The sequence below is a fragment of the Camelus bactrianus genome, chromosome 18, assembly GCF_048773025.1.
Source record: "Camelus bactrianus isolate YW-2024 breed Bactrian camel chromosome 18, ASM4877302v1, whole genome shotgun sequence".
NCBI classification, from domain to species: domain Eukaryota; kingdom Metazoa; phylum Chordata; class Mammalia; order Artiodactyla; family Camelidae; genus Camelus; species Camelus bactrianus.
Window position 1 is genome coordinate 36,859,826 of NC_133556.1, and position 69,230 is coordinate 36,929,055.

At 40.7% G+C, this 69,230-nt stretch overlaps 3 pseudogenes; all 3 read right to left on the bottom strand.

Moving 5' to 3' along the window:
• Window positions 1-10,404: 10,404 nt before the first annotated feature.
• Window positions 10,405-10,537, bottom strand: LOC141573965 (U4 spliceosomal RNA; annotated as a pseudogene).
• Window positions 10,538-19,403: 8,866 nt separating this feature from the next.
• On the bottom strand, window positions 19,404-30,446 carry LOC141573832 (G patch domain-containing protein 8-like; annotated as a pseudogene).
• Window positions 30,447-35,670: 5,224 nt separating this feature from the next.
• On the bottom strand, window positions 35,671-36,689 carry LOC141573833 (glutamate receptor ionotropic, NMDA 2C pseudogene; annotated as a pseudogene).
• Between the last annotated feature and the right edge of the window lie 32,541 nt (window positions 36,690-69,230).

A 69,230-nucleotide genomic window follows, 5' to 3' on the forward strand; every position in this document is an offset into this window, starting at 1 on the left:
CTGGCAGTTGGGAAGAGGTACACACAGTGTGTTTGTTCCATTTGTACTTTTTGTTTCTTTGGTCAGGTTGGATATATTATCATTTGTTATGCTCCTCTTCATTTTTATGTACTGAAATTTATTTATTTTTTGAATAGAAAACATGACAATTAGGCAAGTTAAATGGCTGAGAGATGACACACACACACACACTGGGGTGCATCATGAACCCCCTGGATCTTGGCTAATGATGGAAGTGGACACATGAAGGATTCCCTGGTGTGACAAGTGAATGTGAGCATCTTGAAGCCCAGTCATGTGATGTTTCTACCTTAATGTTCTTTGAAATAAATGATTGCCTCCCCATGTTCCTGCTTTACTGAATTACCCACTGCTTTGGTGAGTCAGCCTCAGATACCAAAACCTGCAAAGTAATATCCCACATCATATGCTTTCACTCATGAAAAATAAATGCACTAGCTTCCTTTTTTTGAAGTAAATCATTTTAAATTTGCATCTTATATTTGGTTATCAAGAGGCATGCAGAACCCTCCGATTTTAATGAGAACAGTGCTTTTGTGTCTTTTTGTCACATATCTGCTTAATGTTAGGTGTGGTGTTGCTAAGTCAGATCCACATCTAGTTGTTTTTTTCCAGCATAATAGGAAAATCCTGCTTCACACAGGTGCATGGTAGTAAACGAAGCAGTACACAACCTGCACGCCTTGCAACGCTTGGCTACTCCTGACTCAGGCTGCTCCAAAAATCATTTCATGAAAGTTCAGTGAAATTTTGCTTCACCTGGGAATCAGATGTTAAATCAATCAGGCTCTCATAGTCCCATGACACTAATGAGGTTGGGTTAGGTTACTGTAAATAAATTTCTAACCCAAGCATTATTACCTTTTGTTACAGGAAAATATTAACAGAGTAGAATGCAAACCCCTGCGGTGCTGCACAGCGGCCCTGAAAGTATCTCCATCAACCATAGGATTAATTTCAGTCAAGTCACTGAGTGTAGGAAAACAAAGTTTTCTTTTGATGACATTTTATCAAATACTGTAAAAACTGTCACATTTTCCCCTTGCATTGACAGATTAACCTCATTTAATTTAGTAAAAATATCTGCAAGATATACAAGTCTTAGCAGCCACGATGAATTTGTTAAACAATCAGATCTTCAAAAAGCAGAATCCATGAAAACCAATCGTTCACAACGAAGCTCAAAAAGTCTTACAAGATCTTTACGTCGGGAAAGCCGCCTCACCTCTGTATTTAGAAGTGCTGTGTGCTGGGCACCCAATTCTTCACATAAAATTTTTAGTAGTCTGGGCTGATGTAGCCAAGCTTCAATATAATTGATGATTTGGACTGCCTGATCGAGCATGTTTTCCAGAGATGTAGGCATTATTTTAACTGCAAGTGCATGTCTATGTAATAGGCAGTGACTCCTGGTGCTTTCGGGAGCCACATATTTTATCCAGGTGACAGTCCCAGCAATTTTCCGGTCCACCCCCCTAGAAGCATCACTACAAACACCAGCACATTTTCCCCATTCAATTTCACAGTTTTGCATAAAGCTGTGGATGCAGTTGAAAATGTCCTCACCAACGGCATTCTTTGCAAAGATTCAAGTAAGAGCAGGTTGTCCTCAGTGGACTTGTTAAACCTGCAACAAGCAAACACGAGCAGCACAGCGAGTCCTGAGACGTCGGCTGGATCTGGAAGCTGCAGTGAGAACCTGCCACAAGTTTCCCGTCTACAAAGAGGCCCTTCTTCAGTGGCAGCAGCTAGAGCCTTAATTCGACCAGCAGCCATACTGACAACTGCACTGCGTCTATTTGTTTTTACAATACTGTTCGTCACACATCCACATCACAACGTCTTTTGCACAAGGCTTGGTGAGCAATTCTCTGATGTATGAGCCTCCACTCAGGGCTGCATTGTAACTTACACTGCATGATGCTTCTCTAGCGCTTCCATGAAATGTGTTGACAATTTTAGGTGCTGGGGGTTTATTGTTTTCATGTGAATCAAGATGTTGCTTGAAAAAGATAATGTCTTTGTCTTTATATGCAGCAGGTTTAGTTTCCAAATGTCTTCAAAACTTACTAGGGGCAAAAGAGCTTTTCAATAAAATTTTCTTACATAACACATACTGAGCATGAGGTGCAAATCTATTTCCAAAGGAAGTAAATCCAAAAAACAAATAACTTTCCTCATATTTTCTTCTTAGTGGTTTCTTACTAAATGTTGTTATTTTGTTGGAATTGGACATAAACTTGACCCTGGAAAACTCACTTCCTGAATTTCTAGAAACGGAAGGCTGCAAGTGCTCATCTTTACTTTGTAATATTCTGACCTTTTGATCACTTGATTCAGACACAATTTGATAACAAAAAAGATTCTACTTCTTGTTTAAGTCTTCCTTGTTTCAGCAACAGATCCACAGGCAATGTGTTTGTGGTACAAAACATGGTTAATTTAGAATAAACATTGAGTATCACAAATGTGTTGAAATTATAAGTCAGGACACAGAAGATGAGCCATCATCAAAGAGATGATGCCAAGCATCTCATCAGTGACTGTGTTAAGTGCTGCCTGGGCATCAAGGCGCAGGTGGAGCATCGCACGCTCATGTATCAGGTGATCTCTCACTCGACGTCCTGGTGCTCTCAGGCATGGGACACCTTTTCTTAAAGGTAGGTTATCACATAAAAATAAAAGCCATAGCAATGAGTTTGGTAGTCTTAAACTTTTATTTTAAAATAAATTACAAAGGAAAAATTACTGTTAGCATGGATCTTTTTCCCACAACACTTATTAACTTAGACAATATTAATATTCTGCAGAAGACAGTTTAGGAACCATTGGACTAAGAAATAATGAAGAGATCATAAGTGTATTTTTAAGGAAGGGACTTTGAGGTCCCATGGCAGGGGCTGGCAAACTTTTCCCTAAAGGATCACACGGTAAATATTTTTTACTCTATGGGGCCACACGGTCTGTATTGCAACCACTCAGTTTTGTAGCTGTGGCAGCAGCCACAGGCAATACGGTAAAGAATGGGCACAGGGGTGTCCCAATGCATCTCTATTTACAAAACGAGGATGGGGCTAAAATTTACCAACTCCTTTCATGGATACAGTATCCCAGAATCTCTTTTAGCTTTCTGCTGCCTGCTGTCATTAGACACACTCGTTGTTGACACCATTATACATCTGAAAGCTGCTTTCAGGGCTAGAGACTGTTTGATGAGCTATGTCAAAAACACACAAACACAGTTCAAGGTTTTGCAAGACACAGAATCCTGCTGTATCCCAAATACTGTGTGTTAACATTGAAAAATAAACTATAAACTGAAAGTTAGTTACTACTTCTCTGGACTTAAAAGTACATAAATATTTACAGTATACAGAATAAGACTCATTAAAAGTACTGTATATATTTTACTGATTACTCTGCATCCCATTATTTTTTTACTGAAGGCTTAACAAAGACCTAATGAAAACATAATCTCTCATTTTAATAGGTTTATTCCTCATAGAATAGCTTTTAAAAAGCATAATTAAATGGAAAGGTAATGCAAGTTTTAGGACCTCTAAAGAATGCTGGCTTTGTAAGTTTAGGCGTTCAGACTTAGGGTCTGCCTAAACATAGCTACTTTTGATTTAAGCTTTATGATTTGGCTGCAGAGTGAGCACGGGCTCCTCATGTTAGATCCTGACTCTGGCTTTCCTAGTGACAGCTAGAGAGCAAGGTACCTGGATGAGGAGTCTTTCCTTCTGTAATCACACTCTTTGCCCTAGCAGCTTGAAATGCAGACTCTTTCAAAAAATAAAATTAAGGGATAGGGTGGAAGGGGAGTAACCAAAAGCCTAGAATGAGAAAAAATTAAAATCAGACACTGCAAAAGCAGAACTAACTACAAACCTCTTAGATGACCATTCCTTACAATTTATTTTATAGCCAGGCAGTGCAAATTCTTCTTCACCATAATGCCGATCTTAAGAGTGAAGTAGAAGATGCCTAGCATAAGAGAAACACTAATATTTTTGTCCTGTTTATTACCCAGGTAATTTCATTGCTTTGAAATGCTCCCCCATCCACTGACTTCATAAAAAGACATTAAAAACTTTCAGAAATAAACCTAACTTTTTAAAGTACAGCCATACCTTAATGTCTCTAAAACTAAGCATTGAAAGTAATCTAAAATGGAATTATACATAGAAGTGTTACACCATGACTTTTTGCTGTAACGACTCTTGTCTCAATAACCAAGCTCCTAAGGTTACTAATGTTTGAGTGACCATTGTTTACTACGTGCCAGGAACTGCTAAATCTTTCATAGATTGGCTCATTTAATCCTCAGAACAAACCTGAGAGTCAGAGACTATCATTTATCCACCCCCAACAAGCAGGGATAAAGAAATAGACACAGAGGTTAAGCCACCTGCTAAGTTAACACACCTGTGAAGAACTAAGACCAGAACCCAAAAAGCTCACTTACAGAGCCCACGTGCTAGTCACTGCTGTGTGTCCCTGAACACTCCTAACTTCCCAAGCACTCAAAACACCTGGTACCAGGGGTTGGCTGGTGCAGAGAGAAATGACCAATGATGGGTCGCAGCTGCCAGGAAGTCAAGGGTCTCAAACTGGAGGCGGCAGCGGCAGCAAGGCCTGCTTTTCCATTGCTGGGAGAAAATGAGACTGTCCTTCCACAGTCCCGAAAGGAATTTGGTGACAAGAACTGTATGGAGCTGATCGCTGGGTGACCTAAAAGCTTAGGACCCCTCTCCTTTGCTGCCAGAGAAGGACGTAGCGGAGTAGGAAGCTTTGTTATCAGGAAGGGGGGGCCTCATCCCCACCTCTTTAGTGGTGCTTCCCCGAATCTCTTGAGGACAGAGATTGTCCTCTCTAAAGTTTCTGTTCGACTCCCTGAAAAGGGCAGGGTGAGGGGGAACCCTCAACTTTTGTCTCTTCCGGTTAAGCTGACAGGTAGCACAACCCACTCACCCCCACCTCAGGCGTTTCCGGCTTTGAACAACACCCTTGGGGGCAGGAAGGCTGAGGAAGAGCACAGTCCACTCACAAAGGCAGGGTGGGCACGGACACCCCATCCAGCACCTGAATGCTTTTCTCAACAGTCACCTCAACCTGCAGCCTGGGCCAGCTGTCCCTCGGCTTCTCCTTGTCACAGGTGCGCGCTGCCCGCTGCCCCCGACAGCTGGGAGCTGGCTTTCCATCGGAGTCTACCCTCGCTTGCGGAGCTCCTCTTGTGTCCCTGGGCGGTGGTCTCAGCTAACAACCACAGGAAAAGGACACTATCTTTCTCCTTCATCTCCATCAGTGATGGGGAGAACCGTGTGGCTGGGCTGTGGAGCCTGGGGCCACCCTTTCACAGAGCGCAAGGCAGCCGTCTCGCCAGAGGGCACCGCTGGGCCGCTGCGGGGCTGCGGTCCCACCCGCATCCGCACCCAGGCCTGAGCAGGGTCAACAGCCAGTCCTCGTGGACGAGAGGGGGGAAGGGGAGGAAAGAAGTGGGGAGGGGGAGGCAGGGGGGAAGGGGGAAATGAAAAAAAAAAAACAGAGGAAAGAAAGGAGGATTCGGGATCGGGTGATGCTCTCAGCTCGGGGATATCGCCTGTGCCTTCTCCGCAGACATCCATTCGCGGTTGGCGCAGCCGCTCATCTGAAGACACATTGAGATCTCTGGGGCACCGAGCTTCCCGTCTTGCACTAGCTTCTTGAACTCGCCAAGTTTCGTGATCCTTGCAGCACTAAGTTCTCACAACTTGAGGGTGAAGTCCTCCTCTTCAGAACTCCTGACGAGGCTGCGACACCAATAATCCCATCCACACTCCTCCCGGAGAAGGGAGAAGAGATGGTTTAAGGACATTTTCCCGAGTGTGCAAACGGTGTTTCCATTTCTATCTCTGGGGGAATTTTTGTCACTTGACCACATACAGAGACCTTCAAAGGAGTCTGAAAATTATGATTTCTTTTTTAAAAACTGAAGTAGAGTTGATTTACAATATTGTGTTAGTTTCAGGCATACAGCATAGTGATTCCGTTTGCTGGGCTTTTTCCTTACAGATTACATTTCATTCTGGGTTATTACAAGATATTGGGTATAATTCCCCATGCTGCACAGTAATTTCTCATTGCTTATCCATTTTATGTTCGGTAGTTTGTGTCTGTTAACCCCATATGCCTAATTTGCATCCCCCTTTTTGGTAACCATAAATCTGTTTTCTATGTGAGTCTCTTTCTGTTTTGTATATAGTTTCATTTCTATTATTTTTTAGATTCCACATGTAAGTGATATCATATAGTATTTGTCATATAGTGTTTGTCTTTCTCTGTCTTAAACTGGGTGTACTGAGACTTGTATTTGAGATTCAGATTCTAAAGGTGAGGTGAGACTAGTTCAGAAAGCGCAGTCTTAAACACGCCCAGCAAAGAGCATTCCTTACATCATATGTTCTGGTTACCTATGGCTGCGTGTTAAACCATCTCAAAGCAATAATCCTCTCTGTGTTCAGGGTCTATGGGTCAGGACTTTAGTTAGGACTCAGCTGAGTGATGCTTCTGCTCCTAGGTTTGACTGGGGTCACGCAGTGGCATTCAGCTCGCAGCAGCCAGTCCCTAGTCTGAGAAGGCTTTTTCCACGTACCCGAGACTCTGGTGGGCACAATACGAAGGTTGGCTGAGTGGGCGTGCTGTCCCTCCCCATGCATTCTCAGGGCTTCTCCACACAGTCTCCCCGGCAGGTAGCTGCTCTCCTACCTGGTGGCTTAGACGCCCAGAGCGGGCGATCCTTGCAAAAGGGGAAACTGTCGGGCTCTTAGCAATCAGACTTTGAAACTGACATGACAAGCCTTCAAATGCAAGAGAGGAGAAACGGCATACAGACGCCCCGTCCTGCTGGAGGGATGGCCAGACAACCGTGGCCATCCTAAACCCGCCCTGCAGGTGGGAGGCTCAGCAGGGTCCTTGTGCTCACTCTTATGAAATCTGAATCACAGTGCTCAAACTGTAAAAGTAAATAAATAAAATTTTAAACCTCAGGTTTAAGAAATACCCTGGAGAGTTTTCCTAGATACAGATGACTTATAAAAAGCTAAGCTATTGGTTGTATCTACATTGTAGGATTTTTCACAATTTAAATTTTAGGTTCTGGAAGTAATTACCAAAGTTTAAAAATATTTAGTGTCCTTTTGAATACAAATAGGCTGTTATCTTCCTCTTGAGTTAGTCTGAGTGAAAAAAAATCTAGGGTCACACCTTTCATAATATAGTTTGGATACCAAGCAACTGGACGTTTGGGGTATATGTTGTGTGTATTTCTAGTTTAGGAAGAGATTAAAAGGACAGGTGAGTTGTTGCACATCAGTGTGTCATTCCTTCTGGGATGAAAATGAAATTTTAGACTTCTAATTTGGTGTTAGATGCAGAAAATAAAATAACCTCAGAATAAACATAGAAGGCTGACCAAGTGTCATCCAAGACCATTACAGTTCCAGAGACACCCCATAAACCATATAATCTTCTTTAGCTAAATACACACCAAAAGAGTTCATTCTTTGCTGACTGGACAAGTCTTTTATTACTTTGTAAGTAATAAAATAAGAAAGAGGCCACTTCTGAAAGTTTTATTTGGAGATCCTGAATTTATCTTTAAACTTCCACTCTTAATTAGAGGTCACCTGTACTCTCCATTATTCCACTCCTTAATTTTACTTTGAAATAATTTTAGACTTTCAAAAAGGGTAAAATATTACAGATATTGTCCATATAGCCTTTACCCAGCTCCTCCAAAGACGAATGTCTTATAAAGTCATGGTGCAGTCATCAAGCCCTGGGAAGTTAACAGTAACAAGACGTCACTAACTAACCTACAGGCTTTATTCAAGTTTCACCCTTCATTCCACCAGTGTCCCTTCTCTGGTCCAGGACACACACTGGGTTTAGTCATCAGCTGTCCTCCGTGTCCTCCAATCTGTGGCGGTTCCCAGCCCTCCTGTCCTTCTCGAACTTGACACTTTGGAAGAAGAAAGGCCATTTTGTCTATTTTCCCTCATTTGGGTTTGTCTGACTTTTCCTCAGTTTTATGTTTAAATTGTCTTTTTTTTTTTTTGCAAAAAACACCAGAGAAATGGCTCTGTGCCCTCCTCAGTGCCTTATATTGAGGCATATATGACATTAATATGTCTCATTATTGGTGGTGTTAAATGAAAACTTGACTAAAATTATATCCAGTAGGTTTTTTCACTATAAAATTAGCTTTTCTATTTATAATTATAAAGCATTTTGGGGGGAGACACAAACATGTGCAAATATCCTTCTTCCCATTATACAGAAGTTTTGGCCACAAATTTTGGCATCCATTGATGTTTTTTTTCCTGCAGAAGTTATTACAGTGGTATATGCCAAAAAAGATTTTCTACTTCCATTATTTTTATATATGTATTAATTGGAAATATTACTAATTGCTTAAAGGAATTCTGGATTTTATTTCCCACCCTACTGTGGCTTGATGATAACAATGATTATATATGAAAATAATACTGAGTTTTAGGTTTTGTTTCCCCTCTGTTTTGGGGTAGCTATTATTAGCCTTACTTTGATCTATTTGTTATTAAGGCCATTTTGTAGGGAAGTATTAAGGCTATTCCATCTTCTTTCTACCTGTCTTTTCCTCTTTGTCTCTAAAACTTAATTTTTTAAAACCATACTACCTTTTTATTTTCCACTTTTTTTTCTCTATCATCTATTTCATGTGGAAGATATTAACCATAATGTAGAAGCTTTGGATGTGATATCATTTGAAGAGAAATAAATTAATTAATAGAAGAGAAGAAAACAGTATTTTATGTTGGTTTCATTTTTTGAGCCAGAAAATTGACACATTAGCGAGATGAGAGAAAGCAGCTTGGCATGACCAGAATGATCAATAACTTCCACAGCCCCTAGGAAACAGGTCGGAGGCAAAATTCAAACAAACCAAGGGGCCAGTAGGAAAGAAATTAAGTACACAAGTTCAAAACAGAATAACTGGCCCCTGGAGGATTTTTAAAACAGTAGAATTTTAACTGAATCTTGAAATGTTTCTGACATTCTTTGAACAGGAGGAGACGTAGCCCTCAGGCCACAGATGGAGTGTTTTGGGGAGACTGGGAGACGTCCATCTGGAATTCCACTGCCAAGAGCAGAGTGAGGCCGGGGTGCTTGTGAAGACGTGGATCTGGCTTGACTGGGACTCAAAGGATGGTGGTGGAAGAATGGTTTCAATTAAAAGAGGAAAAAGACCTGTAAAGTATGTTTATTTTCATCTGAAGAAGAGTTGAGGACATGTATCTAACTAACTAACTAACTAACTAACTAACTAACTAACTAACTAACTCACTAAATAAATAAATAGAACAACAACAACAACAACAACAAAAGCAATGAATATATGTATGTTCACGTATAACTGAAAAATTGTGCTCTACCCTGGAAATTGACACAACATTGTAAACTGATTATAACTTAAGAAAAAAAGAAAGAAAGAAAAGAAAAGAAAAAAGACAGGACAGGACATGTGTCACATGATGGTATCACCAGTCAAGCTCATCTCAAGGGAGAAAACAAACCATTTTGAGGAAGCAGTCCTTCTGTATCATCATTTTTTCATGGGTAGATGGTAGGAATGATTTATTTTATAATCTTTCTGATGAAGGCAAACAGCTCATAAGCTAAGTCATAGCTGAATGTTTGCCCCATTCTTCACCTCAACATACTTCTGGTCATCCATCTGCACAATCTAAAACACAAATGATTGGCACACAAACTGGCCCCCCTCTGCAAAGAGTTCCAGGCTCCCAGGATAAACTTCAGCCCACACAAGGGTGGTGGATGCAGGAAGTCTCACTCCTGAAGCCTGCTGCTCCAGTGCCTTCAAACTGTGCAGCTCTCAGTGGACCAGCCCTGACCCAGCCTTGGGTAGGAGAGACCAGCAAGCTCTGGGAGGAAGAAAGGGGGCTTTGGATCGTGCTCTCAACCATGTGCATTTTATTTTATTTTTGCTAGCATATTCAAAATTAGTGAAACTTCAACTGAGAAGAAATTATATTATATAGTGGTCCATTTTACTATAAATAATGCAAAAATAGACTACAGCACAGAAATGAGATAATTCATGGACAAATTTAAAATGTCTCCTGAGTTCCAACTCAACTTTGTTTGAGTGTGACCCTAAACTTCACATTTATGAAGCTGACATCACTTTCTTCCATAAACTTATCTTCCCTTACCCAACTTCTTATTTTTTATTAATTGTATGGATCTTAAGTTTTAGAGTGTTCTGAGCATTAGAGTCAACTTCAATTATTCTTTCTCCATGATACTCCACTTTTCATTGGTCACAAAGTTCTGTCAGTTCTTCATTTAAAATATATTTCAGATTATGTTTTATGTAAGATTGCATTGAAAGAAAGTGTTGCTGTTTTTCAATTAGCAATAATCATGCCTTGGATAAACCTCACCGGCTATGATACTGCCACTGTGCAAAGCTTAAGTGTTGCTGTTTTTAAAAGTCTGTAAATGGTGGTATAATAGAAGGGGTGATTGGCTTTGGAGTCAGCCTCCAAGGCACATCATAGCTCTACTACTTTGGACAAATTAATATTTTAATGTCTTCATCCTTTAAATGAAGATAACTTCTTTGTAACATTGTTGTGGATTAAGGTAATTTGCAAATTGAATGGCATTTAGTAGAAGTTCAATATATTTAATTTTTGTTCTGACTTTCCTAAAGAGCACAGACTGGCAAATACTCATTTTTTTCTTCCAGTTTTATTGAGTTATAATTTACACTATATAAGGTTAAGTTGTACAGCATAATGATTTGACTTCAATATATCATGAAGTGATCACCACAGCAAGTTTAGTGAACATGTATTATCTCATATAGATACAAAATTAAAGAAATAGAAAATTTCTTTTTCCTTGTGAGAACTCTTAGGATTTACTCTCTTAACAACTTTTATTATATAACATACAGCAGTGTTAATTATACTTATCATGTTGTACATTACATCCCTAGTACCTATAACTGGACATTTATACCTTTTGAATGCCTTTATCCAATTTCCCCTCTTCTCACTCTCCACCTCTGGTAACCATAAATCTGATCTTTTTTCTATGAGTTTGTTTTTGAAGTATAATTGACCTACAACACTTTGTGAGTTCCTGTTGCAAAACATAGTGATTCAATATTTCTATATATTTCAAAATGATCACCATGGTAAGTCTGGTTTCCATCTGTCACCAAACAGGTATCAGCTAATTACTAACTATATTCACCACACTGTACATTTCATACCCATGACTCATTTATTTTGCAACTGCAAGTTTGTACCTCTTAATCTCCCTCACTTATTTCTCTCCTCCCTTTATCCCCCTCCCTTTTGGTAACCTTCTGTTTGTTCTTTGTATCTATGACTCTGTTACTGTCTTGTTATGTTCATTCATTTGTTTGTTAGATTCCACATGAAACTAAAATCAAATAGTATTTGTCTTTTTCTCTCTGATGTATTTCACCTAACCTAATACCTTTCAGGTCCGTCCATGTTGTCTCAAATGGCAAGATTTCATTCTTTTTTATAGCTGAGTAGTATTTCATTGCACATACGTGCCACATCTTCTTTATCCATTCATCTATTGATGGCCATTTAGGTTGCTCCCATATCTTGGCTATTATAAATAATGCTGCCATGAATGTTGGGGTGCATGTATCTTTTTGAATTAGTATTTCTGTTTTCTTCAGATAAATACCCAGGAATAGAATTACTGGATCCTATGATAGTTCTTTTTTTAATTTTTGAAGAACCTCCATGTTTTTCTTAGTGACTGCACCAATATACATTCTCACCTCTGCTCGAGGGTTCCCTTTCCTCCACATGCTTGCCAACACTTGTTATTTGTTGTCTCTTTGACAACAGCCATTCTGACAGTTGTGAGATAAATAGCTCATTGTGGTTTTGATTTGCATTTCCCTGATGATTAGTGATATTGGAAGTCTTTTCATGTGATATTGGCCATCTGTATGTTTCCTTGGGAAAAATATCTATTCATATCCTCTGCCCATTTTTTAATTGGGTTTTTTGTTTGTTTGTTTGTTTGTTTTGATGTTAAATTGTGTGAGTTCTTTGTATGTTTTGGATATTAATCTTTAATTGGATATAGCATTTGCAAATATCTCCTCCCATTTAGTAGGTGTGCTTTTAATTTTGTTGATAGTTTCCTTTGCTGTGCAAAAGCTTTTCAGTTTGATATAATCTCAATTGTTTATTTTTGCTTTTGTTTCCCTTGCCAGGGGAAACATAATCTAGAAAAATATTAATTAGACTAATGTCAAAGAGATACTGCCTATGTTTTCTTCTAGAAGTTTTATGATTTCAAGTCTTACATTTAAGTCTTTAAATCATTTTAAATTTATTTTTCTGCATGGCATGAGAAAATAGTCCAGTTTATTTATTTATTTATTTATTTTTGCATGTAGCTGTCCTGTTTTCCCAGCACCATTTATTGAAGAGGCCGTCCATTGCCCAGTGTATATTCTTGCCTCCTTTGTTGTAGACTAATTGCCCATGTAAATGTGGGTTCACTTCTGGGCTTTCTGCTCTGTCCCTTTGATCTGTGTGTCTGTTTGGGGCCAGCACTATGCTGTAGCTTTGTAGTGTGATTTGAAATCAGGGAGCATGATACCTCCAGCTTTCTCTTCTTTCTCAAAACTTTTGGCTACAAAGATCTTTTCTGTTTCCACGCAAATTTTGTAATTTTTGTTCTACTTCTGTGAAAAATGCTATTGGTATTTTGATAGAGATTGCACTGGATCTGTAGATTACCTTGAGTGGTGTGGGAATATAACAATACTAATTCTTCCAGTCCGTGAGTGTGTTACATCTTTCCAACTATTTCTGTTGTCTTCAGGTTCTTTCATAAGCGTCTTACACTTTTCTGTGTACAGGTCTTTTACCGCCTTAGTTAGATTTATTCCTGGGTATTCTTTTTGCTGCAACTCTAAAGGAGATTGTTTTCTTAATTTCTCTTTCTAATAGTTTGTTGTTAGTGTATAGAAATACAACAGATTTCTATATGTTGATTTTGTATCCTGCAACTTTTCTGAATTCATTGATGAGTTCTGGTAGTTTTCTGAATGTATTTCTAGGATTTTCTATGTATATATTATGTCATCTGTCAACAGTGACAGTTTTACTTCTTTCTTTCCAATTTGGATTCCTTTTATTCTTTTCCTTGTCTGGTTGCTGTGGCTAGGACTTAAATAGTATGTTAAATAAAAGTAGTGAGATTGGGCATCCTTGTGTTGTTCCTGATCTAAGAGGAAATGCTATTAGCTTTTCATGATTGAGTATGATGCTAGCTGTGGGCTTGTCATAAATGGTCTTCATTATGTTGAGGTGTGTTCCCTCTGTACCCACTTTGTTGAGAGTTTTTATCATAAAAAGGATGTTAAATTTTGTCAAAACCTTTTTCTGCATCTATTGAGATGACTATGTGTTTTATTCATCAGGTTGTTAATATGGTGTATCACATTGACTGATTTGCAGATACTCAACCATCCTTGCATCCCTGGATAAACCCCACTTGATCATGGTGTCTGATCTTTTTACTGTATTTAATATTTTGTTGAGGATTTTTGCATCTGTCTTCATCAATGATATTGACCTGTTTTTTTTTTTTTTCTGATATTTTCATTGGGTTTTGTGTCAGGGTGATGCTGGCTTCTTAGAATGTGTTCAGAAGTGTTCCTTCCTGTGCAGGTTCTGAAATGGTTTGAAAAGGATAGGTGTTAACCTCTCCAAATGTTTGGTAGAATTCACTTGTGAAAGCCTTTTGGTCCTGGACTTTTGTTTGTTAGGAGTTTTTTGTTTTTGTTTTTGTTTTTGTTTTTCAGGTTTTTTTTTTTTTTTTTTTTTTTTTTTTACTAATTCAGTTTCATTAGTTATAATTGATCTGTCCATATTTTTCTCCTGGTTCAGTTTTGGGAGATTGCACATTTCTAGAAATGTTTTCATTTCTTCTAGGTTGTCCATGTTATTGGTATATAGTTGTCGGCAGGAGTTTCTTGTGATCCTTTGTATTTCTGTGGTGTTGTAATTTCCTTTTCATTTCTGACTTTATTGATTTGGGCTCCCTCTTTCTCTCTCTCTCTCTTTCTTTTTTTGATAATTCTGGCTAAAGGTTTATCAGTTTTGTTTATCTTCTCAAAGAACCAGCTCTTAGTTTCATTGATTTTTTTCCCATTTTTCTAGTCTTTATTTTGTTTCTGCTCTGTAAATACTAAATTTTTTTTAATCTCCTCAAGTATATCTTCCCAGCTTTAAGGAGGTGTTAAAATTTAAACTTTGTATTTCTTGAGTACTTATTAATTGACATTCTGATTAAACATTAACAATGTTCTTTGGCTGGTCATTTTTATACTTACCATCAGTTGTATAAGCTGCTTTTATTTCCTAGTTACTACTGAGTCTTCTGCATTTCTCTCCCTGCTCAGAATATCAAAATCACAGGTATCAAAATCTTGGCATATCACTTTTGGAATGTTTTACATTCCTGTTTAGGATATTATTAATATTTTATTTTTAACTTTTTTTTTTATTGAGTTACAGTCATTTTACAATGTTGTGTCAAATTATTTATACTTTAAACAGAAGCTTTTGTTGTTTTTATTTTTGTCCTTGGGTCATTTGGTCTCTGTTGCAAAGATTCAGTGTTAGTGAGAAACAGGCATTTCTTCACTATTATAGTCTTCTGTCCCTAGTTTTAATGAACAACCAAAATATTTTATTGGCTAAGATTCAAGAAATGTATATATAACTGAGTTTGCTTGTGAATAAGTCAGTTAAAATATTTGCATCTTTGTTGTTCCACTTCTAAAAATCTGTATAGATGTCATTTCCTATTTCAGATGTTTGAAGCAAGACATGGTAGGCAGTTGTTATTTGGAAATTTCAAGAGTAAGCCCTGAAATCATCTCTTTGCAGAAATCTAGAATTGAGAATGTATTTCCCGAATACATATACTTGTTAGTGCCTTGGTTCCTTATTTTGACAACTTTATAGTAGGACTACTGCATTGACCAGAAAAGAATAAGCTGTTTGTTTGGGGGATTTTCTGGTGAATATACTTCTGCAGTGAATCTGCCTAGAGTAAAAGAATGTATAGGTCTCATTTTATTTACAAAACACTGTTAGGTGTAAATGGGACTTTCCAATTGGTTTGACAGTTGTTCAGAACATAAATATTCAGTGTATATAAATTAATTGTTTAAATATTCGACCTTCAAAGTTGTACTCAAACACCTTGATAAAATATTATTAAATAGCAGTTAAAATCACCTAATTCAGGGATCAACAGACTTCTCCTGTAAAGAATCAGACAGTAAATATTTTAGGTATTGTGGGCCATACGCTCTCTGTTGCAAAGACCCAGCTGTGCTATTATAGTGCAAAAGCAGCCAAAGACAGTACATAAACAAATGAGAGTGACACTCAATAAAAGTTTATTTAGAAAAACAAGCAAGAGACTATAATTTGCCAATGAGTTTCAGTTTTAAAATACACTATATATGGGAACTCTGTACTTTCTGTTCAATTTTTCTGTAAACCTAAAACTACTCAAAAAAAAAAGTATTACTATTTTTAAAAAGTCCCTGAAAATAAAAATAATTGGGAATCAAGATTAAAACTTCCATGGCATTGCTTGGTTTTCACTGAATGATAATCTACTGGATGATTAACTCACAAGTCCTGACTGGCACATATGCTCTCAGAGGGTCTCATACTATTCTGTTTGACAGGGATCTTTTTTAGGACTTACTTTATTCATTGATTAAAACAAACAAAAATTTGTGACATACTGTTACCTTATGAACCATAGCATCAATGCCCAGAGCACCTTCTTTGATGCGTGGGGGACTTGTTAGAGAAATTGATCATTTAAAATATGTCCTTGGTTGAACAGAAAATCATTCCTGAAGAGTTTTTAATTATACTGCTATTCTCCAGTCATTTATATGTTAATTACTTTGAGTTTCGACCCTACAGTATCTATTTTCTTCTATTCTATGAATATAGCAAGGAGTATGTGTTTCAGTAAGTCAGCTAAAATATTTACAGTCATTGGCTGTAATACCTAGATAACTCATTTGACAATTAATTTGAAAAATTCATTTAAACTAATGTGTTGTAGCTGAACTAACTTTTGAAACTTAAATATGACTATAATATATGTATTTACTTTTAACCTTTCTATTGTGACATACAGCACATACAGAAATGTGCATGAGACAGAGATGTCCAGTTTAACAAGTTATCATGAAGCAAACAGTGGAACTAGCAGGCAAGTCAGGATATGGAGCATAGCCACCGTCTCAGAGACTTCTTGTATGCCCCAGTCCAACCATAACTCCTTCCCTAAATCCTAAGCAGGCAAGTCAGGATATGGAGCATAGCCACCGTCTCAGAGACTTCTTGTATGCCCCAGTCCAACCATAACTCCTTCCCTAAATCCTAGGGCTAACTACAGTTGTGATTTTTATAGTAGCCCTTTCCTTTTCTTTATATGTGTACAGCTCTAAAGAGTATAGTTTAATTTTGCCTCTTTTTAAATTTTACATTTGGACGCATATAGTATGAATCCTTCAGTTTATGAGTAATCCTTTGTACTGTATTCATTTTAGCTATTCAACAATATAAATGGCCATGGTAGACTGAAATGATGAAATACTGAGCTGTGTTCAAGGCTGTGTTCAGTAGAACTGATCCCATGAGTGACCTGTCAAATTGTTGGTGTCTCTTCCTGCCCTTTAATTGCATTTTCTACCATGCAGGACGCTGTTGCAGGCGCCTAATGATGACCAGGGTGGGTGGTGAAAGGCGCACCTTTCACCTTTTATCACCCTAAGTTTTACGGTGATAGGATTGACTTTGTTGTGTTAAAGACTGGTTATAAAGATCTTAAAAATGTGAATGTTGTATACATATAGTAGATACACATAGCACATGTACAAACTTGTGTTTCTGACTAAAGAAACACTTTAATCACCAAAACATTTGATTTTACATAAAAAATATTTTGTTTTTCAGGTGAAATTTCCACCGACAATGGAAATCATAACTGCTGAGCAACTGATGGAATATTTAGGTTAGTGTTGAAAAGTGAATGATTTTTAGATCTTTTAATATAAAACAAAGTTTTCAAAACTTACAAATATATTATCAAATTTCACCTTTTGAAGTGCTATTATATGAGCTATTTTTAAATTATGATTTTTAATCTCTTACTTTAAAAAATTTATCAGTATATTACTGTCTTGGATGTTCAAGCCTTCTTTCTGACCAGCATTAAAATTTTGTAATGTAAATATGGAGACTGGTGACATCTGGAAAGTAACAAGATATGTATTAATTCCAATAAATTGCAGAATGGAAAATGGCACAGAAACTCTAACACTTCATGCAGAAAGTGTTTAAAAATATTCAGTAGACTTGAATTAAAACCCGGGAAGCACTTTAGAACAGTGCTACCCTGAATATAATTCACTGATCTCTGCCTGTCTATAAAATGCTAGTTACTAGTCTGCAGTGAGACAGAGGCTTGTATTAGAATGTAGAGCATTTAAATTAGTAAGCACACTGTTTAGTCCATCTGAAATTTTTTCAGAGCAACATTTTCTTGATGAAGGAAACAGTATATTAAATTGCATTCTTACAAAAGCTTCTTATTTCAAAACAGACCAGTAATGCACGGTTTGCAGACCAGCTGCATTGAGTAGAACTTGTTTACGGAGCAGGTAGTTATATATCACACTGAAATATTTTATGATTTAGCAAATAAAAATTTTTATGTTAATACTGTTACCAAATAGGAAATCTTAATCCATATTTACAGCTTTTTTAGTAATTAAATTTTTATTTAAAAAAATCTCTTTAGTTGATTAGTTTGTCTGTGCCATTCCAGACAACTAGCTAACTGATTTTTTGTGAGACTTAGGTCTAGTGAAGTAATTAAGATTGCATCTTTTCAAAGACCTTTTTCTTTTTGTAAGTAATATCATTTAATCCCATTCACCAGCCAGGGAAACTCATAGTTAACTGTTGACTATTTTGAATACATAGATATCTGGAAATAGAATTTCTGTTTATAACCTTTTTAGTCTAGCTTGGTGGTGATTCTTTTTTCTTTCTCCCTTCCTTCCTTCCTACTTTCCTACCTTCCTTCCTTTTTTCTTTTTTCTTTTCTTTCTTTTCTTTTCTTTCTTTCTTTTCTTTCTTTTCTTTTCTTTTCTTTCTTTCTTTCTTTCTTTCTTTCTTTCTTTCTTTCTTTCTTTCTTTCTTTCTTTCTTTCTTTTCTTTCTTTCTTCTTTCTTTTTTGCATCTAGCAGAAAACAAATAATTTATTTTTTTGTTTTCAGTTTATAACCTTTAAAGTTTCTTAATTTAACTAGGGCAAACATATTTACATAAAGCCACCTGAACAAGGATCACTTAAAGAGCTGGATGTAAAAAATATGATTGCAGTATACTACAAATATGGAATCTTTTTATATGAACTACAAAAAGCAGCATTTATGTTTATAGAGTTCAGTGCGATTGTTTACATTAAAAAATCCTGTAAATTAAGAAGGCAACAACGTGACAGAAGAAAATACAACCGCTGGACACACGAGCTCCTCTCTGGGGAAGCACGTGGGCGACTCTGTCCTGCAGAGCTTCTATTCATGACACGATCTTCTTTACTGGGATATGCAGGTGTCTCTTCTGGGGTGACGGACACGAGGACAACAGTGCCAAATGTGTGACTCTTTGTGTGGGAAGTGGATCGAATGACAGCCTGAGTGGCATCTAATTCCAGGTCAGACCCCCTTTCCACTTCACTCTGGATAAATAAGGTCACCAAGGTCAAAGACACTGAGAAGACAGGACAAGATAGACAACCCACCAGCCAGAAAGGAGAAAAATGTTTTAAAATTTATAGCTAGAAGTGCAGAGTATAAAAAGTAGATGGAGGAGGGGAATATTTCAACTTGACAGTTGGGCGGTGTTGCTGCAGAGGGGCGGGTAGCACTTCCTGGTGCGCTGTAGCTTAGGAACACAGGCGAGGGAGGGGCAAACAGAAAGGGGAAAGGGAACAAAATCCCTTTCGGGGATAGCAGTAGATTTTAGAGCGAACCCTTTAGAGTAAACCCAAAGCAAACCTCAAATCTAAAACCACCCCTGCAAGTCATAATTCAATTCTTTGGCTGTCAGACAGCCCATCCCAGCTTTTACTTGCTGGTATTAATGGCTCAACACTCCCAAAGGAAGAGTTATGGGCCACCTTCCCTGGCCCTACCTGGACTTCTATCCCTCAGCTCATGTGCCCTGGCTGGGGTGGTGTTGCAGGTCCTGACCTGAGAAGATGGGGCGAAGCAGTGGGTGAAGGAGGGGGGGTGGCAGCTGCTGTGGCAGGCCACGAGGCAAGCAGGGCCAGGTAGAGGGCAGCATGTGGGACGGGGTGGAAGGTGAAAGGCCCAGGATGGACCACTGAGGCGGGAATGATGTGGATGGGATGGCTAGTGAGAAAGGTGGCAGGGTGGCCAGGGATGATTGCATGAGTAAGGTGGGACAAGGAAATGAGGATCAGGTGAGGCTGGGGAGTATGATGTACTGGGGCAAGGGCTGGGGTGAGGGTAGGGGTGGATGCCGATGGCGGCGGCAGCTGCTGCGGCGTGATGCTGTAAGACACAGGCTGAGCGGCTGTGCCGGAGGTGGCAGAGGCTGTGGCTGGCTGCTGAATGTGGACGGGCTGCCAGGCTGGAGCGGCTGGGCCGGGGCAGCAGAGGCTGGGCAGGCATTTGCTCGCTGGGCCAGCAGCTGCTCTGGGTGTGTGCTGTGCGGCCTGCTGGAGCTTGCTGTGCTTCTCCAGCCCCTGGGGGGGGCTAGGGAAGCACCTCAGCCCATCAGCTGAGTCAGTCCTAGGCTTCCCCCCGACCCCGGAGGTGCATAACTGGGGAAGTGCGCCAGGTCTGACGCTGTAGGCAGCAAGCTGGGTTCCACAGGGCCTGGTTGGCTGCCACTCTCCGAGGACTCGAGGGTGTCCCCAGCACTGGCGTCAGGGAGCAGTTATGGGTGATGGTTGGGTCCCCAGGATAGCAGTCAGAGTGCACTGGGGAGCCTAGCGGAGCCACAGGGTGATTAGCAGTGGCTTCTTCAGACTCTGGCTCTTCTGGGGGCAGGTCTGATAAGGGGCTGGCTGTTTCCTCTGAGGGGAGCTGATGTCCAGATGGGGCATCTCTGCTCCCTGGAGGCCCTTCTCCTGTCTCTGACTGTTCTTGCTCTTCCCCCTTTCTCAGCCAGACTCTTCACATTTCTTGGGGCTAGGCTTTCAGGAAGCTGGGAGCTTTCCTATTGGTGGGAGAACAGGCTTACTGCTAAGAGAAGGTGGGAGCTTGGGCCCAAACTGACCTTGTGGAGGGTCCTTGAGCTTCAGCCAGCTTTACTAGGGGTGGCCAGCATCTCCTCACTCACACTGGGTTTCCTCTCCACTTTCCTCGACTGAATCTTCTCCAGTAGTTTGGCAGTGACAGTTCTTGTCTTCAGGGCTGCAGTCACCTTCTGACCCTCTTCCTGCACCGATGTTGCTGTTCTGGGAAGGTGGGCCTACCCCTCTGCCATCTTCTTCTCCCCGGGGCCTTCTCCCCAACCCGATCGAAAACAGTGGGGCGACCGGGAGCAGTAGATTTTAAAGCGAATGAAGTCTCGACAACCAGACCGCCTGTCCTCGGGGCTCTCGTAACCCCATGATCCCTTCCTGGAGCCTGACCTCTGGGAGGGGCTCCAGGTGTGCGGCCGCGGCCCCTGCTGCAGCTCCGGCTCCGCCACCGGCTTTGGGACCTCGGTCGCCCCCTCGTGCGACTCTGAGCCAGGCGCCGGGACTGGCCGCAGCTGGGGCTGTGGTCATCACCAGAAGATGAGTATTTGTGCGCTTTGGACTGGTGCTTGGAATTGGCGTAATCTGAGTCATCCGAGTCATGGGAGCTATTGGAGTGCCTTCGTGATCGGTCACTATAGCCACTGTAGCTGTCACCAGAGGAACTGCGCGGCCTACTCTGGCAGCTCTGGTCTGAAGACGCGTCTGAGCTACTTGAGTAAGAAGGCCGGGGAGGAGTGGCGTGAGGAGCGGCGCCGGCCAGGCCGTGAGCGGCTGCGGGAGTGCTCGCTGCCCGGCTCCTCCACCCCCTGCTCCCCCCTCCTCCCTCCTCCTCACTGTACTGGGGTGGGGACTTCAGGTGCAGCCGGCGTGACGAAGCACCATCACTATCCTCATCTCCTCTGCTGGGTCGACTCAGATGGCTGGAGCGGCTGCTCCGTTTGGTGCTAGCTCCTCGCTGGCAGGATGAAGCTGGAGGTTCATCTTTGTGTTTCCTCTCACCGTGATCTTGGGAGGTGCCACCGGCCCCACCTTCATCCTTCTTGCCGCTATTTCCTTCTTCAGCTAGAAGGGGTCTCTGCTGGGAACCATCCTGAGCTCGCCACGTCTTCGTGCTGGTGCAGGGCTACCACTCCCAGCGGTTCTGGTTTAGGCCCCGGCTCAGAAGCTTCTGGGGCTGATGACTTATTTTTCTTTTGTTTTCATTTCTTGCGCTTCTTAGACTGCTCCCCAGACTCTGCCTTAGAGCTTTTCTCTTCTGGGTCAGCTTTGTGTTTCCATTTGTGTTTGCTGGATTTTTTGTGTTGCTTTTTCATTTTGTGTCTGTGGGACTTACCAGATCATTCTTTCTTGCTAGGAAGGCTTCTCCATGTGTCTTCTGTCTCTGACCCATGGCTGCCTCTGGATTCTTGCTTATTCAGGCTGCTACAGGCAGACCCTGAAGCAGGGGCATCCAATCCGCCTCCTGAAGAATGCTCTACATTATCCCCCTCTTCCTTGCTTTTATTTGGCTCACCAGGATCACAGCCTTGGAGACGGTCCTTTGAGGAGCCTCCTATGTCCTTTGGCTTTTCTGTCCCTTTAGCTCTGGCATTGTTGTTCTTTGAAAGCTTAAAGTCAAAGTACAAAGAGTTACAACTGTATGAAATGGAGGGTTCTGCCTTCATGAAAATTAATAGTTCTGATGGCCAGTGGAGGGCAGTGCTTTCATCTTTGCTCAAAACTGTAAAGAAGGGACCAGTAGGATGTTTAGGCCCCTCCTGGCTTTCTTTCCCTGGTGGAGGGGCCTGAGGGGGTTCTTTAGAAGGGTTAGACTCTCTGAATCCTTCTGACTGACTTTCTAAGCTTTGTTCACTTTCATCCCCTCCTGAGGTCGTCTTTGTCTCAGCTTTGCTCCTACGCTCTGTGGGCTCAGCCACACTGGTTTCCGTTGGTCTTTTCTAATCCTTGGCTTGCTGCCAGCTTGACGCAGCCCTTAGGCTTGGGAGAACTACTTGTTTTGCTCTCTGGGGGATTCTTTGGGTGTGTACTATTATCACCTTCCCTTTGTTCACTGGCTGTCATGAAGAGTAGGAAAGGAAGATTAGGTTTTACTTTGCACTGTGCTGGGGGGATGTAGTGGTAGTATTCTGGCTCTGCAGCCCCAGCTCCTTCTTCTTACTTCATTCTTTTTAACTTAGATAATGTTGAGACAAGGGACCCTCCATCCTGAGCGTGTTCATCCTCTTTTTTACCATCAAGATTACTGCTACCATCAGAGTCTCCCACCTTCTGAAGTCCTTAGTCAGAAGCCTTCTCAGCAGCTTTTGTTCCATCTTCAGAGGCCCCTTCCTCTGCCTGGTCACTGAAAACTGATGCTATTGATTCAAGTTTGACAGGACCCTTCTTGGCAAAGGAAAATGACAGCCCCAGTTTTTGCAGTGGGGTCCCCAGATTATTCTTAATGCCAAAGCTGATGCCTTGAGAGGCTAGCCAGTGAGCCTGTGCCAGTCCAGTGGTATTAGTGATTTGTATTGCAGTGAAAGGGCCTCCTTTATCTGTGGAGAATTCAGATCCCAGGCCGCAAGTAGCGGGCCACTTCCAGGTGCACATTCAGCTTGTTTTCTTTGCTCTGCCAGCTCATGGAGCCACCGTAGGGCTTTCTCCTGTTTCCCCTCATCCTTGCGGGATTTTGAAGATACATTTCAAGCAAACTCTCTCTGCTTAAGATCCTTCCATCTCTGCTTGTGTGCATGACCATAGGAGTTGATATGGTTGTCAAATTCCTGGTGTTTCTGATATTGCTTATCACGGAGTTCACAGTAAAAGCTGGCTCTGAGATCTTCCAATGCTTTGGCAATTGCCTTTTCTTTGTCAACATAATCCCTGTACTTATGTCTCAGTTCTTCTGTGTCTTCTTTTTCCACTTCTAGGACACGGCGCCATACCGTAGCATCTTCAGCATAAGCAAGCTCCATTTCCATGCTGCCCATGACATCATACTTGACAACAATCAGAATGGGATCAGTTTTCCCCTGAAGAGATTTTCCCCAATGCCTGGCCCAGCTTCCACCCATGTGTCTGGAGTAAGTGATGTCCAATATTCTCCAGTTCTATAGGCTTGTCAAGTGATGCTTGTTCAATTTCCAAATGTCTTTCTTCATACTAATCAAAGTGATTACCCTGAAAATCTTGGTCCTTGTTGAAGTGGGAGAAGCAGTCTGCCCTCTTGCCGCCTTCACTCCTCTCAGGACGATGTTCTCCAGTTCACTCCTTCCCTCCCATGACACCTGCCCCTTGCTCCCCTCTTGGTGATTCTTAAACTTTGTGATTTCTGAATTACATTTCATGGAGAAGGCTGAAATATGCTTGGTGCTTTTGAGGAACAGCCAGTATGACTGCCAAGGACTATGCCAAGGGAAGGTATTAGGAGATGAAATTAGCGAGGTAATAGTGTAATATCATATAGGGCGCTAGGCTATTGTAGCAACTTTGACTTTTGCTGTGAGTGATCTGGGAAGCCATTCAAGGATTTTGGACAGAGGATTGACATGATCTGACTTTGAGTTTCACTAGAATTCTCTGGCTGTTATGTTGAAAATAGAAGTTGGTAGGGGGTAAAGACAGAAGCAGGGAGATCAGTCAGGAAGCTGTTACACTGGCAAAAGGTGGTGGTTCTTCAAACAGGGTGGTAGAAGTGGAGATTATAAACTGTGCTCAGATTCTGGATACAGGGCTGACGGAATTTGCTGATCAGTTGAATGTGCAGTGTGAGTGAAGTCAAGGGTTAGTTACCCTGTAGTTTTTGGTTTGAACAACCAGAAAGTTGGAGTTAATATCAATTGAAACAGGAAAAAAATGGAAGGAACATGTTTAGGGAGGAACCTGAGGAGCTTGGTTTTGAGATGTTTACTGACATCCAAGTGAAGATACCAGGGAGGCAGCAGGGTGTAGAGTTCAGAAAAGAAGTGTAAATCATCACTGTACAATAAGACTTCTTGTGTTGATGGACATGTTCTGTTTCTGTGCTCACCAGTTTTGTAGTGGTAGTTAGACTGAGTGAGATCATGAATAGAATAAATGTAGATAGAGGAGGGAGGAGATGAGTGGACTGAATCTGGGACATGCCAGTGATTAGAAGCTGAAGAAGAGGAAGTATAGGGGTGTTCAGCTCTGTCGAAGACAAACAGGAGACTGATTGCCCAGAATCTAAATGAAGAGTTTCAAAGAAAAGTGAGAGATTAGCTGAATCAGACGCTGCTAATAGGTTTTGCAGGATGAAGACTGAAAAAATGACCATTGATCAAGCTGTAGGGAAGTAATCAGTAACCTTGACAAGTACGTGGGATGAATACCTGACTAGAATGGGCACAAGAGAAAATCAGAAGCCCTCAGACATAGCCAGCAGGAATGTAACACAGTGAAGCCACTGTGGGAAATGATTTATCAGTTCCTTAAAAAGGTAAATACAAGCCAAAACATGGAAACAGCCTAAATGTCCATCAACAGGTGACTGGATAAAGAAGAGGTGGTATATTTATACAATGGAATACTACTCAGCCATAAAAACTGACAGCATAATGCCATTTGCAGCAACATGGATGCTCCTGGAGAATGTCATTCTAAGCGAAGTAAGCCAGAAAGAGAAAGAAAAATACCATATGAGATCGCTCATATGTGGAATCTAAAAAACAAAAACAAAAGCAAACAAACAAAAACAAAGCATAAATAAAGGACAGAAATAGACTCACAGACAGAGAATACAGACTTGTGGTTACCAGGGGGGTGGAGGGTGGGAAGGGATAGACTGGGATTTCAAAATTGTAGAATAGACTACACTGTATAGCACAGGGAAATATATACAAAATGTTATGATAACTCACAGAGAAAAAAATGTGACAATGAGTGTGTATATGTCCATGAATAACTGATAAATTGTGCTGAACACTGGAATTTGACACAACATTGTAAAATGATTATAAATCAATAAAAAATGTTAAAAAAAAAGGTAAATACAGAATTACCATAGGAACCTACAGTTTCACCCAAGAGAAGTAAAAATACATGTCCATACAAAAACCTGTACTGAAATATTCATAGCAACATTATTCATAATAGCCAAAACATAGAAACAGCCCAGCTATCCATGAACTTATGAATGGGTAAGCAAACATGGTATAGCCATATGCTGAGTCATTATTCAGCCTTAAAAAGGGATGTACTGATACATGCTAAGGTATGGAAAAGCTTTAAAGGTATGATAAGTCAAAGAAGCCAAGTCACAGAAGACCACATATTATGTGATTCCATTTATACGAAGTGTCCAGAATGGGCAAATGTATACAGACAGAGAGTAGGTCAGTGGTTGCTTAGAACTGGGGGAGGTAGGAGGGAAGTAGAGACTGACTGCTAATAGGTATAGAATTTCTTTTAGTTGGGGAGACAAATTTTTAAAATTAGATCATGTTAATTTCACAATCCTGTTAATATACTTTAAAAACATTGATACTTTAAATGGGTTAATTATATGGTATGTGAATTGTATTTCAATAAAGCTGTTTTTAAAAAGAGAAAGGTAAGGAATTGACAAGAGTACTTGAGACAAATAGAAGAATTAGTCTTAGGTAGTACAGCTAGTTCATCCTTAGCAACAGGAGGGAAGATAAGATGTATTAAAAATAGATGCAGGTAAGTGGGTAGATGGTGGTTGTGGTAGCTTTTTGGAAGGTCTTTTGACTGGTTTTTTTTCTCTCAGTGAAATGGGAAACCAGACCATCAGCTGAGAGTGAGGATGAAGGAGGAACTGTTGAGGATGGGAAGGAAGGTGTAACACAGACGAGTGAGGAGGGAGGTGCAGGACGATTCCTCAGCATCACCTGTGAGGTTGGTGAGACCAGCCAGCAGGGCTTCTCCAGTCACATTCTGCTGCACAAGGGCAGGTCTGAATAGCGGGATTTAACCAGAGCTGGGTTATTACCAAGTGAGCACGTTGAAGAGTCTACAAAGTTGAAGATATGTGTAGAGAGTGATTATAAACATGAGCCATAGAATTTAAGTTGCATTAAGAGACAATAAGGCTATAAATATGTGGAAGGAAGATGTGATTGGGTTAATGGATGGTAGGCTCTGATAGAGCTGAAGAATTTTTGGAACCTGATAATAACAAACCCATGTGACCATAAGATCTGAGATAAGGTGAAATAGATTTTTGTTGGAGAAGATGTCAATTAACAAAGACCAGGGTATCAGATGAGTTATCTCTATGAATATTGAAATTACTGAAATTTATGGCAAGGTTTGTGTCAGAAAGAGAGCTGGAAATGAGGAGATTCAGTGAGAACGTCTCAAGACCAGTCAGAAGTTGGTGGAGGACTATAGTCAGGCGGGTGGATAATGGGTAGTATTAGATGATGGCACGGGTATTGCAACTCGGCATTTCAGGGAGAAGAGGGAGAAGGAATGACAATGAGGAGCAATAGATACCTGATCTACCTCCAGGCTCACTGGTAAGAATGTATGAGAGAAAAGAGCTTTCACTAGAGAGGGTGGGAGTATCATCAAAGGACAAATTTAATTTAGGCAAGAAGGTAAAGGACAAATTAAGAAAACAAAATACTTGGAAAATTTTGTTGTTGAGAGACCATGAGTTCCAGGGGACACTGAAATTCAAGATAAGAATTTAGGAGTCATTCATATAAAAATAGTATTTAAATCTTTGGAAATTGGTGAGATCATGAAGAGAGAAAGTATAGAGAGAGAACAGAAGTGGGTCCAGGATTGTCCCCTGAAGCTTCCCAGCATGCCAAGATTTGGGTAAAGCAGTGTTTCTCACCTTTTTTTTCATTGTTCCCCAAGGAGCCTTTGTAGACATTTGTGTCCTAATCATGCACTCCAGGAAATTTTAACACCACAGATACATTGTTTGTCTCTTCATGTACTGCGACACTTTGAAGGCCACAAACCATTATAATATCTGAGATAATTTCCCCCCACCTTCCAAGAAGCGTTTTTTGCTCCTTTGGGGGCAAGTTTGCCTCCACTGAACTGCATGGTCACAGGATAGAAAAGTGAGGGGAGGAGTAACCACTAAGACAGGAGAAAAGCCAGAAGAGGGTGACATAGTGAAGCCAGGAGAAGGAGCGTGTGAGAAGGGACAAGAAAGGGTACTGAATACTGGAGAGTACTTTCCACATGATTTGGCAACGTGGAGGTTACTGTGACCGTCACAGAAACAGCGTCAGTACACTGACGGGCCAGAAATGCAGCGGTGAGTGAAGACCATCTAAGAGGCGAGTAAATGAAGGCTCAAGTGAGGGTGGCTTCGAGAAGCTTGTCTGTAGATGAGTATGAGGAGTCGGCGAAGAGCAGGAGGAGGCTTAATGGGGAACATGAGCCTTGCTGTCAGTTGTGTGATACAGTTAGACTCTAAACCCTTACAAAGAAGCAGAAAGAATGTTTTGGTAGGTGGAAACTATTTTAAGCTCAAGCTAGAGGTGAAAACATGTAAGACGTATTTGGAAGAACGGTAAAGGAGTACAATTTGCCCGTGGTTGGTAGCTGTGTGTCACACTGTTTTAGGGATGGAGACTGTATTAGTAGGCTGCAGCTAAACTCAAGAGTCTTGGGAGCTAAGCAGGACAGTTTGGGTTTACTATGGTAGGCCGCTTAATTTATCTTAGTTTCTTATGCGGAGTAAATAACATGTTAAGTGCAATGTTTAGGGTGGTCTGGTTGAGACCAAACAGGAAACAGTAGTTCACATGTAGTCAAATATTAACAGATTTTTGAATGCCTACTCTATATAGAAAATGTATATTTTTGAGCCCAGTTTCCTATTCATCTCTTCCATTATCCAACCACTGTCTGCCCTACTTTTTTTGTTCTCATATCGTGACCATAGTCACCTAAACATGCACTGTCCAGTATAGCAGTCACTAGCCACGGGTGGATATTGAGCGCTTGAAATATTGCCAGGGTGAACTGAGATGTTCTCGAAGTGTAAAATACACCCTGGATTTCAAAGATTTAGCCCACACAAAAAAGAATATAAAATATCAATAATTATTTAAAATGATTATGTGTTGAAATTAAATATTTATAATATACTAGGCTAAATAAAATGTTATTTATTAATTTCACCTGTTTCTTTTTACTTTTTCTAATGTGGCTACTAAAAATTTAAAGTTACACACAGACTCGCATTTGTGGTTTGCATTATATTCCTACTGGACAGCACTAACCTAAATCATGCCGCCATGCCACAGCTGCTAACTGCTTTCTGGCTCCGCTCTCTGTGCTGTCAGAGGCTGATGCCACCTACCTGCCCTCCACCCTGCTAGTTAATGCCATCACTCTACTTGTCTTTGTCTACACTGCCCGGTGAGAAAATGAGCTCATTTGCTGTTAGTTCCCATAACTAAAGAACACGTAGTGGCAGAGACCCATGAGCAGAGGCAGAGGGTGTCTGAGTGGAGGAACTAATGGTAGAAAAGGGTAGGACTGGAGTGGAAATAAAAGCATTGTCAGTTGTAATGCCTCATCATTTACAGATGAGGTGAGCTCAGAAAGGTGAGATAACGAGCTGTCTCTATCTGGACACCTTCTTGTCAGATTTTTTAAAATCTCAAAAATATATCCCCTTTCCCTCTCCACCCCTCAAAAGTGTTTTTAGTATATTTTAAATTCCTATAATTTTCTTTTTCTTCTCCTCTCCCTTTTTTCTTATCCAGCAAGCACTGACTTATGTACTGCGGACAGCTTATTTGAAGGTGTCAGCAATACAGTCAGTGTGACTACATAAACGTACTTTACAATGAAAATGTTAACATGGTATTTTTCTTGAAAAGAAAGTAACTTGGTATATTAAATTTATCTAGCTAGCAAAGTCCTGAGGAAATAGGACATACAATAGAGAATTTTTTTAATTAGGGAAAAAGAAAAATCAATGAAGACTATCCAGATCCTGGGTACCTAAAGAGGCCTGAACATCCTTAATGAGGGGGCTCAGCTGCCAGGGACGTCGTGAGAGTAGTATGATCCTAATGGGAGGGGGGAGGAGTGAGCCAGCATGATGTGAGGAAAGAGATTCTGAAAACTCGGCCTCACCAAAAGTGAACTTTATTCAAGGCCAATCCTGCCAGAACAAATGGTTTAATTTTCTAAGCTCTGTGGATTTTCTCCTCTTGAGCTTACTCCAGTTCTCTGGAGAAACCAGAGATACTTTTGCATTAATAAGCAAACAATAGAAGAAAGATTGCAAAAGACTGTAAAATTAATTGCTTCCCTAGCACCTAGCTGAGGAACCACAGGGAATGGGGATTTTGGCTGGCAAAGGTTAGAGGAGGAGTGAATTTTAATTTGGAAATTTCTGTTCCTAGAGTGTTAGAGCAGGGCCAGAGCTGGGCACAGCTTGTTGGAGGCTCTAGCGTGGGGAGAGGAACACGGCAAGCTGGGGTACCTAGGAAGCGCTGGGGGATCTCAGTAATAAGGTGAGGAGGAGGTGAAGGTGGAAAGCAGAAAATGGGTAGGAAGACAAAGTAAAAAAGCATAGCACAAACTAGAACGTGCAGCATGACTTTAACCACGCAGGCTAGTCTGTGTGATGGTGAGACTAGCACTGTGTGTCACAGTCAGGAAAATAGTTATTGAGATGGTGGTGCTGTCTGACTTTTCAAAAGATAACTTATGTTCATCTTTTGAAAACAAATACAATAAAAGGAGGTCAGTGTGGAAACATTTTAATTTTGTTCAGAGTTGACTGTCTCTCCTTTTTTCCAAATGCTCACCTGGGGCTTCTGCCAAGCCTTCTCTTCCATTTTTGGCTTAATGTAGCTAGCTGCAGGTTTTTGTTCCTTGATTTCTCTTTGTCTAGAATATCCCATTAGTAGCAAAGTCTGATGGATCCTTTCTCTGAAATCCTTTCCTCTCTCTGTGTGCTGGTGCTTCACAGCAGGGTTTACTGCAGACTCTTTTGTTTCCTCTCCTCTCCAAATTAGCTTATGTACCATTGTTACCTTCCTAAGCACCAATTTCATCCTTCACTTGTCTGCTTTATTAAAAGCATAAAGATCCCTTATGATTTTTCATAAATAGCCAAACTTATTAATGTATTATTTATGATTTTCTATAATCTGATCAAGTTTGCCCATCCAGCCATATTTCCCACCACTCTACAACATAATCTTATGTATAAACCTTCTTATAATCTGTCCATATGGCACAATGTTTCTTACGTGTGTTTTTTCCATCACTTGTTCTCCCTCAGAGAATGCTGCTTCTCTCACTACCTTGGCAAGTTCTGTCCATTTTTCTGAATCTGGTTTAGATACGATCCTCTCCAAAGGATATTTCTAAGTGCTACAGGATTTATCAACATCTCTTTTCAAACTCATTTGGTGCTTAAGGCATTTATTACATTTTACACTTTATTATACTTTATCATTATCTTAATCTCTGTTTCCTGTATGTTCTTTGCCCAACTGGATTATTAGCTTCTTTAAGGGAACAGGCTTTTCCAAACAAGTTATTTGCTTTAACCTGTTACTAAACACAGAATAGATTCTCAAAATTTTTGATTGAAATAGTGTTGTTGACCAATTGTGATAGAAAGGTTAGATAAGCGAGATAAAGCAGCATCCGTAAGCGATGATTTACTTAGATATCTGAAGCTGAAAGCTGCTCCCTTAGAAGCTCAAACTCAGTCTTGTAAAAAATCTAACTCTCATTATAAGTTTTCCTAAAAATATAGATATCTATTGCTGCATAACATATCAGCTGAAAATTTGGTTGCTTAAAATAATGAACCTTTGTTATCTCATGTAGGTCAGGAAGCTGGGTGCAGGTGAGTGATTCTGGCTTAAGGTCTCTCTCTCTCATGAAGTTGCATTCAGTGTGTCAGCTAGGATGCAGTCTCGTCTCCAGCCCAACTCAGGAGGATCTGCTTTCAAGCTTATGTGGTTATTGGCAGGATTCAGCTCCTCACAGGTTGTTGGATTGAGGTCCTCAGTTCCTCACTGTGCCCAGAGGCCTCCTTCAGCTCCTTTCCATGCAGGTCTCTCCAGGAGAGCTCAAAATATGGTAGCTGGCATTACTCAGAGGGAGCAAATGAGGGAGCACCATGCCCAAAGCCACAATAGTTTGTATTCTTATTTTGGAAGTGGTATCTCATTAATTCTGTCATTTTATTCACTAGAAGGGAGTCCAATCCACACTCAAGGGAAGGGGGTTATAAAAAGGTATGACTGTCAGGAGATGGGGATGATTGAGGTCCATTGAAGAGGCTGCCTCTCTCAACTAGGCTATTCTCTTGTCCATAGAGGTTTTCTGACATCAGAAAAAGAGGAGTTCTTAACTGGATTTTTTTCCAAAATTATTCTATTCTTAGCACTTAAGTTTTTAATCAATGATAGCCTTTCTGGAGTCATTTTAATATTGAATAATATAGTGTTCTGCATCCTGACCCTTCTAAAGTGTTAGGAAAGCATATACTACAGTCTGTTATCAGGATCAATACAGAACTTTAATGAAATACAGGATACAAGTATAGCAAATATGCTCTCAATCATTTGAATAAATAATGTATAAAACTTACTCAAAACATAATTTTCAGTTAAATGTATTAAAACCTCAACATATAAATATATAATGTGCCATGTATGATAAGGACACAAACATATTTGTTAAGTGTGTGAGTGTGTGTGTGTGTGTGTGTATGTATATCATATATATTTCTATGAATCAATTAGTTTAATGCTTTTAGGGCTATATAATTCTATGAATCAGTTAATTTAATGCTGTTAGGGCTATATATTTCTGTGAATCAATTAATTTAGTGCTTTTAGAGTTCCTGTGCCTATGGTGGAATAAAATTACTACTAGATTTTGCTCTTAAAGTTCTAATTAAAAGCATAAATAACAATATATTGATGCTTATAGGAATTCTTTCATTATCAGAGTTGGAAAGATTAAGAGAATACTTGATGCAGTCTTTAGAAGTTTATATTAAATTAGAAAATAAAGATTATATTAACAGTTTCATCAACATGTTAGTGACTTGGGAGGCTGGATGAGAAGTTGGTTCCATATGTTACTGTTAATATCAAAATAAATTCCAGGTAAGTTAAAGATTTAAACATTAAAAAAAGCAAACATAAAATTACATGAAGAATGCATTTGGAAATGTTTGTAGACTCTGAAAAGGTGAATATCTTTCTAAACATGACATCCAACCCAGAAGCCATTATAGGAGAACTGACTATATTAAAACTAATTATTTCTGAATGGTGAAAATAGGCAAAAAATAAATATTTACCACACATATAACAGGAAATGTTCTAATTCATCTAATAGAAAAATAACTTTTATAATTCAATAAGAAAAGAGTAAAACTTGTATAGGCAAGTGATTCAAAGAAAAAAGTGTATATAGTTAATACATAATTAAAAAGGCAAAATATAGATTAAAAAGGTACTGCATATATTAAAATAGTGCTACATATGTTTAAAAGGTGCCACATACACTAAAAGTCATATATGTATTAAAAATGTGATCCACAAATGATAAATGTTAGAGAGAATGTGGAGAAAAGGGAACCCTCCTACACTGTTGGTGGGAATGTAGTTTGCTGCTGCCATTATGGAAAACAGTATGGAGATTCCTCAAAAAACTAAACATAGACTTACCCTATGATCCAGCAATCCCACTCAGCATATATCCAGAGGGAACTCTGATTTTAAAAGATATGTGCACTCCAATGTTCATAGCAGCACTATATACAATAGCTAAGACATGGAAACAACTTAAATGTCCATCAACAGATGACTAGAAAAAGAAGCTGTGATGTATTTGTACAATGGAATACTACTCAGCCATAAAAAATAATAAAATAATGCAATTTGCAATATCAGTGGACTTGGAGGTCATTATTCTAAGTGAAGTAAGCCAGAAAAAGAAAGAAAAATACCATATGATACCACTCATATGTGGAATCTAAAAAAAGAAAAAAGACACAAATGAACTTATTTACAAAACAGAAACAGACTTACAGACATAGATGACAAACTTATGGTTACTGGGGGATAGGAGGTGGGAAGGGATAAATTGGGAGTTTGTGCTTTGGAAATATTAACTACTATATATAAAATAGATAAACAGGTTTCTTCTGTACAGCACAGGGAACTATATTCAATATCTTGTAGTAATCTATAATAAAAAATATGAAAATTAATATATGTATGTATATGACTGGCACATTATGCTATACACCAGAAATTGACACAGTGTAAACTGACTATACTTAAATAAAATTAATTAATTAATTAATTAAAAGGTGATACCAATAAAAGTACATGTATAAAAACTATTAAACTTTTTGAAGTATAGTTGCTTTACAATATTATATTAGTTTTAGATATACAGTATAGTGATTCAGTATTTTTATAGATTATCCTCTGTTAAAAATTATTACAAGATAATGGTTATAATTCCAAGTGCTATACAGTATATCATTGTTTGTATCTTTCAGTTCCGTACCCCTGTGTTGCCCTCCCCCTTCCCTCTCTCCACAGGTAATCGCTAAGATATCAGTTTTTTTAATGTAAGGAGAAGTTTGTTTATGTCTAAGAATGGCAGACATTTAGAAGAGTGGTAACGCTTGTTCTTGGAAAAGTGTGGAGGTAATGTTTATACTTGTTGATGAAACTTGGTTAAACCTTTTAGAGCTTTATTGTAGTGACATGGCAAGATGCTCAAATATATTGTAAAGGGTAAGAAAAAATTCCAAAACATTGTAGGATGTACACTGGAAAAATTTATGTGAGAATGTGACTAACAGTTAACATTGATTTTCTCTGAATGGGATTGAGGAGTCACTTTTGTATGTCACATGTTGCTATAATTTATCATTAAAATATATTACCTTCGTAATTAGAAAGAAAACATTTCTAAAAGGCAATTTTGCAATTTCTCTTTACAGGAGATTACATGCTTGATACAAAGCCAAAAGAAATGCCAGAAATTCAACATTTAAACTATGAGCAGGTAATTGACACAATTTTTGTTATATTAAAATATGTAATTTTAACTTATGGATGTATTCTTTGATCCCTATCAGTGGCTTTTCAGGTATATTCTTTGATTTCTTTATTTTGAACACCCTTTCAAAAATGTAAAAAACATCCTTTTTGTAAATGAGGATAAGGAATTTTTATTATTTTTTAAATGTGATGATGTATGGTGGTTTTATTTTTAAAGCCCTATCATCTAGATATGTGTACTGAAGTATTTATGGATGATATAAATATGTCTGGGCTTTGCTTCAAAATAATACAGACGAGGGGAAGTGGGTGGGGGTAAGGGTGAGGCGTGCTTAGCCAGGGGCACATGGGATTATTATAATTGTCTACTTTTGTGTCTGCTCAAAATTCCCTACAATAAAAAATAATCATAAAAGAAATGCAAATCAGATCAGTCTCTCCCCTCAAAAGCTTCCTCAGCTCTGCAGTTACTTAGGGTAAAATCCAAATATTTTCCTGTGTGGTTGGGACCCCACCACCTTCTGCAGGCTTCTCTCTGTCCCTCAGAAACCCCAAGCTCCTTCCCACCACTGGGCATTCGCACCACCTGCCACCTGCCCCCTCTACCTGGAGCCCCCCACCACCTTATTAACACACCTTATCAACCCTCCCTCACCCCCCAGGTCTCAGCTTAGACATATTTCTTAAGGCACTTTTATCAACCACCAAACCACAGGGGGCCCCGTTAGACTCCCTTGTGGCACGGCATCCTGTGTTCTTCCTTCAGGAGGCTTATCCCAGCTGTGAGGGCAGGAATGTGTTTGGAACTTTCTCCCCACAGGACGGCCAGCTCTGCGAGGGCCTGCCGCCCCCAGGCCTCAGGCAGTGCCTGTCCCAGAATGCCCTCCCCTGCCAGTCATCTACATCAGGTCCCAGCCTTGCCCTTTGCCCTGGATCTGGAGCCTGACCAAGGAAGGCCAGAGAAGCAGGGAGAAGGTGGGCCAGGGTTGCCCCCAGAACCAAAGGTGGGTTTGCCACCTGCCCAGCCCTCATCCAGACACGAATTTCAAAGCAGCCCAAGAAGTTTCTCCTCTAGAGCATGGGAACGTCATCCCCACAGCCTTCTCCTGCCTCACCCGTGTCTCCCTGAGCCCCCACCTCCTTGCTGATCCCACCCAATCCCAGCTTCCCAGGACCTGAGTGTCTCCCTGGCCCAGACTCAGCCCCACTCCCCCAGCCCCAGCCTGGCTCCAGGCTCCAGGGATGAGGGGACATGATTCTGAACAGGCATCTTAGGGGTGAGGACCACGGCAGAGCCCCCACTGATGCTGAGGATAGGCACGAGGGGCTGGGAGGAGACGACGTCCAGGATCTGGGCCACGGCCTCAGGGCCAACGTTGCCCTCAGAGACGATGCCTTGGACGCGGGCAGCACCCAGCAGCCCGCAGATCTGGGTGAGAAGACTGCTGGGGTTGGTGGTGTTGACCCCCACGGTGAGTGGTTGGATCTCTAGGAGCAGGTCCAGGAAGCTCTGGGGGATGAGGCGGGTATGGGCCTGGGCCTGCAATGGCCCTGAGCTGCCAAACACCACAGCCACCGTCACAGCCTGCTCGCCCTGCCCGGGGCCCAGCCCTGCCCAGGCATCAAGGAGTGAGGTGAGCAGCAAGGCTGGCCCCAGAGCCCCCCACCATGTCCACCAGAGGGTCCTGCAGAGAGACCAGGATAGGCATGGGGAGGGAGGCAGAGGCACGAGGAGAAAAGAGAGACAGAGAGGAGGCGAAGGCCAGCGTCATAGGGGCACGCATCCAGAGGATGAAAGAGAAGGGGGGGAGCCTCCTTCCTCAAAGAGAGGCAGAGAGAGAGAGGGAGACAGACAGACACAGACAGACAAAGAAAAAGAGACAGAGGTTAGCTGAGCATCCAAGCGCAGCCCAGAGGGTGGGGGCTGGGAAGAAGATGCCAGGCTAGGTGCTCATTACTTCTGTTTTATGGGTGAACACCATGCTTGGAAACTCATCCATCTGGGTTCTGCCCCAGGAAGGTACACAGCAAATGCTAATCTGGTGCCAAGTGCATGGATATGAGTGGAGAGGCTTGAATTCAAGTCCCAGTTCTGCCACTTACTAATTGTGTGATCTTGGGGAAGTTGCCTAGCCTCACTGAGCCATGTTTTCTTGCCTGCAACAATCACAGGACCTACTTCACAATGGTGTGAGGGGTGCCCGCTCTTATCAGCATCCTTATCCTACAGGTGACAGCCCCACAGCCAGGGGAAGGCAGGCAGCTCTGTCACACACACACACACACACACACACACACACACACACACACACACCATTCTCCATCCTAAACTGGACCTAACATCTCCAAGGAACCTCCTCTGCATAACCCTGCCTGTCTCAGAGCCCCCTCCTCCTGGGCACTGGACATCCCTACCCTCCCCCCATTGCCTCAGTTAGTAGCCACTCTTCCACAGCAGGTGTGTGACCCAGTTGATTTGTTCGGAGCTCAGAGTCACCTGAAACCCTGAGGTATCTCACATATGAGCTGCCTCCCTAGGCCATCACTGATGGGAGGGGATTTTTACCATAACCCAAGGGCCTGACGTGTATCCCTGCTAAATGAGCATCATGGCTTTGGACTGGGACCAACAGCCACACTGGTGAGTGGTGCCCATGCATGCAGTTCTCCCTCCCAGCCGGCCATCGGCCACAGCTTTACCCCCTCTCCATCTCCATGACATCCCCAAAAAACTTCCGAACAGGGGAGAGTGGAAGTGCAACCAGGCCGGGCCTGGTTGAATTCAGGAGGAGGAGACGGGAGTTTTGGCGGGGGAGGGAATACTGTGCTCACTTTTCTGCCCTTGCAACTCCCCCTGTGTGTGATTTCCTCGTACACTGACTTCCAATGTCAGCCTGGAGGCGCGTGTGCATCTTGTGTGCGAGCCTGAGCGTGCCGTGCCCGCAGCTAGCTCCAACCAGAGGTTTCAAATTACACCTGAAAAGGGCACTGCCGTGCTTGTTCCACACTTTGCAAGGCCTCTCTGTGCTCTTTTCTGCCCATCCCTGTAAGTTCCCCACCCTCTGGGAAGCCCAAAGCTTCCCCCACCTCTGCCTCCCAGCTCTGAGCTCCAGATCTCTGCTGCCCAGAACAACAGCCTCCAGTCACGTGTGACTATCGGGCACTTAACTGTGTCTCGTCGGAATTGCGGTGTGTCGTGTCAAATACACACTGGCTATTGAAGACTTAGTGTTCAAAAAGGAAAATATCTCAATATTTTTATATGGATTACATGACAAAAGAACATTTTAGATACATTGAGTTAAACACAATATAGCCTTAGAATTCATTTTACCTTTCTTTTTATTTTTTCTACTGTGCCTTCGTGAGCTCTCATGTGGTTTCTTTTGGAAAACGTGGCTGTAGATGAAGGTCCCAGGTCCTCCCTCAGCTCCAACGGGGCGCTGTCCCCCGAGACTCTCTGATGGGAATGTGTCCTCCAGGACTGGAGTTGAGGAGAGGAAGCTGAGGGAGGTCTTGCCTCTCACAGAAACGGATCTCAGGATGCCTCTGGAGGGAGGGGTCCCAATCAGGCAAGCCTTTGAACTTAAAATAGCAATGGGCAGACTCAAAGAGATGCAGACTCCAGAATGTTAGCACCACATGGCATCCAACCTCCCACAAAGGCAGGAGAGGAGGCCCCACTGGCCTGAAACACTCCTCTGGCCACTGCAACCCTCAAACAGCACAGCTGCTCCCTGATGCCCACAAATTAAGCCCAGACACTGGATCTCATGGACAGAGCCCCACACACTCTGACCCCAACCAACTGTCCTCCCCTCCGTGGACCACACACTCTTGTCACTTAGGGGTGACCCTACTACCCTTGTCTCTTGGCTTTTGCTCTGCTGTTCTCTCAGGCTAGAATGTCCTCTTCCCACCACCTCTCTCTTGTCTGCACAACAGATCCCCAAATTTTCAGAGCCCAACCTCAATCCCTCTCCCACAGAGCACCTGCCTTAATTCATCCAGGCTCTGGAAACATGCGTGAGAAGACAGAGGGTCTGGGTCTGGCTCTAGGCCGGTTGCACTTCCCCCCACCCCACACCCCCACTTCTCCTGGGTTGGGGAGCTCCTCTGCCAGGGTTTCCCTTATTTTGCTCCGTGGCAGGTTATTTGCCAGCCCAAGATGCCCCCGACCCACACTGGACTATTGTTTTACAGACCTCTGCCCACCCACTTGGGGTCCACCCCTTTCACAAGTGGGCTGTTAATATTTTATGAACACCCGGGCCCCAAAAAGGGTCCAGGGAGAGGATGGCTATGGTCAGTCTTCCAGGACCCTCAGCATCACCTTGAACGGCCTGAGCATCTCCATGTGCTCGCCCAATCTCAGGCAGGCTCCCACACACGGACATGCACACACACTCACACTCCAGACATCTGATGGCTGCCCCCTCTCCCAGGCCAGAAGCCTTGGTCCCAGGATTTGGCCCCACCCACCAGCCACGCTGTCTCTGGGGGAGCCGAGGGACCGAGGCTCGGTGGCTCCTCTGGATTCACTTCCCTCCGAGTGAGCGGACTCTGCTTTACCGTCGGGTTTTCCTCCCTCCCTTTGGCTGAGCTAAAACCCAAACCCAGGTGTCAGGGGAGACAACCATTTCTCCATCATGACCCCACTGACGCGGGCACGGAGGTCTCCCTCCTCCAAGACTAACTGCCCCCTCCCCGCTGATTCCGCCCAACCCCCAGGGAACCTCTTACTCTTGGCCTGTGAAGTTCGGGGTATTTTTAGGCCAGTGATAAATAATTCATAGGGAAAGTGGCATCAGGCTACCCCCACGTGAGGAAGGGGTGTGTGCGGCGAGAGCCACCATCACCCGCGGGTCAGGGACACTGGCGTTGCGGCAGAGGCAGCAGCGGCGACTCCGAGTAACGGGACCCGCGCCACGCCTCCTGGCGGCCAAGCTGGGCACCACGCACTCCGCGCCCCTCGCCTCACAGCTACCCTCTGCCGGGGGGGGCGTGTCCTCGCTGCCAGGCCCCCTTCCCCACTGCCCCAAGCTGGTCACCACCCCAAGCCCCGAGGGTGGGGGTTGCGGAGCTCGCCTGACAGGCAGAGCTGTGGGCGGGTACCACCCCGGGCCTGCCCTGGGGCAAACCCAGGGGTCTGGACCCCTGCTGACCCAATCCCCTGAACAATGCTATTGGAGTTTCTAGTATTGGCACAGCCAGAAACTACATGGGTTCCAAACTAGAATCTGCTGAGTCCCCTCCAAATTCCTCAGTTTCTCCATGGCCTGGATCAGGACCAAGCCAGGGCAGTGCCCCAATCGGAGGGCTGGGACCCGAGCCAGAAGTCCTATCGGGTGAGCAGGGCTAGGGCTAGTGGGGTGAGCTCAGGGCCCAGTGGGGTGAACTCAGGGCCCAGTGGGGATTCCCCTTCGCTCACCCAGCAGGATCTTTGGATGGATCGTGGTGCGCACCTTTTGGAATTTTTTGGCTGCTGGGTGCCTTTGCCTTCTCATGGCCCTGGCCCTGCCCGCTTAGGCCTAGGCACCAACAGCCTTCCGCAGCTGGAGGCTCGGGGTTTCCCTTCCCCGCCGTCAGGGATCCTGATGGAAGACCCGGCAGACCAGAGCCAACCCACTGGTGCGGCAGCCAGGGCCCAGAGCACAGGGGCTCACGGCTCTCCCGGGTCCTCTTTGCCCACCGGTCCTTTCCTATCCTCGGAGCCTGTGTCCTCCTGGGAGCGAGGTCAGCACTTGGGAAGATCCCACAAAAGGTGAAGCCCAGGCTTATTACCTGAGGTCAGAGGAGGGAGCGGTATGCGGAGCAGCGGAGAAAAGGAAGAGCTGGAAGTGGAGGACCTGGGGGGAATCACGGCGGGTGAAAGGGCAGGGGTGTGAAGGCAGATGTGCGCAGTAGGTGCTCAGCAAACCTCTGGAAGCAGGGGACCAGGCTTCTGGAGCCTCCGACAGCCCTCTTCGTCCTCTCTGCTCTGTGCCCTCTCCAGCTCGCTTCTGTCTGGCAAATCCGGCCATGGCCCCAGCTCACAGCCCCGTTCCCTCCACACCCACCCCCCACCCCCGGCTTCCAGCAGCAATGGTTGCGGGGCCGGCAGCCCAGACTCCCGCGTCCAGCACCGCCCCCTCCCCCGCCGTGCCGTGTCGCGGGGAGGAGCTGGAGGGCTGTGCGCCTGTCACCTGGGTCTCTCTTCTTCACCTCCTCTCTGCCCGCCCCGGTCCAAACCCAAGGCCCAGACCCCGAGAGTCTCGGTCCCCCGACCGCCCCCTCCTCGGGGTCGCTGCGCTGGCCAGATTCTCCCTGGTGTCCCGCGTCTGCCTCCATTGTCCTTGCCCGAGAGGCGCCTGAGGCCAGCCCCAAGTTTGCGGAGCAGCTGGCGCCCCCAGCTCACCGCCCTGCCACTCATCGAAGGGAAAAGGCACTGCGCCCGCGCCCAGAGCCCGCACCGGCTGCCTCTCGCGCGGTGCACGTCCCGGCGCCTTGGCTCCACGCGCTGGCGCACTCTGTCCTAGCTCGGCGGGCACCTGAGCCCGGGCGCCCCGGGGCCAGTGCCCGTGGCCCGTCCTGGCGGGCTGGGCCGGGCCCACCCCCGCGCCTCATGCCCCGCTCCGTGCTCTCCTCCTGTGGGCGGCTAGGCGCCCGGCTCCATCCCGGGGTGGGCTGCACCCGGCATGTCTGGCTCCCGGGGCCAGACAGCCAGCCAGCTGTGGGAAGCGCTGGCAGCCACCCGCGGGGGCCCGCCCGGTAACAACCATTCTTAACTCAGCAGTATTTGACTCACAAGCCATGTTTTGCTGATCTGTTTTATATGAATATATATAATACATATATAATTAAATATAGATATCATTCTACACACCTATGTAGAATGGTAACCTGGTAATTTCCTTGAAAAAATTGACTTTCAAGTGAATTTGTCATTGATTCATCTTTACTCATTTATTTGTGTTTTACAATTAAGTTGCATTTAGAAAATAGTTCAGCAGATGATGTCTGGGGTATGGCATTAGGACAACACCTGCTGTTCCACAGTTTCAGTGTGTCTGCATTTCTTGGCATGTTCCTTAGAGACACTAGTCTGTAATATACGAGGGAACACTGCATTCAAAACTACTGACGCTGGAAGAAAGCAAGTAGAGCTTCATTTTCTTAAGTTTTCTTTTTGACAACAGAAGGCAAGAAGAAATCAGATTCTTACAGTGGAAGAAAGTATCAGCCAATGCAGAAACAGACATCAGTGGAAACTTTATATTTATTTTCAAAGTAACTTTTTCTACATACCTTCACCAGTATCCAAATGGCAAAAAAGAAAACTCACTTCAGTATTGCAAAATTTCTTGAATTTGAATGTTCTATAATCTAGTCCTAACAAAATCTAAAAGCCATTATATTACTGAAAGACATTTCCAGTGTGGGGGTGGGGAAGACCTAATTACTTGCTTTTTATTGGAGAAACACACTACACAGCAAACCTGAGTTAAAAGTAAAGGATAGAAAAACATATACCATGAAAACACTAATCATAAAAATGTAGGGCTGGCTGTATTACTTCTTTCAGAAGATGTAACAATCCTAAATGTATATTCACTTAATAACAGGGCTTCAAAATACACAAAGGGAAGACAGAACTGAAGGAATAAATTTAAAATTTCACAATTATAGCTGGAGATTTCAACATTCTTCTCTAAGTAGTTGGTGCAACAAGTAGAAAGAAAATAAGCATATGGGAGGGGCTTCAAGAGGGTGGAATAGAAGAACATGGAACTCAAAAAATATGTACTGAATTCTGGTAGAAGATCATATACAAGTGGAGCTACAGGAAAAGTCTTCACATAACTGTGTAGGAAGAAAAAAGAAAAGGAATCAGGATCAGACCTGTGCCCAGAAAGGGAGTGGTGGAAGGGGAAAAGTGGCCTCACCCTGGAAAGCCCCCTCTGCAGAGAGAAGGTCAGCTGGGACAGAAGAGCTTCAGAGGCTCAGAGGAGAGTGCAGCACCTGCTCTGTGATGGACGGAGTAGGGAGAGACCAGCACAGATGGTCCCTGTAGTCCTCAGCCCAGATGGGAGCCTGCTGGTGTGTGCCAGGACTGGGTGCTGGAGCTTGAGCTGCAGAGGACAGACCCAGGGAGGGGGCTGGGGCTGGCTGCACAGAGGCAGCCTTGGGGGGCTGGGGTGTGGCCTGGACTGAGGCTGGGAGTGTGTGTAGGGAATCCTGGGTGTGCCATCGAGGGCTCCAGTGTTGGTACATGTGAAGGGAGGGGCAGGACTGAGCCACAGCAGCCTACTTCTCAACTTGCTCTGGAAAATAGAATAATGGAAATCACCCAATCAAAACAGCAGATAGAAAAACAAATTTAAAAAAGAATGAAAGCAATATAAGAGACCTATCAGGTAATATAAACAACCTAACCTACTACCTAAAAGAATTAGAAAAAGAAGAATAAACAAAACCTAAAGTCAGCAGAAGGAAGGAAATAACAGAGGTCAGGGAGGAAATAAATGAAAATAGAGATTTAGAAAACGATAGAAAAAAATCAACAAAACCAAGAGCTAGTTTTTTTTGACAGACTAAACAAAATTGACAAACCTCTGGCTAGGCTCACCAACAAGAAAAGATAGAGGACCCAAATAAACAAAATAAGAAATGAAAAGAAGAAATTACAACCTATACCACAGAAATATAAAAAAATCACAAAAGAATATGAATAATTATATGCCAACAAATTGGGTAACCTAGAAGTGGACAAGTTTTTACAAACATATAGTCCACCAAAAGTGAATCAAGACAAGATAGGTAATTTGAACAGACTGATTACGATTACTAGAAGTGAAATAGAGTCTGTAATTTTAAAAATGTTCCCTGCAAACAGAAGTCCAGGACTGGATAGCTTCACTGGGGAATTCTACAAAACAAAGAAGAACTTTCACCAATCCTTTTCAAACTCTTCCAAAAATTGAAGAGGAGGGAACACTCCCACAGTCATTCTGTGAAGCCATTACCCTGATACCAAAACCAGACAACGATATCACCAAAAAAAGTTATAGACCAGTATCTTTTATGAATATAAATGCAAAAATCCTTAATAAAAATATTAGCAAATGAAATCCAACACCACATAAAAAAGATCCTATACTACTATCAAGTCAGATTCATCCCAAGGTCACAGGGATGGTTCAGTATATACAAATAAATCAATGTATTACACCATGTCAATAAAAGAAATAGCCTGAAATATAGAGGAGAGCCTGTTCCCAAGGCTCTGACCTTTAAGGACATTAACACATTTCCATTCACATAAAGATAACAAATTGCAGAATACAAAATAACATTTCTTTTGTTAGAGGTTTACAGGGGCACCATGACCTGACCTACGTGGACAGCTGCAAGAACACAGGATTCCAAGAACAAAGAATTCTTATGTTAAGAAGTTTGCAACAACCAAGCAAGTAGGAAAGAAGCCTGAATTCTGACTTGGGGAAGATGGTTCTCCAGGACCTTAATCTGCTATATTCTTGGTCTGCCGGCTTTCTGAATGGTTTTCTAAATAAAGTAACTGTTCATTGCCCCAAGGCCCTGTCTTCTAATTTACTGGCCTTTGTGCAGTGAGCAGAATGAGTTTGGACTTGGTGACATTTGTACCTTCTTTTTTTCTGTTTTTGGCCCATCTTTCTGCAGTGAGGAAACTGGATGGAGCCACAGTGGGTAGACGGGCTGGTTTCTGGAACTCTCTGTAAGCAAGGAGGTAGAGACTAGGTGTTTCCAGAAGATCAGGATGAGGCAAAGCAAAGCCTAGACCCAGCTCAGCACCTGGCTTGAGCTGAAAGGGGCTCAGACAGTGAGATTAGTGGCAATCTGTGCTTAGATGCTCTGGTTTATTAACCTCTTTAAAATTAAGAGTCTGATGAAAACCAAGGACCTTTGTGAATCTAATGAAACTCTGAACTGTTTCACCACACCTGGCCTAATGCCTGGCAGATAGTCTGTGCTTAATTCTGCAGAATTCTTGAAACCCAGAAAAATACGTGCATATGTTGATACACAAGTTTTGTGTTCTGTGTGTGTGTGAGGGGTGGCTGGCATACTCATGGGTCTGTTCCTTAAAACGCCATGCTCCGTGTAAGCTCAGAACGGCAGGCAGAGGGTCTGGACAATTCTCAGTAACTCTAGGGCTGTGTGTCCTGCAAAATCAGTACTATCTCATTTGCAGTAAATGCTGTCATCTCTGATGTGGTAGCACTTTCTCTGGATGTCCCTGGAGTAAAACTGCTTCTTATTGGCATGCTCAAGGCTTAGGCTACTACTGTCAAAGGAGAAAAAGGTAATGAGACAGAAGAGAGGGTGGGGAGGAAATGAAGGTGAAGCTCGTGCTGGAGGTCACCAAACCTGTCCTGCCTGCCTGTCAGGTCAAGATGCATCACACAGAACAAATGTCTGACTTCTACAGGACACATACATTTTCTCCCAATTTTAAGTCAAATTTTTCAATCTTAGGGCATTGGCAATTAATGCCCAATTCATATTTCTGAATATAATATCAAAAGTAGCCAATATTATCTACTGAAAAACATTACAGAAAATGAAAGAAAAATGGGACAGTTTCTAAGGAAACATGGCTATAACATTAGTCATAGGCAACACGCATTAACTGGTTAATGTGTGTGGAGGGCATTCAGGTTGGCCTGCGCTGTCTTTTTTATGATTTAAATATATATATTTCCTAATGTGGCTTTAATGTCACACAAGTGGCTTTCAAGTGTAAAGCAAGAGAAAACAGGTAGCCAAAGAAAGCCCACCAGGCCTCTGTTCTCCGAGCCCATGGAAGGCCCCGCCGGCCCATCCAAGCCCTGACCAGTGGGTTTGGCAGCAGCTGTGACAATGGCCCCGTGTCCCTCAGGGGACAGCCAGGGCGTAGGCCCTGCACTCTCAGAAGCCTGGTTTCCTACGGGGCCGTGGGCCCCTCTGGGGCCCTGGCTCACTACACCAGTGAAAACCCCCTTAATCTGCAGTCTTTCAACTCTGACTAGGGAAGGGGGGCGCCGGCAGGCACAATCAAGAATCAGCCTGCCTTTGCTGCAGGGAGCCGGGAGATGAGGCACTGTCTTATCTTAATTTCACAACCACTCTTATGAGACAGGTACTGTCAGTCTCATTCCCATTTCACAGATGGGAAAACTGGCTCAGAGGGGGGATGTGACTTGCCTAAGGCTGCACAGCAGGTAGTGAAGCCAAGCCTAAAACCAGACTCTGAATCCAGAGCCCATGCTCTTAACCACTTTAATTCTGCCCATGACGAATGTGCAGACCAGTCAAATGATTACTTCCTCATGTTGCCAGTATTCCCATTACCTGTTACATGAACACAAATATTTTTAAACGCCTTATTCTGAAAACCAAAGGATCTCATAGCAAACTCATTATGTGCTGAAGAACCCTACCTGTTGACATCCCTGAACAAATGTCTCTTGTTCCTATTTCTTTTTTTGATTTGCTTTAATTTTTCCTCAGTGGCAGAAGCAGATGTTTCCTCAAAAGGCAACCTACCTTTGTTTCTTGTTTGACTCTTCAAAGCTACTTCACTAAGAAAATGCAGAAATTATTTTATTTGGGAAAGGAAATGATAAAGTGAGGAAATATAAAAGAAAACACAAGGTGTACAGACCTAGAACTGTCTTGTAATCACACTGGAATTAGTTTAACACCAGCGACAGTTAATTCATTACAGGATGTTTTGTGCTGATGGTTCTGGGGATGGAATTAACTCAGAAATGCTACACAGTGTCATTCTCTGAACTTAGCCCTTCTACAGCAATCTTTCTGAAACTCTGTCTTCCTTGAAGGTCACCACCGTGAACTAAGGGATTTATTTTCAAAAAGGACTGCCAACAAGAGAAGGATCAATATGAGCCAGTTTAAATTCTGATTTTTCCCCAAGGCTTTGATTTAGGCTCTTCTGTTGGGAGGCACTCTCGGGAACCAAGTCACTGGCAGCAAATGCACCAAGTCAAAGAGCCACAGGGACAGAGGGTGACAATGCATTTAGCAGGGAGTACTAGCTCTTTTCCCATAAATAAAAGGAAGAGTAGGATAATGTGTCTAGTACCTTGGCTCGAAGGATATAATTGTCTTGACTTAGTTGGAATAGTTCCTTCTCCTGCTGTCTCTGTAGTTCCCCCATCTTATCTTCCAAAGCTCTCGCTCTTTTTCTGAGAATGTGACTGTAATCCACTCCCCGAGGGCCTGTGCCCCTCTGCATTTTTCCTCTGCTTCCTGAACTCTTTCAAACATAGTCAGTTTTGCTTCCTTGTTCCCACCACTGTATCCTGAAGAATCCTTTTAAGGAAAAGCATTACTTTGGTGTGGAGAGTTATATATTAGATTTGAACACAGTGGTTAGGGGAAAAAAAACACAAATGAAAATGACATGGTTAACAATGTTCTATTACACAAGAAAATCCCTAAATGTTCAGTAAGAGTGAGTGAGTGCAGTATCACTCAGTGCAGAAGAAATTTCATTATTTATAATTTAATTTTAACATATAATTATAGACCATACAACCATTATGAATATTACTGTGAAATTCAACATCTAGATTCAGAAACCTAACACAGGCATCAGTTTCTGAGGGGCCCTCAGACTTCTCGGGGAGACATGCAGCTTTCCCTGTGGGAAGCTGGAGCTGCGGGCTTGGTGACTCCCACTCCAGATATTCCTAAATGTCATAAACAATGGATAAAAGCACCACAAATACAAACTATGCTGAATGTGCATTTGGCAATTATGTAACAAGAAGCACTAATGCAACGGGAGCGCTGAGACAAGTGAGGATCTCACAGCAGGCAGGTGCATAACAAGCGCCCTCACAAAGCCATCCCCCTGCACGCAGGGCCCTGCACGCGGGACCCCTGCCCGGAATCGGCCTCTAATCCATCTGACATGGAGGCCGACTGACCCAAGGCTCATGTTCAATGACACATGGAGCTAAATACATTCGAGGAGAATGTGGATCAGGATAATTTCAGGTTTTGTCACTTTTAAATAAATTACTCTTTTAAATGTTCACAGAAATAACTAAAAATATCTAAAAGAGGAATCAAAGAGCAGCTGATAACTCTATGAAGCATTTTAGTTCAGATTAAGTGGGCTTTAAAGAACATTTTTCTATATAAAGTATATCAAGGTATAATATCACTGGAATAATATAAATTGCATGGAAAGTAACAAATAGTTTAAGTTTGATTAAAGAAATAAATGATAATCCTGCTCTAATACTGTGATATCATACATCACATTAGAAAAAATGTTACTCATGTATATTTTGGTCAAATTTTTGGCTTTTAAGGTACCTCATAAATCCCCAAACAGCAGAAATATTTCTAAGACCAATAATTATTCAGTTAATAATACAAAAATAAAGTTTCAGGGAACTCCCTAGAAGAGATTCGGAGGCCTGTACTCAAACCCTGCAGGTCCTGAACTGACTCCTAGGGAATGTTTCCCTGACTGCCTTTGAGGTAAGTGAAGAATTAAAATTTTATATTTTTAATATAATTTCTTTAGAGTGTTAACTTTTTAAATGCAAAGTTTACTTCTTTCATTAAAAGTGAAATAAGTGGTTCTTAAAGATTTGGAAACTACAGAAAAGTCAAGAGAAGAAACAAGTCCCCAAAAGTACCTCATCCCAAGATTTCCTTCAAATCTTTTCCAGGTTTTTTCCTTATAGAGTAGCAATCACATTTAATTGGACAGTTTGATGTAGAAGGTTTTCTGTAGAAACCTCTTAAAGCATTCATAAAGGATTTGTTTGAGTCATTGTAAAATCAGGCCATTAATCCCTCCAAGTCACTGGAGGACCAGTGACGTGGCCAGTGAAGGGGTCAGACCCGCCAGCACTGTGATTCTCCCCGGGACGGGGCGGCGGGAGTGTGGCGGGGGTTCTTGCTCCAGCTGCAGTCAGCCAGTGCTTTCACACCAGAATTCTCCCTTCCTGAGTTCTTCATTTTGATTTCTCGATAAGTTGTTATTTTTCAGTAATAATACATGGACAGTATCTTTTCCTTTTATACAGAAAAGAAAAGTTGCTTAGATAGGAAATTCAAACATGAAAACACTGCAGAATTTGGGACTTCTGAGCCCTTCTTAAAAAAACAATGGATTAAAAAAATTCAGTCAAATTATAAGGCAATCAAAATAATTCCAGAATGGAGGAGCAATGGCTAATGGACTGGTGAGAAGCGTTCTGGCTCTGTAATAACCAGAACCAAGATCCACTTTCAAACGCTTAAGGGAATTATAGCTGCTGGAGAGAATATAATAAATATATTAATTATAAATAATATAACCATATGTAAATATATATAATGATATATGACACATACATTATATATAGTATATAAAATAAAGTTATAAATAATATACTTATTAAGAAATAAATCCAACAAAAATGGGTAGGAGTCATGCAAGTAGGGGATGTAAGAGTTTTACTACGTATTTAATAGAAGGGAAAATTGATCGTGTATAAAACTGGAAAAAGCAGTTAAAAATAACAATACAGCTTTGGCAGTCTTTCACACGTTTTCATAATCTATGTTCGTGAAGGGACCTTTTGGGATGTAACATTTCTCAGGATGAAGTTTCTTTTTCTTCTTACAGATTTAAGTAAAATGAAACCTAATGTTTTAATGAAAAGAACTGATAAAGTGTGATCTGTTCTTATAAAATGCTTCTTCCATTTTTATTTGTCCACATGCCTGCCTGTCTCCTCCCTTCCAGCTCTCATCCCCGCTTCCTTCTATCTGCAGGACACACACATGAGAGGCATAGAATGAGGCTCACCCACTGTGACACCAGCTGTTTCTGGCTAAATTATTGCTTCCTTTTTACTTTTCTGTATTTTTGAATTTAAATAATGAGCAAATATTCCTTTTGTGACAATAAACATACTAATCTAAAAATAAAAACACGAGTCGACAGTCAAAGAAAATTAATTTAGAATAAAAAGGAATATCACCACATGGCAGACACTGCTAGCTGCCAACCTCCCCTTCCTCCCCACTAAAATTTTGCCCAGTTAAAACACCCCTTTAACTGGCAATGTGCCAGTAAAAAAAAAAACCCCTCTCCCTGGACTCCATGCACCTGGGGTTCGGTGGGGGGCAGGGGCACAGGACCAAAGTTCTGACCAGTAAGATGAAAGCAAAAATTTCCAACATGGGGCTTCCAGGACAGCGACTACTTCTCTGATTAAGCTGCTGAGTTAATGGGTGTGCACCTTTTACCCTTCGCCCTCTTCCTCATGACAGGGCTGGAGGTTGTGCAGCCATCTTGTGACAAAGAAGACTGAAGTCACAGACTAGGGATTTTGCAGCAGGAAAGAAAGGGTCTGGTTCCTGGCACAGTTGCACCAGCTCTGAATAAGCTGGCCCAGGCTTCCTGGTTATGTGAAAAAGAGAAGCCTTCGAACTGTGTCAGCCCCAGTAATGAGGGGCTGCTCCCTGGGAACCAGGGCTGATGCCAAGCAGTGAAGTCCCTGAGACAGGATGAGCTGCTCTGCTGGAGACATAACAAGAAGGTTAAAGTCTTTTGAATGTCTGGAATGAGGGAAAGGTGGTGAATGGTGAATCCAGAGGGGAGTGTGGAGGTGGATTATATAGGACCTCATGGTAAAGAATTTGGATTTTATTCTTACATGATGGAAAAGTGCAGGGGGATTTTAAGGAAAAGAATGGCACATTCTTTTTTATTTTAAATTACATTTAACCAATAATTACATATGACATAAATGCTACTAATGGCACAGTCAGAAGTAACGAAGGTCTGCAATCAGCCAAGATAAGAACCTACTTGCCATGCTTCTGACACCTGAGATCCCCCAGTGGAGACAGTTTCGGGGAAGGCTTGCTCCTTCCCACAGAGAAACCTGAAAAGTTGTTATACACCAAATGCCCAGCTTCTGGGGCCCAGAAAGGCTTTCTGACTTCTTGAATCTTTGGATTCTAAAATATAACAAGCAAACAATAAAACCTATTTGTTAAAAAGTTAATACAGAGGCATTAACTAAAGGGCTCCTACTTGACTTGAAAATCAGGTGTTATTCTCAAAATTGGCAGGGAAATACTACTGAGTTTAAAAGACAATTATTCCTAGTAACCTTTCCTAGTAATTGCCTTTTTTTTTTTTTTGCTATTTCTATGCATAAATCACATATGAATATTTTCTTTAAATTTAGTGACAATTAAAAAAACATACTTATCAATTTTCTGCTTATTTCACACATTCTGGAAGTCCCTCCACATATTTATTTAAAACAGCACCTTCTCTGGTTTAGTTTTGCATAGTCACCAGCCACCAAAACAATGCATAGATAAGAAGTCACTCTTAGTTACTGAGGTTCACATGTGCAAATATTATATGTAAATATATGCCACTGTTGTCTGCAGTAAATGTTTGCCTACTGATCTGAAGTATAAAATTCTTTGTCATCCCACAGGAAGATCAATTTCACCCTCAAGTAACTTAGAAGAAAACTTTAGCATCTGAAAGCAGTTACAAGGTCCCTTAACCTGCATTATTTTATACTTAGCACCACACACTTGAGCATTTAATGTTATTTGGAGGTTTTTTAATTTTCATATTATCATAACAGAGACACTGTTCAGACACTTATTAAACATTATCAGAGACATAAAGATGGATAAAGAGATATTTGTTACAGTCTAAGGACTCACAGTCTAAGTAGGCGAACAGCCCTCAACACAAATACTGAAAATGACAACAGCCATACAACATGGAAATGCAGTGTTAACATGATACATGAAAGTGATAGCACAGGAGAACTTAGCCTGGGATGCTAAGTGGAGCATGGGAGTATGCGGACATTTCATGGAGAAACTGTCAACAAAGCTGACTCTTAATGAATAATTAAAGTGACAAATGGAGTGACTGTAGAAGTTTTTAAGATCCTAGACTAAGTACAATTTGGGTAATTAATAACCACCTAATCTAGACCCTTTATCTTTAACATTAGGACAAAAATAATTGTAGGATGTAGTTGAATGGGAGCAGAATAAGTCACCCTAAAAAAAGCCTTTTTGACATAAGGATTATTTCAGGCTGATTATTTTTAAGAAACAGCAGACACAGAAAAAAACTCTGAAAACCGAGTAGAAATTACACTTTCATAAGAGAAATTTACACTTGTAAGGGAAATTTCCATTTATAAGGGTGTCTACCTTTCTGTACCATGAAAAGGAGGGTGACTAAACCTCTAGCAACTCTATCAATGAAAAGACATGGACTTAAATCTTCATAACAACCATAACTTTGTTTACTGTGCTTTGCCTGAAAACCAGGCTCTCCACACCAAATGCCTTTTTTTGTCTTTAGCTGGAAACAGTATTTAAGGTGGCAGGTTGGGTCATTCTGAGGAGTTACTCAGTTTTCCTGGGTATCTCCCATGTATACGGAAGGTATACCAGTTATTAAATTTCTATTTGTTTTTCTCCTGTTAATATGTTTTTTTATTACAGAAGGATCTTAGCCATGAACCTGGAAGTGTAGAGAGAAAATAACTTTTCCTCCCCCATGTAGTCCTTGCTTAAAAGACAACTTAAAATCTACTTAGGGAGGTAAGGTATATAATCCAAAATGTTAATGACATATAGTAAAGTGTAGATTGCAACACAGAGACAATGCATCCATTTATTCAATCAACAAATAATTATTATCTATCTGCTATGGATCATATACTATTCTAGGCCCTGAGAAAATGACAGCCTAGAATGGAAGCCACATTCTAGTGGATAGTAATATGAGTAAAATATGTGTAATACAAATATAATCTTTAAAAAGACTATCATCATCAGCAACATATTTCAGGTAATGGCATGTTAAATCCTAATTCTCTGAATCAAGAATATAATGAGACCACACAGCAAGAGGATGCTGTTAGTCCAAAAATGCTGTCAATGGAAAAACCCTCTAGTGTTCATATGACCTCTCTGATGACAAAGAGTGGGAAAGCATTCTCCCTCCTTGCACGATGAACACAATATCACTCAGCACATATTCTATGCACATAATCTTAGAATATATTCTATATCCTAGGGGCATCAGATTCTATGGCTCTGCTCTGGCACTCGAATATCAGCAGGCTGTGTATTGGCAGCTCTGTCTAAAAGGAGGGAGCTTGGCTGAAAATCCTGGAGGCAGAGCCAAGACCCCTTCACTGGACTATGTGACTATGCAGGCATCGAAGGTATCCGCCACAGATGGGAAAACCACAGGGGGCTAAAACAGAAAAGCAAACAGATGGAGGATGTCATCTGGTGACTGACAGCACTTTGTAAGTACATGTGAAATATCAGCTGGGAACTCTCAAACCAATTGGGAAGACTTTGCAGAGGTGGAAACCCTGCAGTGGGTGGAGACATAGGTGAGGAAATCAAAAGTATTACATAATATTCCCTTGCCTTTTAATGAGAGAAATTCCTGATAATTGGCAGGTATGCTGCTTGCTAAGTCAGCTTTTAGAGGCAGCTATGAAAGTTAGAAAGAGGTGAAACAGAATTAATTTGTTCTATTTAAGAAAGGAGAGAAAGGATTCAAGGAAAGATCTGGAAATGGAGGACTGGAACTAGAGAGGTTTAGAGAAGAGTCAAAAGAGAGAGAAAACGTGTGGCTCTGTGGCTGTGAGGAACTTGGGAATATAGATCAAGTCCGCAGGTTTGGTGAGAAATGGTGTTTCCTGTCCTGTGAGATAAAAATCCCTCTTATTTTTTTCAGTAAAATATACGCTTGGGGGCAAGTGGCTTCTTTAGAGTGAATGAGAAAAATCATTGGCCCCTACTCCATGTGTGGGAATAACTACCTTCTGGGTTCCTTTGACTGTTGATGTGAACACAAAGTCACCTATTCCATGTTGGTTTCCACACTAGGTGAGAGCCTCCCTCGGGCTGGGGCTGTGCCGGCCATTAGTCGCTCTGTCCCCTCTTCCTGGCACATAGGAGGCAACTGACAAGTATTTGTGATTCAGCTGTCTGGCTGACTCACTCACCTTTATCCTTGATGAAGAGATCTAAAGACAGGAAAGTATTATTCTCTCTTGGAGGTTTTCATGTGCTGATCTTGCCTAGGTCCCAAAACCTTACTTTCTGGAGAGACACGTAAGAGACTCAGAGTCCACAGATTTCAAAGCAAATCCCAGAAGTGGCAGTGGAACAGAACCTAACACTCCCAGCCACTCACGAGCATTGTTGTGGTTGAAGAACCATTCAAGAAACACTGCAGAAATACTTTTCAGGGTGAGGTTACTTGTTAATTCCACAGTGGAGGTAACTTCTACATGTACCCAAGTTAGAAAAGTAAACAAGCAGCTGGAGAAGGTACCCAGCACACGTGCAGATGCCAGCACTCCCTTCCCACCAGGATGGAGGAAGATATCCACTGGAGACCCAGTGCAATGAGATTTTATTACAGGAATACACATATAGACCACTTTGCATCTACTGTCTCCTTTGCTTTTTTCCCTACATTAAGTCTTACTCCCTAGAGGAGAGAAAAACACAATGGCTTCTCTGCCCTAACTTTTCCAAATTCAAGAAAAAATACATATTTTACATGTTCTCCAAAACTCAGGAATGAAAGGAATTTAATTCCTTTTTGAAGGAATTTGAAAGGAATGGCTGGAATCCCCATTTGAAGACTCTTGTATCCAGTAGCACTTGAGTGGTGGCTAATCCTTGTAGCCAAAGTTGGTAAGTGCCCTCCATTGAGCAGTGGCTTGAAAATACAGGACTTTCTGTGATTTTGCATTTGTGATTAGAAATATGTGACAACCTGTTGTCAGAGATGGGGAGGCAGGGGAGGATCAATCACAAATATTGCAAACTCAGATAAAAATATGGAAATAGGATCCCTGAATTTTTCTAAAATCTACCATTTTTTGATTTTTACTCTTGTATTCATACTCTGTGTTAATCTAATTTTTTCTCTTTCCCCCTGCCAGTATGGATGAACTGTTCTATGGTGGTTAAGGTGGGGGCAGATTGCTTTCTTTTTGTTTTTATTTCTTATTTATGCCATTAAACAAGCTTGGATTACATTGGAAAAGACATTCAATTGTTCTAAGTTCAGTGTCCTCATCCATAAAATGAGGGTGATAATATAGTACCACTTATATAAGGGAGATGTGAAGATTAAATGAGATAATAAATACAGAGTGCTGAGCAAAGTGTCCAGAGCATATCAAGTGCTCCAAATGTTCATTCTTGTTGTCTTTAAATGTGAGTTCTCTTTCTTGTGTGCTACCTCTAAACTTGTTTAACTGAATTTTATGACCTACCTCTATTCCCAATCATTTCTTAATTGTTTAAAATCACTTCTGAACCTCTTGAAAATAAGAATATTTAAGAAGTACATTTTAATGTAGGAAGGTAATCATGTTCACAATGATAGTTCGCATAAACAGCTCTGGTTTCCTTGGGGGCAGGGACTTCAGTGGTTTTCCTCACTGCTACATCACCAGCACCTGAAACGGTGAGTGCCTGACACATCAAAGGTGCTCAATAAATATTTGTTGAACAAATGAAACAAGTTGAAAACAATTTAGTAAAAAAATATATATACTACTTCACAGAGACAATAGTAGGGCAGATATATAAACCAGTCACATTTGGTAGTACGATGAGAATATTATTCCTTGGAAACCATGGTAGCAATGTGGATGCCATTTATGGCTTCATCACCATGACTTGTTCTCTGACTCATTTCTGGCCAATTCAACTTAGAAGACCTTATTTTCAAGAGCTTCTTTTATGCCTGGTCTTGTGGCATATATTACTCCATTCTGTTTCCTGGATTGGGGAGATAAATTAGCCAGTTTTTGCTTCTGATAAAAAAGAACTGAAACACTCTACTATTAATCTTACATGAAACATACAGCTTGGCATGACTTGCACATAAGCAAAGAAAACTTATTTTATTTATTTTTTTTCCAGTACTAATTTTCTTCCCTTCAGGATCCAATAAGATTAAGAATCTAGCCATTAAATTACAAAATAAATTCCAGTGCTACATAAAACATGTGAAAATATAATGGCTTGAGCCAGGCTCTTACTTCATAAATTGACAAGAAAATCTTGTCATATTAATGGCCATCTTAAATGAAGTACCCATTAATCCAAAAATTTACACTTTCTTTTTCACTGAATATGTGTGTTGGTTCTTTCCTCTTTATCTTTCTTTTATAATTAGTAAAATCTTTAAAGGGGAGAATTGCAACAAGTAAAGGAAAGCTGGTATAGAAGATAACCATACATGAATGAAAAATTAGAAAAGACTGTCATAGCCATTTCATTCTCTACAGCTAAATGTTCCCCTACTTGTGATATATACAGATGGATCATTTTTAGCTCCTGAGGCACCAAACAGCCTGCATATTTTGCAACACGTTTCCCAAATTTGTATCACATTCACCTTCACTGTATTTATCAAAACTGCATACATGCCCCTTATACTATTCACCTAATATTTCCTTACCTCAAATTTTAAGCTTTCTATGTATCTTAGATTTACTTTAAACAAGAGTATCTGGGAAAACAAGCATGTGTGCTTTTTCCTAATGTATATTAAACACTGAATATTAAAATAAGTGCCTGTCCATTCACCACCCATCAAATATTTCATGTCCCCCATGGGATGTGTACCAAACTTTAGGAAACATGACTCAGTGCTATCAGCAGCAGAGTCATCCTTTCCTGAGAACTGAATGAAGAAACACCCCCTGTTAATATATTTGCAGAAAAGACTATTGTAGATGCTGCTGTGCCTCAAGATCAGTTGGCATCACATCCAGAGCATTTGGGGATGGTTTCCATTCTGTAATCAAATTAAAATTACAAAAAACAAAAAAGCTTTTGAATAGAGGTGTCTGCACTTACACTGCCAGAGAGCATGTGAAGGACTTCCCTTCATCCCAGCCAGGAAGCCACAGAGGGGGACCGGCAGCCCTGTTTGTAATGCTGTCCACTGACAGAGTGCCCAAGTGAGGGTCTGAAATGGAAACTAATGATTGACCAAGAGTTTCAACATCTCTTCTCTTGATTCTCGCAATGGAAATAATAGTGAAGTCATTTAGTGTCTGAAGAGTAACTCTTCACTCCTTCTCAGTCTTGCATTTAGAAGAGTGTTGCAGAAACAGTAAACAAATTTCTTCTCCAGAGTTGCATTCCCCGTGGGGAATTTACATTCCTTCCTGACATACCTCAAAGAACTATAAAAACACATCAGCTCAAAGAGGAAAACGAGAGTTAATATTTAAAGGAGCAGTTAGGAATCAATTACCCCTCAGATTAATAATAGTTAACATTTATTGAGTACCTAAGACATGCCCAGGACTGTCTAATCACTGCATTGCATTATCTGTTCTGTTACAATCACAATAATTCAATGTGTAGGAACTCTTATTACCATCACTTTACAGAGGAAAACAAACTTAGAGAAGTTTCAGACAGAACTCAAACCCTGGGTTTTCTGACTCCAGAGATGAAGCTTTTACCCACTACATACAATAGTAAATACCCTCAGTCAGTTCTTTGAGAGCCTCAGCTGAACTCCCAAATTATCTTCTTGATTTTTTAACACACACCTCCTTATTTGTTAACCAATAAGAAGAAAAGAACTTGACAGCCAATTAGAATAAAGGAAAGTTGTGATAGTTGGAAATGAGAGCTATCAAGAAAAGTTAAAGATTCTATTTACTGTATGTCAATCACTTGACATATATTATCAAATTTAACACTTAAAACAAGCATATCATACCCATTTCACAGATGAAGAAAGCAGAGCTTTAAAAAATAAGGAACTGTAAGGTAGTGGGTTCAATCCCCAGTACCTCCATTAACAAAAAGAAAAAAGAAAAAGAAAAAAAATAAGAAATTTGACCAAAGTTACATAGAAGAAGGGGCATTTTTAATCAGGCCTTCTGACTGTAAGGCCCATCATCTTAATTAACATGCTAAAGGAAATTCTTCAAAATAGGTAAAAAGAATAATTTTAAAGGTATTTATATGGAGGACTTTAGCCAGTACTCATCGTCACTGAGAGAAAAGGACATTAATTCATTGTCCTCAAAATTGGATCCTGGGCTAGCAGCATCAGCATCATTGGGGATCTTGTTCGTCTCGTAAAACATCAGGTCCCACCCAGAACCACTGAATCAGAATCCAAAGTGTGGGACCCAGCTTCTTTTTAACAAGTCTTGTAGGGAACTCTGATGCTCATCCAAGTTTGAGAACCACTGGCTTGAATCATTACTCCCTCACCCTGGTAGCATCTTAGGATCACTTGAGAATTTTACTTAAATAAGATGCTTGGGCTTGTTCCTAAAGACTCTGATTCAGTTGATCTGGGTGGCAGCATAGACAAAGGTATTTTAGGAAATGTACTAGGCGGTTCTGACACGCAGCATGGCTGGGAAAGCAATGGCTTCAAATTGAAAGAGCTAACCAGGAAGAAAGGCTGTGAAAAGAGCTGGACTGGTTCTGTACAAAGAAAGAGTAAACTTACTTGGCTATGCCTAAAAACATTTCTGGAGAGTTATTTAGTTCTAGGATTAGAAAACAATGACTTTAGTGACTTTAAAGTGTTATATATTTAATTTCTAAAGCATTTAAGGACACAAAGATGACCACATATTAAATAAACTGAACCCAAGAGGTTAAGCATCTCCATGGTTCACATTGTTTTATTGCTGAAGAACTTTGTCTCCTATTTTATGTTTTTGAAGCCTTTAAAGAATAAAATATTTATGTCGATCACTTATGAGAACAATGTTGACTCTCATCTAATAATTTATAATTGCTTTTATGATGACATTTTATCTCTGATCTCATAAAGTGTTCTTATTTGTTCCTCCCAAAATAAGCAGTCAGTGCCTGTGTTATCTCTAAGTGCTCCAATATTTGATTCACCTGGGATGAATGAATGACTAAGAAAACTGCAGGGACAGGTCATCTTTCCCAAATAAATGACAAAAGCTTAGAGTTACTGGTTGTAACCCACAGTATATAACCTACATGGATTCTACACCTTCTGCAAGGAAAGCATGGACTACTTTCTTGTATTAAATTGCCACCATATGTCTATAGCAAGACTATTCACAATAGCCAAAAGGTGGAAACAACCCAATTGTCCATCAACAGATGAAAGGATAGACGAACCATGGTGCAAGCTTATAATAGAATATTATTCAGTCACAAAAGGAATGAAGTACTGATATATTCCACAACATGGATGAACCTTGAAAACATTATGCCAAGTGAAAGAAGCATGTGACAAAGGTCCTATATTGTATGATTTCATTTATATGAAATATCCAGAGCAGGTAAATCTGTAGTAGAGACAGCAAGTAGATGACTGGCTTTCCAGGGGCTGCAGGTAGAGGGGAGTAGATAGCGGTAGTGAGTGCTTAATGAGTACAGGGTCTCCTTTCAGGCTGATGAAATGATTTGGACCTAGATAGTGATGATGATTGCACAGCTTTGTGTACTTAAAAGCCCCTGAGCTGTATGCTTTAAAATAGTTATTTTTTAATGTTACGTGATTTCTCCTCAATAAAAAATAGTTTTTCAAAATAAGTGGCACTATATCTCTAAAAAGCATATTTGGCATCTGTATTTTCTTTAGATAACCATGATGCACTGGAATAAAACATGGTTTTTTTTTTTACTTTTATTTTAAAATATAGATTAAACAGGAAACTGCAAAGGTAGTAATCAAGAGGACCCATGTACTCTTCACTCTGTTTCCCCACTGGCTGCATCTTACATAATTATAGTATAATATTATAATCAGGAATTGGACATTGCTACTATATGCATGGATAGATCTGTGTCATTTTTATTGTGATATTCACTTTATTGTAGTCTGAAATCAAACCCACAATATCTTCAAGGCATGCTCATATTTCTTTCCTCCAGGTGGGACAAACTCTGTGATTCGATTTACACCATTACCCCAGACCTAGACTTAGCTGAAAGCAAGCCTTTACTGGGCTTTTTCCATTTTATTAAGTGTATAGATTTGTAAAAGCATGACTGCAATCAAGAAACAGAAATATTCCACCAGCACAAATATCTCCCTTATGCTATCACAGTCGTGCTCACATTCTCTGCTCAACACCATCCCTAACCCTTGGCAGCCACTAGTCTGTTTCCCTATTTCTATAACTCTGTCATTTCAAGAATGTTATATAAATATGACACAACATTCTAAAATGATTATAAATCAATAAAAAATGTAAAAAAGAATGTTATATAAAGGGAATTATGTTGCATGTGATCTCTTGAGATTGGCTTTTTTCATTCATTGTAATGTCCTTGAAATCCATCCAAGTTGTGCAGGCATTCCTTATCACTACTGAGTAATATTCCATGGTATGGATGTACCACAATTTGTCTAACTGTCACCTCCCAAGGGACAGTTTGGTTGCTTCTAGTTTGGGGCTATTACAAATAAAGCTTCTACAAATAACTGTGTACAGGTTTTTGTGTAGACATAAATTTCCAATAAATGTGCAATAAATGCCCAGAAATACTATTGCTGGATTTTATAATAAATGTATATTTAGTTCTTTTAAGAAACTGCCAAACCAGCAATATATGAGAGATCCACTTGCCCCACGTCCTTCCCAAATGCTGACTTGGTATTGTCACTATTTCTTATTTCAGCTGTTCTAAGAGGTGTGGCTTAATATATCATTGTTATCTAAGTTTGTATTTTGCTAATGACTAGTGACATTAAACATTTTTTCATGTACTAATTTGCCATAATGTACTCCTGTCAGTGAAATTTCTCTTCTTCTCTATGCTCATAACCTAATTAGATTATTTGCTATTTTTATATTGATTTTTGAAAGTTCATTATATATTTTAGATGTGAGTCTGCTGTCAGATATATCACTTGCAAATATTTTCTCTCAGTCTGTAAGTCTTCTTTTGTCTTTTCAATTTTCTTAATAAGGTTTCCTAGAGCAAAAGTCTATAATTTTGATAAAGTTTAATTTATCATTTTTTGTGTGAATAATGCTTTTTGTGTTGTCCTTAATAAATCTTCACTTTAGGTACTGAAAATTTTCTCCTATGTCATCTTCAAAATGTTTATAGTTTTACATTTCACATTTAAACGTATTAATCAGTTTAAGTTAATATTTGTATAACATGTGAGGCTTAGGTTGAAACTTTCTTTTTCTTTTTTTTCTTTTTGCTTGTGGACATCCAATTGCTCCAGCACTGTTTATTAAAAAGTTTATTCATTTTTCATCGAATTGCTTTTGCATCTTTAGAAAAAAATCAGTTGACTGTATTTGTCTGGGTTTATTTCTAAGTTCCTTATTCTATCCAAGTGATCTCTGGGCCTCTCCTTTCACCAGTACCACCGCAGTCTTGGTTTCTGTGGTACATCATCATTCTTAAACTCAGGTAGAGTGAGTTCTCCCACTTTATTCTTCTTTTTGAAAATTGTTTAAGCTATTCTAGTTCCTTTGCTTTTCAATATAATTTTGTCTACATCTATAAAAAATCTCCCTGAGATATTTATAGGATCTGTATGTTAATTTGGGGAGAATTGACATCTTTGCAATGCTCTACTATGTTGAGTCTTTCAATCAATGGACATGGTTTGTTTCTTCATTTGATTTATTTCATCAGTGTTTTGTAGTTTTCAGCATACAAGTCCTGCATGTTTTATTAAATTTACAACTAACTTTGAATGGATATAAATGGTATTTTTATATAACTTTGGTTTCTACATTTTCATTGTTAACATTCAGAAACATAATTGATTTTTGAATGTTTATTTTATATTCTAAATTCCTGAACTCACTTTTTAGTTCTTGAAGTTTTTTGTAGATTTCCTTGAATTTTGTACATAGACTATCATGTTACTTGCAAATAGGGACAGCATATTTCTTCCTTTCTAATTTATGTCTTTTATTTCCCTTTCCTGCCTTCTTTCCCCAGCTAGAACTTCTCCATAATCTCTTCTGGAAAACAGAGGAGGAGGCACCCTTCTCAACTCATTCCATGAAACCACTATTACCCTGAAACTGAAGTAAGACAAAGATAGTACAAAAATTATAACTTCAGACAAATATTCCTCATGAATATACAAGCAAAAATTCTTAACAAAATATTAGAAAATAAAATCCAGGAACATAAACAGAACATGTGGAGTTTATTTCAAGGATACAAGTCTGGCTCAATATTTAAAAATCAATCAGTATAATCCACCATATCAACAGGCTAAAGAAGAGAACTCATCTGATCACATCAACTGATGCTTAAAAAGTATCTGACCAAGTGTGACACCCATTCATGGTACAAACTCTCAGAAAACTCAGAAAACTAGGAATAGAAGGAATCATCCTCAACTTGATATTTATGAAATCAATAAACTATAGATCAAATGAGATCAACTGAGATCAAATTAGATCATATCCTGTGTTATGAATAAGGCCCTATTATAAGGGCTAAGGATCCACTATGTCACTGTAAACATGTGAAAGTCCAGTAAACTCCATTACTTATTATAAGTCCATCAGTAAAAGTAAATTTATAAATTCTACAATCAATCCATGGGGATACTGGCTCAAAATGTATTTCATCCCTTGATTTGGAAAGTCTACCTTAGAAACAAGGTAGGATCCTTGGGTTTTAATCCCCACACCTTCTTTCATCCATTCATTCAGCAAGTATCTATTGAGGCTATCCTGAGGCACTGCTCAAGGCGTTGAAGTTAGAGCATGAAACAAACATAAACTTTGGCGACACCACACAGCTTACACTCTGATGAGGGAGGACAGAAAAAAACAATTATTAATATATACCACACTGTATATTATATGGTGATTACTGTTATTAGAACAAAAAAATAGGAATGTAAGAGAGGGAATACTGTGGTAGTGGTGGATCTAAATAGGAAAAGTGATCTATGAGCAAATATTAAAAGAGATGAGAATGCTAAGCAAAATAATGGCCCTCCTCCCAAAGATATCCACATCCTAATTCCTGGAACCTTAAGTGTGTTTAACTTACATAGCAAAAGGGAATTTTCAGATATTAACAAGGTTACCAACTTTGAGATGAAGAGATTATCCAAGTGGGCCCAATCTAACCACACTGGGTTCTTAAAATCAAAGCACCTTTCCCAGCTATGGTCACAGGGATATGTGACTATGGGAGATGGATCAGAGAGATGCTATCATTTTTGTTTTGAAGTTGGAGAAAAAGCACCAAAAGCCAATGAATGTGGGTGACCTCTAGAAGCTGGAAAAGGAAAGGAAATGGATTTGCCTCTACAGCCTCCAGAAGAGAATACAGACACCCCAACATATTAATTTTAGCCCAGTGAGACCTGTGTCAGACTTGCGACCTACAAAACTGTAAGATAATAAATTTGTGTTGCTTTAAATCACTAATTTTGTGATAATATTTTACAGCTGCAGTAGAAAATTAATACAGTGAGGGAGTATCTTGCTTATTAAACAAGGAGCAGTGGGGAGGTCTGTGAGTCTGGAGAAGTGCAGTATTAGAAGATGAGGTCAGAGTGAAAGGGTGGAGGTAGAAGATTATGAATGGCCTTGGCGGCCTGTGTAATAACATTGGTTTTAACTCTGAGGTGGGAAGCCATTGTGAATTTTTAATCAGAGGAATGTGATGTCTTACGTCTTAAAGGGATAGCTACTTTGTATGAGGGCAAGGATAAAAGCCTAGAGCCCACTGAGTAGGCTCTTTCAGTGACCCAGGTGATGGTGGCTTTGATGAGGGCAAAGGCTATGGGGATGAGTAGTCAGGCAAATATTCTGAAGCTGAGTTCAGAAGTATTTCTTTGGGGCTTGAATGTTGGGTGTGAGAGAGGTCTGAGCAAGTGAGAAGTTAAGTTTGTTAAATGAGATGGAGAAAACTATGAACAGACTTAGAAAAGAGAAAGAATAGGAGCTTAGTTTCAGATATGTTAAATTTGAGGAACTTACTGAAGAGACATTTAGTAAGCATCTGAATAGATGACCCTAGATTTAGTGGAATGACCCATAATGGAAATGTAAATCTGGGTATCATCTGGGAGGTTCAGGAGGTGAGAGACGTGAGAAGCAGAAGCTTTGAGAACAGAAGTAACCACCAAGGGAGTGAGGGTAGCTAGGGAAGAGAAAAGATTGGACTCCGAGGGACCCTAGTGTCAAGAGATTAGGAATATGAGGAGGAGTCAGCAAAGCAGCCTGAAGAGAAGTAGCCAATGAATTCAGAAAGAAGCAGGCAAGTGTGTGTCCTGGAAACCAATGAAGTGTGTTTCAAGGAGGAGGATGATCAATGACAAATGTAGCTTTCAGATCAACTAATATGAGGACTAAGAATTGACCAGTGGTTTAAGCAACATTAAGGTGATAGATGCCCTTGAAAAGAGCAATTTCAGAAGAATAGTGGGAATGTAGGCTGCTGATTTGAAACAGAGTTGATTTAAGAAAGATTGGCAAGTGAGGAATTGGCATTAGCAAATGATGATAACCTTCTCAAGATGATATGCTGCAAATATCTACATAAGTTTCAAAAAGGAAAAACCCATAAAAGTATTTGAAAAGGTCTTGCACTACAGTTTCTGCTAGTGTCATGGGAAAATGAGGGCACAAATTTAGCCTTCCACCAGTGCTGGTATGAAACATGCTAACCTGGAGACATTGAAATTTTAGATATTGGCTTTGATCTTATTTTTATACCTTGTTATGCCAATAGAAGAAAACATATCCTTAGGTTAGAGAAAGCCCTTCTAATTTAAAATCTAGAATCATTTTTAAATTGTAAAAAAAAAAAAATAATCATTTTGTCTACCAAAAAATATAAGTCTAAATACCAAATTAAAAAGAAACAAGGAGACAGACTGGAACTCGAAATTTGTAGATACTGACAAGTATATATAGAATAGATAAACAAGATTATACTGTATAGCACAGGGAAATATATACAAGATCTTGTGGTAGCTCACAGTGAAAAAGAATGCAACAATGAATATATGTATGTTAATGTATAACTGAAAAATTGTGCTCTACACTGGAAAATGACACAACATTGTAAACTGATTATAACTCAATAAAAAATTATTGAAAAAGAAAAGAAAGAAACAAGTAGCAAAATCAAAAGACAAATGATAGAGGAAAAAATTAATCTCAATTCATAGTGTAAAAGACAAATGTCAAAACAATCTTGAGAAAGAAGAACAGAGCAGGAGGTATCATACTCTCTGACTACATACTATACTACAAAGCTACAGTAATCAAAACAGTATGGTATCTGCACAAAAACAGACACATAGATCAATGGAAGAAAATAGAGAGCTTACATATTAACCCACACATTTATGGTCAACTAATCTATTACAAAGGAGGCAAGAATATGCAATGGGGAAAAGATAGTCTCTTCAGTAAGTGGTGCTGGGAAAACTGGACAGCTACCTGTAAAAGACTGAAATTAAAACATTCTCTGACAGCACGTACACAATGAAACTGAAAATGGATTAAAGGCCATTCACCATAAAACTACTAAAAGAAAACATAGGCAGAACACTCTTTGATATAAATCGTAGCAATACTTTTTTGGATATGTCTCCCCAGGAAAAGGAAACAAATCAAAAATAAACAAATGGGACCTAAGTAAACTTTAAAATTTTTGCACAGTAAAGGAAACCATCAACAAAACGATAAGTCAACCTATTAAATGGGAGAAAATATTTGCAAATTATATGACCAACAAGGGGTTAGTATCCAAAATATATAAACAGCTCATACAAATGAATATTTAAAGAAACAGGTAATTAAAAATTGGACAGAAGATCTGAACATATTTCCAAAGAAGACACACAGATAGCCGACAGACACATGAAATGATGCTCAACATTGCTAATCAGAGAAAAGTAAATCAAAACCATAATGAGATATCACCTCACAACTGTCAGAATGGTTATCATCAAAAAAGACCACAAATAACAGATGTTGGTGAGGATGTTGAGAGAAGGGAACCCTTGTACACTGTTGGTGGGAATGTAAATTGGTGCAGCCACTGTGGAAAACAGTATGGAGGTTCCTCAAAAAACTAAAAGTAGAACTGCCATTTGATCCAGAAAATTCTACTCCTGGGTATATAAGTAAAGAAAACAAAAACACTAATTGGAAAAGATACATGCACCCCAATGTTTATAGCAGCATTATTTACAATAGCCAAGATATGGCAGCAATGTAAGTGTCCAACAATAGATGAATGGATAAAGAAGGATGTGATTTATATATATAAAATGGAATGCTACTCAGCCATAAAAAAGAATGAAATTTTGCCATTTGCAACAACATGGATGGACCTGAAGAGTATTATACTTAGTGAAATAAATCAGAGAAAGACAAATATTGTATGTTATCACTTATATGTGGAATCTAAAAAAATAAAACAAACATGAATATAACAAAACAGAAACTGACTCATAGATAAAGAGAACAAACTGGTGGTTACCAGTGGGTAGAGAGAAGGGGGAGGGGAAATTCAGAGATAGGGAACTAAGAGGTACAACTACTATGTATAAAATAAATCAGCTACAAGGGCATATTGTACAGCACAGATAGTATAGCCAACACTTTATGATAACTTTAAATGGAGCACAAACTATAAAAATTTAGAATCACTATGTTGTGCACCTGAAATTAATGTAATATTGTAAATCACATATATTTCAATAAAAAATTAAAATCAAAAGGAGAAATTTCCCCAAAAAGGCAAATTAAGGTTACACCAAGCAATTAGCCTAAACAATCATAATGGCATAAATTCAAAGTTAGATAATACCAATTTGCAGGCAATTTTATGAAGAAACTGACGGTCTTACATATTACAAGTGAAAGTGTAAAATAGTGTAACTCCTATGAAGAGAAATTTGGCAATTTTTATTTAATTATAAATGCATTTATCCTCTGACCCAAGACTTTGAGGAATTATCCTACAGAAGCATATGTATAAAATGAAATGATGTATGTGAAACTATTCACTAAAACCTTGTTTGTAATAGAAAAAAACCCAAATGTTATAAAACTCAAACTTATACCTGTGAACCCTCCACCCAAGGGAGCAGCATACAGCGACTCAAAGCAAGGAGGGGGCACTTTGTGCGTGGCCCTGGGAAGAGCTCCAGGATAAATTACTAACTGCGTCAAAAAAAGTCTTAAAAAAGGGTACATAGCATGATATCTTTTATTTATAAAAGGGGGTGTGACTATAGTCAACATGGACAGGGGTTGGAGGGGGATTTCTTAATGCTGTTACGGTTGGATTTTTTAATCATGTGAATGTGTAAACTGTCCAAACCAAAAAGAAACATAATAAAATAAAAGCAAAGAAGAACTGGAATCAAACCTTGATTCACTTATGGACTATGTAACCTTGAACAGTAACTTAACCATCATCCTGAGCTTGGTTTCTTAATCCACAAATTTGGAAAAACAAACCTTGTTTATCTCATAATTTTTTCTATTTATAAATGATGTAAAACATGTGAAAATGCTTTTGAACCATGGAATGGCATGAAAGGAAGACACATTATTTTTTATTTTCAGTTTTCTTAAAATGAGTTGCTAGCAAACATACAAAACAAGGCATAATCTAACAAGTCAATGGACACAGAGCCCTCTAATATTCAGTGTAAATTCTTTACTCATTCTTCTCACTCGTCATTCATTCTTCCAAAATTCTGTTTCACTCGTAAAAGCTTTTCTCGAGGCCTAGATGCAGTTACAGAACAAAACAGGGACAACAGAGTGGAGTCCCTGGAACAACAGCCCCTCCAAATTCTTCCCTCTGGGTGCCCCTCAATTGCCTGGCTTCTCTTGGTGGCTAGGTGCTTATGGAGATACCCCTGGCCTCCTGTCCTGCTGCCGCTCAGAGAATCCCCTGCTACCCGCTGTAGCACCATATTCTTATTTCTGTCTACAACTTTTGCTATCTCTGCTGTCCCCTCCCCAGCCAAATTTGCTACTTCCAGGCACCCACCTGTGAGGAAGGTAACTGCTGCAGGGGTCAGGAATGAGCCATGGGAACAGCTCCTCAGATTGGCCTCCCGCATGCAGAGGCTTCTCCTTCTTCCATTGGTCTCCACCGTGTAGAGTGGGGACTCCTCCTACTGGGGAGGGCCTGGGACTCGTAGTGCCCAGGCACACCAGTGATTATCTCTTGCCATAGCCTGAAGAGTGGGATTTTTCCCTTCAGATCTCCTGCATCTGTTCCCGCAAAGGAACTGCACTTCACATAAGGAAAAAATGTCTATCATCCCCCCAACTTATCTTTGGTTAGCAGTGAGCGGGCTTGGTGTCCCAGGTCATAATACTCCCAGCCTCACTCCCTCCCTGTCCTTTCACTTGTGTTCTGTTTAATTTCACAGTCGATGGAACCAGGCCTCCCTGTTTTCCTCCTGCAAGTATCACCAGCCTGTGGAACTTTCCTCTACAGACACAGCTCTCAATTCTGGCCAATTCTTCATTTAAAAAGAATGATTCTGGGGGCAGCTACAAACACTGTAGACATTTAAGATCATTGCTATGCAAAATTACAATTTCAGAACAGTAATCCCCAGCCTTGGTTGATGAGTATCAGATTTCCCAAAAGACAACAGCCTCAAATTGACCAAAATTCCCTCTAAGAATATGTTTTCATTCATTTTAAGGATGATTGTCATATGACACCCTAAGACCCACTATAAGCAAAGTGACAATGTCCCTCAAATTCCACACAGGTACTATTACATATCTTGCAGTTACGGGGTCAGTCAGAAGCGAGAAAGAATGTTCATAAAATGTTTTTAAAATCAAACTAATAAAGGTTTTAACATCAAAATTATTCAAGTCAATTTCTAAAAGGAAATATCATAAAACCCGTAAGATAAACACATTTCTAAACAGCAGAATTTAAAGAAATATACACATTACTTTGATGAATCCTGTATTAAAAAGAGGAAAAGCACAGATACACACTGCACCAGACGGCCACACAGCAAGGAAAGGAAAAGCCACCATCTCTAACACCAATGGGATACAACGTGTGATCCAAGGGTACGAGGCTCAGTAATACTTGAGAATTCAGAAATGCACAGCCATCTGCTGAATTACTTTTTGCTTGTCTGGAGCTCAGTTTGGTCAAAGTCTCTGTTTTTCATGTATACCCAAAGTCCCCACTAAGAACTGAGACCAAAGAATTACTGTGGTTTCACTACAAATTTTCAATGACTGCCACAGAACATTTCTAGATTACACTGGAAATCATTTGCTATAAATATTTCCTTATGTCTCTGTCTTCCACTCAGCTGAAAAGATCTCTTTCTCTCTGATCTTTAGCTATTGCTGAAGTGTTACCTGTCTGTCCTTATAATGCTTCCCGGATGCTGTGTCCTGTAACCTTGTGCTGTGACCTCAGCATGATAGCTGTTCTGGTGGCTGTTGGCTGAGGCTGTTGCATTTGCTCACCAAAAGCAGCAGGCTGTTGGTGCCCCTCACTTGCTGTGTGCCTGTGTCCCTGGCTGGCGGCCTCCTCACAGGCTGCTCTGTCAGTTTCACTAGGTGACAGGTCCTGAGGGCCGCTTTTCTAGGCTGCACGATGTTTCTGAAATCTCCTCAGCAAGAGAGCAAGTGTCACTGCCCTGAACCTCCAGACTTCAAGCTCATGACCCCCAAATGGATC